The sequence below is a fragment of the Schistocerca serialis genome, chromosome 8 (assembly GCF_023864345.2).
Source record: "Schistocerca serialis cubense isolate TAMUIC-IGC-003099 chromosome 8, iqSchSeri2.2, whole genome shotgun sequence".
In the NCBI taxonomy this organism is placed as follows: Eukaryota; Metazoa; Arthropoda; class Insecta; order Orthoptera; family Acrididae; genus Schistocerca; species Schistocerca serialis.
In genome coordinates this window covers 108,378,134-108,450,222 of record NC_064645.1, presented here as the reverse complement: position 1 = coordinate 108,450,222, position 72,089 = coordinate 108,378,134, and the positions used below count along the sequence as shown (strand labels likewise).

The 72,089-nt window shown below is 40.9% G+C and overlaps 1 long non-coding RNA gene across 2 annotated transcripts; it reads right to left on the bottom strand.

Annotated features, from left to right (window-relative positions):
- Positions 1-27,752: 27,752 nt before the first annotated feature.
- Positions 27,753-71,767, bottom strand: LOC126416473 (uncharacterized). 2 transcript variants are annotated; one of them, XR_007575465.1, is made up of 3 exons: positions 71,579-71,767; positions 30,955-31,208; positions 27,753-27,911 (listed from the first exon to the last, which is right to left on the bottom strand). It is a non-coding gene; the product is annotated as an uncharacterized LOC126416473 (long non-coding RNA). The 2 variants fall into 2 exon arrangements; XR_007575464.1 differs by lacking the exon at positions 71,579-71,767 and adding an exon at positions 53,773-53,970.
- Positions 71,768-72,089: the final 322 nt, after the last annotated feature.

Below are 72,089 nucleotides of genomic sequence, written 5' to 3'. Positions count from 1 at the left end.
ATTCTTCTTAATCACGTCGGTTTCTGCTTGGGTCACGTCGGGGTCACCACTTGTCGGGTTCATCTAAACTGGTGGCTGTCCGACCTTTGCTTAACGTGATTCAGAGAAATAAAGACCTTCAGTTCAGCAACAATAACTTTATTGCGAGCGCGTATCTAACGACGACAGGCATGCATGGACCGATCGGAGTTACAAAATTTGCTTCCGGACTCTACAGAAGGATCCATAATCCTGGGAAAACTTCCATAGTTATTAGAGAGAAAACAGTACTTGTCCACACAAGCCAGGAGGCACGGAACTACCAATTAACTCAAAAAACAAGGAATAATAATAATAAACAGAACGTATATTCAAGCTAGAAAACACAGCGCCTCTAGAGGCTGGGCGCGGAACTACACAAACGTCGTGTACAGTAATTACGAGCGCACAGCACTGCACTGACACACGCGCACACCACACACACACACACACACACACACACACACACACCGGCGAGCTTGAATTAGCGCGCGGCAGCGTCGCTACAGTGTCATAAGCCTTTTGCAGGTAGAAGAAAACTATAAGGTGCTGACATTGGGCAATACCTGTTTGAAAGGCAGCCTCCAGGTAAACCATATTATCAGTAGTGGAACAGCTTGGCAGAAACCACCCTGGGACAGAGCCAGAAGACCTCGAGACTGAAGGAGCCAACACAGCCACCAGCACACCATGCATTCAAGTAACATACAGAGAACGTTGGTGGGAGTAATTGGGCGATAACTATCTATCTCTAGAGGGTGCTTACCTGGTTTTAGGACTGGGACAATGATGCTTTCTCGCCATTGCTATGGGAACCCACCCTCTCTCCTGATGCTTTTAAAAATGAAAAGATATGATGCTGACAATTTGCCTGTAGGTATTTGATCATTTGGTTGCGGATATGGTCTGGCCCTGGGGCTGTGTAAGGGCAGTGGGCTAGGACACTGACAAATTCACACTTGCTGAATGGAGTATTATTTGTCTCCAGGTGGCGTTTAGTAAAAGATAATTGCTTTCACTCCAGACCCTGTGGCTTGCTCACAATGCAGAGCACCATGTTCGCCGATGGTGTCTGGCCATCTAGACAGTGCCATTCAATGTAATGCTAGGTACAGTTGCTGGTGTCTTGTATTTGTAGAGATGTCTGATCCCAACCCACACTTGTGAAGGAGAAGAACATGGTCTGAAGGTTCAAATGTACCATTCCCAGCAATCTCGTTTTTGTCATTTTATTACATGGGGACCTGGGCACAGAGTCCCTTAAAGGCAATGAGGTGCTTCATCTGTTGGTGTCATTTATGGCACTGGAGAGCCTGCCTATGATTTCTAATGGCCTATGCAATTTCCGATGACCACCAGTGTACTGTCTTCCACTGGGCACTGCCAAATCTGCTACCAAAAGAACGGCTGTAGTTGTATTCTGGACTGCCTCATCATTATCTCCATGCAGCAGGGAGCCAAGGGTGATAGCAGAGGTGAAAGAACCCCAGTCAGCACTGTTGAAAAGCCATCGGGGCAGGCATCCAGGGGAGTGAAGCTCAGGAGGGACTGGAAAATCAGGAAGTGGCACTACTACACCGATAATCATGGACATTCCAGTGGATGGATGGGATATGACAAGGGCTGCAAATGCAAAGGTCGATGGACAAGAAATTTTCATGCGCTACACTGAAGTGTATGGGGGTACCAGTGTTCAGGAGGCAAAGGACAAGTTGTGCCAGTAAGTTTTCAAGGTCTTTACCACAGGCAGTGGTCAGTGTTCCACCTCACAAAGGGTTATGGGCATTGAAATAGCTAAAGCTTAGGAAAGGTGTAAAGAGCTGACAAACCAAGGCAAACAAATTTTTCTGAGTCACTTCACCATCAAGATGGAGGTAAACACTGCAGGTAGTAATATCCTGAAATGCCTTACCTGAACAGCAACAGCCTCCAGAGGTGTATTAAAAGGCATACATCCACTAAATGGAATGTCCAGAACACATGTGCAAACTCTACCCAACATCTGGTCACAGGCAGCACCAATCTTATACTATCTCCAATATCCATGAAGGGCTGTGGTCTACGTAGCTAGAAACCATTTCACCTGAAAGGCAGTGCAAAAGGCAGGGGAAGTGTTTGAAAGATATAATAGCTCTGCTAGGGGATGGAAAAACCACTACTATTCCACTGGAGAATAATGTTCTTGTACAGTGAGGCCATGAAAGGATGAAGGAGGCTGGTTGGTTGGATGGTTTGTAGTACAAAAGAGACTAAACTGCAGGATCATCAATCCCTTCATCCATCATGTGGCAACCAGGAGTAGTAGTCAAAGGAAGTAGGTGAAAGACAAACTTTGGAATGCGTAAGTGTAACTAATACAATAAAAGATAGATATGAATAGAAACCACCTTCACAGGCAAAATGTAACACCAGGTCAACTGAGTTGGCATCATCTGCTAGCACCAGAGGGGCGTGTCAGGAATATTAAGATGCCACCTCAAAACTCCCAAATCAGGGCAATCTATGAGTAAGTGGGCCACTGCCAGGCGGGCTCCACATCAGCAGTGAGGGGGCCCTCACATCTGAGAGTGTGGCCATGGGTCAGCTGAGTGTGGCCAATCTGATGTTTACAGAGGACACTGGATTTCCTGCAAGAAACATGCAGGGAATACTGAAACATTGTTGTGGTTTCCTTAATTGTCCTCACTTTGTTTGGGTAAATCAGGGCAGACCATTCTGAATTGCAGCAATCAATAATGTATAAATGACCAAAGGTCCGATTCTGGGACCCCCATTTCCTGAACTGGCACCCTGGTGGCCATCTTGGCCAACCAGTCAGCTCGTTCATTTCCCAAAATCTCAACATGTCTGGGTTTCCAATCGAAAATTACTGGCTGTCCAGCTTGATCACCATCAGAGATAAGATCCTGGAAAGCCATAACAAGTAGGTGTGAGGAGTAGCACTGGTTTACTGCCTGAAGGCTGCCAAGGCATCACTACTTATTAGGATAGTCTTGCGAGTGAAAGAACGAATATGGCTTAGGGCTAATTTAATGGCCGTAAGTTCAGCAGTGAACACACTGAAGCCATTTGGCAGACAGTGGAATTAATTAAACTGTACAAATGTGTATGCAAAGCATGTTTGTCTGCCAACTGTTGTGTCATTGGTAAGTACTGCTTCCAAACATAGATACTTCTCAAGGACATCCAAGAATAAGTAGTGAAAAACTTTGGGGTCCATGGAATCTTTTGGATCAAAGGGGACTTTGACATAAATTTGAGGTTGGGACAGAAGCCATGGGGACATATACAATGTCTCTCTGACCAGAGGTGACAGTGGAGGAAGTTGAAGTTCCAAACAGAAACTAGAGGAGTTCAACAATTGTAAACTCAGTTCTGAGTCGCCATTGTGGGAGGTGAAGCTCCCCTCCATGGAAAACGACATGGTAGTTGGGATGCTCAGGGAAGCTACGAAGCATCTATAGTGTAAATCAGCTGTTGTTGGAGGGACTCCAGTCTCGACTATGAAGCTGTTCACATGACTGGATTGGAAGGCTACTGTCGCAAGTCAGACGCCACAATGATGAATGAGTTCCAGTATCCCCAATGCTGAGGGTGATGTTGAACCATTTGCAGGACTCCCATAACAAAGAAGGGACAGAATCAAGGCTTTGTAGAGCCCCACAGGGGTAGAGCAATCTGCACGTTACTGTAGCAGCGAAGTGTATTGAGGTGCCCCAGCACTTTCACTTGAGTTGGCAAAGGTGGGGAAGCTATGCCAGCTGGGAATTGAAGACTAGTCCCAGAAAGCGGTATGTTCCAACTAAAAGATGTAAATGATCATCGAGGTAAAGCTCTGGGTCTGGGTGGGCAATGCACAGTCACATAAGTGCTTGACATTAATCTTGGTGGCTGAAAATTGAAAGTCATGGGTGAGAGTGCCTATGGCTGCACTTTTTGTATGTTGCCGCTCAGCAACAGCCATACTAGAAGAGCAATCATAAAAGCAAAAATCATCAGCATGTAAGGAGGGCGACACTGAAAATCCCACAGTTGCTGCTACACCATTGATGGTCACCAGAAAGAGGTGACTCTCAGTACAAAGCCGTGTGGGATCTAGTCCTCTTGAATATGGGGGTACTGAATGAAGCACCCACTTGAACCTGGAACATATGGTGCAACAGGAAGTTCTTGACAAAAATCAGTAATGGACCCCAGAGACCTCACTCATGTAATGCAGCAAGGATGAGGTGATTCCTAGTCATGTCATAAGCCTGCTGTAGGTCGAACAAGACAGCAATGAGATGCTGACAACATACAAAGACCTTCTGGATGGTGGATTCTGGGTGAACCAGATTATTGGTAGTGAAGCGGCCTTTGCAAAAACACTCCAGAAATAAAGCCAAAAGTTCCTGAGAGTCAAGGAGCCTACACAGCCGCTTGCTCATCATGCATTCAAGCAACTTACAGAAAGAGTCAATAAGAATGATTGGGGGATAACAGTCACATCAAAGGGGGTTCTTTCCTGGTTTCAGTACCAGAAATAACGTGCTTACTTGACACTGAGATGGGAACTCACCCTCTTCCAGATCCGATTAAAGAGGACAAGATGCGACGCTGAAAATCCAGTCAGAGATGTTTCAGCATTCAGTTGTGGATGCAGTCTGTTCCTAGGGCCATATCAGTGCAATGGACTAGGGCACTGGGGAATTCCCATTCATTGAATAGAGAATTACATGGCTCCAGGTGGAGGGCAGTAAAAGACAATCCCATCCTCACCTCCCGCTGTTTTATGAGCCGAAATGTGGGGTTGTAGTTCTCATGCACAGATCCATGAGCATATTCCTAAGAAAAATGCTCAGTGACAGTGTCTGGATCACTACAAATGGCACCATCTATGAAAACACTTGGTACACCAGCAGGGGAATGGAAGCCAGAGAGTAGTCTGATCTTAGCCCATACTTGTGATGGAGAGGTGCATGATCCAATGGTGGAAACATACTGTTCCCAGGATTCTTGCTTTCATCATTTTATGAGGTAGTGAACACCAGTGCAGAGCCATTTAGAGGCAAAAAGGTGCTCCAGAGAATAGTACCGCTTTTTTATTTTTTTTTTATTTTTTTTATTTACATGTCAAGTTCCCTAGGACCAAATTGAGGAGCAAGGTCATGGAACGTGTCAGTACATGAACTTACAACATGAAAGTAATAACAGATAAAAATAAATGGTCATGAACCTGAAAGAAAATCAGTCCAAAAGTTTAAGCAAACGCTATCAGCAATACAATGAGAATCAGCTTAATTTTTCAGGGAACTCCTCGACAGAATAGAAGGAGTGACCCATGAGGAAACTCTTCAGTTTCGATTTGAAAGTGCGTGAATTACTGCTAAAATTTTTGAATTCGAGTGGCAGCTTATTGAAAATGGACGCAGCAGTATACTGCACACCTTTTTGCACAAGAGTTAAGGAAGTCCGATCCAAATGGAGGTTTGATTTCTGCCGAGTATTAACCGAGTGAAAGCTGCTTATTGTTGGAAATAAACTAATATTGGTAACAAGAAACGACAATAAGGAATATACATATTGAGAGGCCAATGTCAAAACACCCAGACTCGTGAACAGAGATTGACAAGAGGTTCGTGAACTCACACCACTTATTGCCTGAACAGCCCGTTTCTGAGCCAAAAATATCCTTCTAGAATGGGAAGAGCTACCCCAAAACATAGTACCATACGACGTAAGTGAATGAAAATAAGCAAAGTAGACTAATTTACGTGTCTATGTATCACTCGCTTTCGATACCGTCCGAATAGTGAAAATGGCAGTATTAAGTCTTTGAACAAGATCCTGAACGTGGGCTTTCCACGACAGCTTACTATCTATCTGAACACCTAGGAATTTGAACTGTTCAGTTTCAGTGAGATTAAAATGTTGAATTGTTGTTAGAAACTGTAAAAACCGAGTCTTACTGTGATTTAACGTTAGTTTATTTTCTACAAGCCATGAACTGAGGTAATGTACTGCACTACTTGAATGTCAATGTTGCACACAACATCCTTTACTACCAAGCTAGTGTCATCAGCAAACAGAAATATTTTAGAGTTACCCATAATACTAGAGGGCATATCATTTATATAAATAAGGAACAGGAGTGGCCCCAACACTGATCCCTGGGGCACCCCCCACTTGACAGTACCCCACTCAGATCCCACATCACAGCCGTTATCAACATTGTGAATAATGACCTTTTGCTGCCTGTTGCTAAAGTAAGAAGTGAACCAATTGTGAGCTACCCTCAGTAACATACAGATTGCTCTACCCCTGTGAGGCTCTACAAGGCCTTGATTCTGTCCCTTCTTGACTATGGGAGTCCTGCAAATGGTTCAGCATCATCCACAGCATTGGGGAAACTGGAACTCCTTCATCACTGTGGCGTCTGACTTCCGACAGTAGCCTTCCAAACTAGTCATGTGAACAGCTTAATAGTCGAGACTGGAGTCCCTCCAACAACAGTTGATTTACACTATAGATGCTTCGTAGCTTCCCTGAGCATCACAACTACCATGTCGTTTTCCATGGAGGGGAGCTTCACCTCCCACAATGGCGACTCAGAACTGAGTTTACAATTGTTGAACTCCTCTAGTTTCTGTTTAGAACTGCAACTTCCTCCACTGTTACCTCTGGTCAGAGAGACATTGCATATGTCCCCATGGCTTGTGTCCCAACCTCAGATTTGGGTCAAAGTCCCCTCTGATCCAAAAGATTCCATGGACTCCAAAGTTTTTCACTACTTATTCTTGGATGTTCTTGAGAAGTATCTATGTTCGGAAGCAGTATTTACCAATGACGCAACAGTCGGCAGACAAACATGCTTTGCATACACATTTACACAGTGTAGTGAATTCCACGGTCTGCCAAATGCCTTCAGTGTGTTCACTGCTGAACTTATGGCCATTAAATTAGCACTAAGCCATATTCGCTCTTTCACTCACAACAGTATCCCAATAAGTAGTGATGCCATGGTAGCCTTCAGGCAGTAAACCAGTGCTACTTCTCTCACCTACTTGTTACGGCTTTCCAGGATCTTATCTCTGATGGTGATCAAGCTGGACAGCCAGTAATTTTCGTTTGGAAACCCAGTCATGTTGAAATTTTGGGAAATGAACAAGCTGGCTGGTTGGCCAAGATGGCCACCAGGGTGCTAATTCTGGAAATTGGGGTCCCAGAATCAGATCTTTTGTCGTTTATACATCATTGATTGGTGGAATTCAGAATGGTCTGCTCGAATTTCCCGAACAAAGTGAGTCAATTAAGGAGACCATGACCACGTTTCAGCATTCCCTGCATGCATCTCGCAGGAAATCCAGTGTCCTCTGTAGACATCACATTGGCCACACTCAACTGACCCATGGCCACACTCTCAGATGTGGAGCCCGCCTGGTAGTGGCCCACTTACTCATAGATTGCCCTGATTTGGCTGCTTTGAGGTGGCATCTAAATATTCCTGACACACCCCTCTGGTGCTAGCAGATGTTGCCAACTCAGTTGACCTGGTGTTACATTTTGCCTGTGAAGGTGGTTTCTATTCATCCCTGTAAGGTAGCTCTCTTTGGCATCATTGACTGTCTATGGGTTTGGTGGGGCACCTCCCACCAGGTGCAGCTTTTTCTGGGCGGCTCAGCCTGGTGCCTATTTCCTACCTTTTTATTCACTTTATCCTTTTTCATTTCTTGTTTTTAATGGCTTCTCTTTACTGATCCTTTAACGACTTCTCTGTGCTGTTCTTTCACGGCTTTTATAACTACCTTTTATTGCGTTAGTTACACTTACCCTTTCCAAGGTTTGTCTTTCACCTCCTTCCTTTAACTACTACTCCTGGTTGCCACTTGATGGATGAAGGGATTGATGATCCTGCAGTTTAGTCTCTTTTGTACTACAAACCATCCAACCAACCAGCCTCCTTCATCCTTTCATGGCCTCAAAGTACAACAACATTATTCTACAGTGGAGTAGTAGTGGTTTTCTCCACCCCCTGCCTTTTGCACTGCCTTTCAGGTGAAATGATTTCCAGCTGTGTACACCACAGCCCTTCCTGGATATTGGAGATAAAATAAGAATAGTGCTACCTGTGACGAGATGTTGGTCAGAGTTTGCTCATGTGTTCTAGACATTCCATATAGTGAATGCGTGCCTTTTAATACACCTCTGGAGGCTGTTGCTGTTCAGGTTAGGCATTTCAAGATATTACTACCTGCAGTGTTTACCTCCATCCCGATGGTGAAGTGACTCAGGAAAATTTGTTTGCCTTGGTTTGTCAGCTCTCCACACGTTTCCTAATCATCAGTTATTTCAATGCCCATAACCCTTTGTGAGGTGGAACAGTGATCACTGTCTATGGTAAAGACCTTGAAAACTTACTGGCACAACTTGTCCTTTGCCTCCTGAACACTGGTACCCCCATACACTTCAGTGTAGTGCATGAAAATTTCTTTTCCATTGACCTTTCCATTTGCAGCCCTCGTCATATCCCATCCATCCCCTGGAACGTCCACGATTACCTGTGTAGTAGTGCCACGTCACGATTTTCCTGTCCCTCCTCAGATTCATCCCCTGGATGCCTGCCCTGATGGATTTTCAACAATACTGACTGGGGTTCTTTCACCTCTGCTGTCTTCCTTGACTCCCTGCTGCATGGAATAATAATGAGGCAGTCCAGAATACAACTACAGCCGTTCTTTAGGCAGCAGATTTGGCAGTCCCCAGTGGAAGACAGTACATTGGTGGTCATAAGAAATTGCAGATGCCATTAGAAATCATAGGCAGGCTCTCCAATGCCATAAATGACACCAACAGATGGAGCACCCCATTGCCTTTAAGGGACTCTGTGCCCAGGTCCACTATGTAATAAAATGACATAAGTGAGATTGCTGGGAATGGTACAATTCAACCATCAGACCATGTTCCTCTCCTTCACAAGTGTGGGTTGAGATCAGACATCTCTACATATACAAGATACCAGCAGCTGTACCTGGCATTATATTGAATGGCACTGTCTAGCTGGCCAGACACCATCAGTGAACATGATGCTCTCCATTGTGAGCGAGCCTCAGGGTCTGAGAATTATCGATCTGCCTTTAATGTTCCAAAACAGCGAATGGAGTGAAAGCAATTATCTTTTACTAAACGCCACCTGGAGCCATGTAATACTCCATTCAGCAAGTGGGTATTTGTATGTGTCCTAACCCACTGCCCTTACACTGCCCTAGGGCCAGACCATACCCACAACCAAATGGTCAAATACCCACAGGTTAATTTTCAGCAACATATCTTTTCCATCTTTAAGTGCATCAGGAGAAAGGGTGGGTTCCCATAGCAATGGCGAGAAAGCATCATTGTTCCAGTGCTAAAACTAGGTAAGCACCCTCTAGAGATAGATAGTTATCGCCCAATAAGTCCCACCAATGTTCTTTGTATGTTACTAGATTGTATGGTGTGCTGGCGGCCGTGTTGGGTCCTTGAGTGTCGAGATCTTCTGGTTCAGTCCCAGGGTGGTTTTTGCCAAGGCTGTTCCACTACTGATAATCTGTTTTACCTGGAGGCTGCCTTTCAAACAGGTATTGCCCAATGTCAGCACCTTATAGTTGTCTTCTTCTATCTGCAGAAGGCCTATGACACCACACAGCGACACCACAACCTTGCTACCTTACAAGAGTGATGTCTCTGGTGTTCGTTCTCGGTTTTTTATTCAGAACTGAGAGTTGCACAATATGTTTGGGGTTTGACTTTGTGCTTCCCACAATATCTCCCACATCCGAGAGAATGAGGTCCCACATGGCTCTGTACTGAGTGACTGTCTCCTAGTAGCCATCAATTATCTAGCGTCAGCTGTGGGATCCTTAGTATCACCCTCCTTGTATTAGTGTGGGTGTCACTGAACATTGACTGCAAGGCACCATATGAAAGATGCAGACATGGGCCCTCAAATATGGCTATTGGTTTTAAGCCTCCAAGACTCATTTCACGACTTCTGTTGATATCTTACCATTCACCCACAACCACAACTTTACCTTGATGACCATCACTTTTAGGTTTGGTTGACATGGATTCCCCATTTTTGCCATCTTAAGCAAAAGTGCTGGCTGCCTCAGTAACACCAGCTGGGCTGAGATCACACAATCCTTCTGCAGTTTCACAAAGCCCTGATACAATCTGACCTTGATTATAGGAGTCTGGTGTATGGTTCAGCATTGCCCTCAACATTGGGGCTACTGGATCCAATACACTACTGTGGTGTTCAGGTTGCTACAGGAGCCTTTTTAACTAGCCCTGTGGACAGCTTACTCACAGAGGATGGGGTCCCTCCATTGTGAATCATGTGCCAACAACAGCTTGTCACTTATGCTACCCATGTTTGTAGGTCCCCTAAACTTCTGAAATATCACCTTCTCTTTCCACACATGGAAATCTATCTTGCACAACAATGCCCCAGTTCAGGGATTATGATTGCAATGTACATCTGGTCCATCCTCTTTGACCTTCAGTTGTTTCCTCCTTGACCTCTCCTCTGCATCACATCTCCTTGTTGCATCCCTTGGCCACAGCTTTTTCTTGATCCCTCACAAGGTCTGAAAGAGTCATTCCCTCCCAAAGTCCTCCATCCCCAATTTTTCTCCATCCTCGGCGTATCTTGAAGTTCAGAAGTAGTTTACACTGATGGCTTGATGGTTGCTGGTCACAAGGGCTTTGCATGTAGTCACACAGGACGTACTGAATTGCATTCCCTGCTGGATGCTGTAATGTTTTCACTGCTGAGTTGATAGGTATCTCTCATGCTCTTGAACATATCCATTCCTACACTGGGGGGATTGTTTCTCATCTGTAGTGACTTCGTGAGAAGTTTGCAAGCTTACAATCATTGTTAACCTCACCATCCATTGATCATTGCTATCCAGGATACCTGTATGCCCTTGAGCAATGTGAATGATCAGTGACCTTCATCTGGAACCCTGGGTGATATCAGGACCCCAGGGCATGAATTCGCTGATAACCTGGCCAAACTGGCTACCAGTGAAACTGACTCTTCAGATCAGTATTCCAGAAGCAGACCTTCGATTGATATTACACCATCACTTATGAGCAACGGCTGATCGGCGAGCTGCAGCTCACCTATCAACTTCCGGTCATGCAATTTTAGCCCACACAATGCTAAGTAATACTAGTAGCGACACACAGCCCAGGCCGTGCCTGAGATGAAGTCTTCTCTCTTAAGGTAGCCAAGTGCCTTGTCACCAGACAAAACTCATCAACTGTCTCATGGTCACACTACACCTAGCGCGTAAACATATGCTAAATGTGTAGGTAAGTGAATGAATATTTTTTTGGATAGATAAGGATTAGGAAAGGAGATAAGGAATTTTTATTGTCTATAATACAACATACAAACAGCAGTAATCTTTATTTTACAATTGTTGTTGCCTACTTTGGCCCAAATAAACAGGTACTCGTCTGCATTCAGCTTCATCTTTCTTCATTTAGACAAATTAAACGGCTTGCCTGGAACCAAGGTACCATAGGGAACCTTAGCTAGTACTCCTGCAATCTCTGCTATACTCCACATTTTCCAAGCCAAGATATTTGCATCAGGGAAAGCTTGAACACCACCATAATCTGCATGGTTCCCCCACACAACAGCCAAGGTCAACCAGGTACTGCCTCCAAAGACAGCAAAAACATCACATGTGAACTACATTCTCAGTCCACAAAACACATTTGGTCCACCAATAAGCTGCTGCTTATTGAATTGCCCAGCAAGGTCAATGTCTATTGCTTTCAAAGACATATAACACTCTGAGTTCACCAAACTAACTACTGGTAACAAAGGAGACTACAAATCTGTGCAGGTCCTCCACGCAGATCTCTCACAAGAACTACCATCCTTTGCTGCCTCCACTTGGGCCATACCTCACTATCTCACAGTCATCTCCTCCATCTCAAGGACCCACCCCACTGTTGTTCTGGCTCCCATTTGATGGTGGTCCATATTTTATTGGACTGTCCCAACCTAGCCACCCTGCAGAAAAAAGTTCCTGACTCACTACCCCTGGTGTTAGGGGACAATGCCTCAACAGTTGACTTACTTTTCATTTTATTCATGAAAGGGACTTTTACCACTCTCCTTAAGGGAGGGCCGCTTAACCATTGAAGGGTTAAAGAACACTCTTTTGTCTCCTCTGCCCAGACACAGTTGCAGCTGTCTGGATGTGGTGGTTCATTCCTGTCATGACCCAACCTGCTCTTCAACTCTTCTTCCCATCTTGCACGGTCTGTTACACATGTTCACCTTTTGTCTGTGTGCTTCTCTTGTCCTGTCCACATAGCCAGTCTTTCCTAGACAATTTCTGAATGGAGTACCTCTGGTAACTGGTACGGGCTGTGAATGTATGTCTCCTCATTGCAGTCTGCTCTTGGGGACTTCCGGCTGATACCTATGTGGGGTACCTTGTCTCCCTTTCATTCTCTGTCTCCATATCTTCTTTTTGCCTCTTATCTCAGCTTTGTTGACCTTTGGTAGACCTTGAGGTCATCAGCCCCTGGGTTTTGTGTGGTAGGCTCTCTCTGATCTACTGCCATTTAGACCTGTCTGTTTGAGGAAAAGGGACTGGTGACCTAGTAGTTTGGTCCTTTTAATCACCCACCCAACCAATAAATCCTGTGATCTTTCTTTTCAGAACAATCAATATATGTGAAGGAGAGGTGGGGCCTCGATTTACCATAATATTGAAAGAAACATCATTTGTGACTCATCATTTGTTGTGAACTCATTTCATTGTTGGTGAACAACTAACTTGAGCCTTGTAGTAAAATCCTTTTGGAACTTTGGTGCATCCCTAAGTTATCATTTCACACAGCAAACATATCCAGACAAAAGCAGTAAGTTGATTCTGCAAATGTACTTTGATGGCACTGAAGAACAGCTCGTAGTTTATAAGAATGCCTCAATCATCTGTGAGTGTTTAGTTTTTTATGTAAATCAGTAATTACATCTTGAGTAGTTACATCTTGCCATTAATATTCTGGTATATGCAAACATTTTATTGTAGCCAAACCTGTTGCGGTTTCATGACAATAGCTGTTTCCCAAAATAGACCTGTTGTGCATTTTGAAAGCTGATGGCCACTTTTTTCCTGTCAGCCACCTACTTTGACTCCTTTTGTGCTGTCACTGTTACATCACCATGGTACTTAATTATGTGTGGCATGTAATTAAAATGTCTGCAAAATGGACTGTAGATTCATTAGAAATGTCTTGTGCTAAGCTATTTACACGGAGGAAGAGGAGAAGTAGGGTAACATGTAGAGTTGTCCCTTGAGGACTCCATGTTTTATATATAATTTTTAATTACTGTCAATGCTAAACATAACCACTGTTGTGCCTTTATATTTTATTTCTGTGATTTGTAGACAGCCATAAAAGTGTGAGTGTATCCACTTGTTGGTAAGGACCTAATCCCATAGTTATTTAGAGTATGAAATAGGTAAACACCAGATGCCCTAGCCATGTTCAATATGTATCAGCAATATAACTTTTTTCCTGCAGCTGTTATATATTCAATTTCTAAATGCAAATATTACTCCCAAGCTCTGAATCCATTCTTCAAATAATTTAGCATTTTTTTATGTAAGAGAAATTCTTGAATTTGGTTGATGCCTGAGCAACTGATTAAATGTTATTGATAGAAATTTCATGTTTTATCACTCCCCCTTTGCATTGTTTTTCCCTCTACAGTTTTTTTAGCTTTAGATAATGTCACTCTTGAATGATTACTTGCAAATTTCTGTGGTTCTAAAGAGGAAGGTATGGTTTCAACTAGTCTATTTGCTTAAAATAAATACTTTAGCACTACCAGCCAGTTTTGAAGTTTAACCCATTTCTAGGTGCATCCAAACCACGAAGTTAAGTAAAAAATATCAGCTCCTATGTGACTAAACTAAATGTAGCATTTTAACAAAAACAAAATGAGATTATGTACAAATGGTTGTGGAAGCTTCTCTTCTTAGGTATTCTCTATTGATAATCTCAGCAATTTCTTTAGCTTTGATTTTTTGTCTGCCCATACTTTGTGATCATTTGCTTGTATGTCATGATATGTCTTAACCAACTGCAATGCTATCTTTACAAAATTTGTGACAGGTACTGGTAATTTGCATGGTCAGTAAGTTTATTACTTTATTATTAGATCTGCATCACTTACCAGTCAGGCTGCACTACATCAAGACTACATAATAAGTTATTTACAATTTTTTAAATTTTTTAACAATTCTGCAATGATGGAGTGTAAGATGGAGTATAATTGATACTCTTATAGGTCCTGTGCAGTTTTCCTTTTGAACATTGCTGGTGGCAGGGATTGTACTTCTCAGGACAAAGATCTGAACATTTTTAAAGTAACCATTGTAAAATGATCTCATAGTCCAGACAACATCATATACCAATGATCCTGTTGGTGTGGGTGTCATGATTATGTATCTTTTGCCTTATTCAGAGAGTTCCTTGGTTTTCTTTCATATTGACAAGGCATAATAACACATACTGGCTGAAGACTGTTGTTTTTTCTAACCAGGTGAATATTAGCTTGCAATGATCCATTCTTCTGCTTGATACAATGATTCTGATTGCTTTCACTTGTAGCAACCTGCAGCATCCCCATAACAGTGGGCCATAATTTATGCGGCTCTGAAATAGTGTATAATGCACTGTTACAATGTATGCGTCAGTTAATAAGCCTTCTAGTCTCCTCAGAAGGTATATTACAGGTGAGCGCTTGGAGTCCACATATGTGTGCTCATTCATTGCTACTTTGCTGTCAATCATGAATCCCAGCAGTTTGACAACCTCCATATTATTGTGGTATCCAGCACTAATAAGGTTGCATATCAGATGTGTTTGTCCTTCATTTATTGTAACGTTATTGTTGATGAACAATTAATTGATGATTTCAAAGAGTACATTTGTTGTTTGCACACCTTGTGCAGCACCTTTTCCTTCCACAAAATTTGATATAATTAGCAAATTGTGACATGTCAAGATTGTTGACATAAATAAGGAATAGAAAAATTCCTGTGATGGACTCTTCAGGTACACCATGCTGCAGCTTCTGTTCTTTATAGACTGTACCACAAACGGATACTACCAGCTTTTGGTTTTCAAGACAGGATCGAAGAGTAGCCAGCACAACTCTTCCAATGCTATAACGCTTTAATTTAGTAAGCAATATTTTATGCATTATGCAGTCAAATGCCTTGCTGAGGTCATAGCGTCAGCACCATATTTCCCATGTCTTCAAACCCTTGCTTTACCTGTCTAATCAACTTCATTAATGCTGTAACCATCAACTTTCCCTTGTGAAAACCAAGTTACAAGTCCTGAAAGAGTTGGTCTTAAAAGTAAATTTTTAGCTTGCGTTTCATCACAGATTCCATAACTTTAGCTGGGATGGGGATTATGGAAACTGGTCTGAAACTGGACACCTTATATGGGTCACATTTTCTGTAAACTGGTACTGTCTATGCCATTTTCAAGAATTCTGGGAAGACACCAATGGATAAACATTCTTTGTTTACTGTGGTTAGTGGTTGAGTAAACTCTGGAATAATCTTCTTGAGGCCTGTGCAGGACATACCAGAGAGATCTGCACTCTGAATGGTTGTATGCATTCACTATTTTCTCAATGTCCTTAGGGTGCACTTCCTTCCAGTTCCAGTGCAATAACTTGAGTTTTGTATGTGAGTGTGGGATCTAAGCCTGAGTCTGGAATTTCATATTCAGTATTTTTTACTGTATATAAGTTGGGAATGTGCATCTCACAGGAGGCATGCCAGAGATAAGTCCTTGCAGTTGCACTACCCTATGTGTCCTTGGTGACTCAGATGTCTAGAGCATCTGCTATGTAAGCAGGAGATCCCAGGTTCGAGTCCCAGCCGGGGCACACATTTTCAACTGTCCCCATTGACTTATATCAATGCCTGTATGCAGATAGGGGTATTCATTTCATTGTAATTTTTTACTGTTCTTACAAAGAACTGATTGATGGCATCAGGAGTACATGAATTTAAGGCAGCAGTTGGCTTTGCTTGGATTGCATGGGTTATGAACCTCTTTAATGAATTTTTCATTGAATTTCTTCTTTTCATCCTTCACTCCCTTTCTGTAAATCCTCTTGGTTCACAAGTAGTTTTAATGAATAAACAGCTATGGGCTGTTTGTAGCAAAATAACTCCCAATAAGGTGTGATGTCTGCCTAGGCACAGTTATCAATGATCTCAATATATGCGATTACAGTATCAGTGTAGTTTATCCAATGATTGCAGACCACAGTGCTTTAGTAATGGAAGACAACATGAAGCAAACCAGTAAATTACAACCAAGTATATGGTATTCAAGCTATGCATTCAGGACAAGACTTATTAAAGAAGAGAATTTAAGTGTTGTTAAAGCAGCATCATATTGTGTGAATCAACAGCGGAAAACTGGAGAGATGGGGCCAGTGCCTCTTTTGATTGTCTGTTCCAAATTCTGAAAACATAATTTGATGGCTTGTTCCCAACAATCCACAAGAAGTATCCTGCTGGCAGATCACAAGGAACGGAGAAACCTATTAAAGGGAAGATGTGGTATATAGATTCAGATTCAGATTCAGATTCTTTATTAGTCATTCAGCATTGTTACATGCAATAGACTTCGTCAGTTCACTTAACCTATTAATTTTACAAAAAAAAAATTTTACACATTTAAGTTGAAATTAGGCGTTTCTAAAAATTCTTCTAATGAATAGAATGGATTGGTTAACAAGAAGTTATGAACATTGTCTTTAAATAATTTGTCAGGCTTGATTGACCCATTTTTAGACAATTTGTTATATATTTTAATTGCCATATACTTATGACTATTGTTAGTTTTAGCTAATCTATTTTGTGGCAACAGCAGAGAAGTACACGTTCTTGTATAGTAGCCATGTCTTTCATTTGTTACACTTAAATTAGGTAGTTCAGCAAGTATGTAGTTAACACTGTCAAGAATATATAAATTAATTACTGTTAAAATTCTATATTTAGTGAACAATGGTTTACAATGTGTTCTATTATCTACCTTAGCCATTACTCTGATTGCTTTCTTCTGGATCACCATAATTTCATTTATTTTTCTGCTGTTTCCCCAGAGTATTAACCCATACCTTAAAACAGATTGAAAAAAGGCAAAGTACTCTGTCCTTACATGCTCAAATGTCACACAACACATCAGTCTCTTCAACAAATATATAACTCTTAACAACCTAACCACTATGTGATCAACATGAGAGTTCCATGTTAGACTGTTGTCAAGTACAATACCTAAAAACTTTGCCTTTTGTTTTTCTATTTTTGTAGTCTTTGATAGACTGAACCACATATTCTGGGTCTTTTCCTCATTTAATAGCAGACCATTGGCATTAAACCATGATGTTGCATTTTCTTTTGCCAATTTCATATCACTTACAAGGTTATCAAGTACATGGTTTACAGATAGAAAAGTTGTGTCATCTGCATACATATATGTCTTTACATCTATATTTCCTGGTAAGTCATTTATGTGCACAAGGAAAAGAAGTGGTCCCAATTTAGATCCCTGTGGCACTCCATGTTGAACCTCGAGTATGTTTGACAGATGACTTCCTGAACTCACCACCTGGTTCCTTTTATTGAGGTATGATTTGATGAGTTTTAAACTTTTATCACATATTCCATAGTACTCAAGTTTAGAGAGCAGAAGTGAGTGGTCAACACAGTCAAAAGCTTTGCTCAGATCACATAAGGTTACCTGTGCGTGCGCATGGTCCTCAAATGCTGCTAGGATGTCTCTGACTAAGAGCTCTATGGCATGTATAGCTGACCTTCCTTTTCTGTAACCAAACTGTGATGCACTTAACATACCATTTAGTTCTAGGTACTCATACATCTGCTTATATATTATGCCTTCAAAGACTTTTCCTAGTACTGGAATTAGTGAAATTGGTCTGTAGTTTGCAGGATCTGATTTGACACCCTTCTTAAAGACTGGAGTTATCTTGGATAGTTTGAGAGGATTATCCTAAGGACACACACACACACACCCATGCCCGAGGGAGGACTCGAACCTCCGACGGGACCAGCCGCACAGTCCACGACTGTAGCGCCCCAGATGGTGGAATTGCTTCACGGCCGCCACCATCACACACTGCTCCACCTGCTCCACCTACCACAACATCAGGCGTCAAAGGAAGGTTGCAAGTATTGTGAGACAAGATCTTCGTTGACTTGGCGCATGCATGTATCTCATTTCAGGCCCAAACAGATTCCAGTACCAATATCACAATAAAATTCAACACTGTCATGTTCACGGTGATCCTTCCGTATCTCTTCCCCCAGATTCATGGATCCCGAGGACGGCACTGCCACAACATTCTCCAGGGGGGGTCATCACGACACCTTGGGACGACTGCATGGAGATGGAGTCTTCGCCTCCTCTGTCACCTCTCATCTGCCCAATGGAGGTGGATCTGCCCATGCCGCAGCAGCTGATGCCTTCTACACTTTGGTAACGGCCTCAGGAGGTGAACGCTCATCCTTCTAGGTCTTTTCTGGAGGAAGTTTTCACCAGAGCAAAGGCCGGATAGCAGGGTACCAGAAGTCTGATGTTTTTTGCAGCCACAGCTTCCAGTCCATCCGAACATCCACGCTCCTGCCTCTCCCGCTGTTGTCTTGCTTCCTATATGATGACGTGCCAATGCTTTAGGGGGGAGGAATGTTACGGCGTAAAGTCAAGTGCCAGCATATCAGTCGAGAATGATAGAGAAGAGATGATTGTGAGAAGATATCAGCTACTTGCACTATGACCAATGCCTCTTCAGGATGACAATGCAGCAGCAGCGGCCCCCATTTGAAGAGGACATAAGCACCATGACCAACTGGTGTGCCCCAGTTCAATTGTAGCTTCAAGCGATTTGGATAGAAGTGTCAATGATAAATACTTCACTTGTACTGTCTATGTAGGACAGACTTGGGATTTTTTATACTGAAGATGATTGCTTATTTTGTACGTCACACTTTGCTGCGATGCTTCTGTGCAGTTGTCGAAGTTATGTATTGTCATTTACTTTTATGTAATAAACTCATTAATACAGTTTGTTTGAATGTTTCTCTAGCAAACCTAGTAAGCAGGCTTCCTACACCCCACATATTTGTTGAGGCTGGACATCATATTTGATGACGATATTGAAGACATAATAAACTGAGCAACATAATACCACAAAAATCATAGCTGCTGTGGACTATTAGAACAGGAGATATCAGTTATCATAGTTATGATGAGAACACATAATGAATGATTTATTACACAAACATATTATTTGAGACAAATAGTCAACAATATGGCATGAAAAACACTATAACAGAGTTTACTTACTTGACAACACAATCATAAGCAATACGTATGCAAGTCAGTAATAAGAGCATGGTCAATTCATAGACAGTTCTTGCAGTACGCATATTTGATAAAAGCAGATTGCTCACAGTTCTTATGGAAAAACACTTTTGTTAATCATTCTTCAAAGCAGTACTCCAAGGGTGTTTGAAATACACCAGGAAAGTCTTTGGTGTAGCCATATCAAAAAAATGTGAATTTAATTATGTTGGAGAATGATGGCAACAAGAACTGAAAACATAGAAATGACGGAAGGCACAAGATGTGATACCTTTGCCATATGTTAATGTCACTGTCTGAAGATACCATAATTGTATCAGTAATGAATTTCACAATATTTGATATGGGTAGCAGAAGAAAACATCAAGGGATTGCACAATGTCTACACTCTTTACTGGAATCAGCTTCTTGTTGAATGCATTCAGAAACTTTAGTGGTGTATAGTTTATCAACGCTATTGGCTACTCAGGAATCAAAAGAAGAAGAGCTTTAGTTTCCAGTATATCTGGCCACATTACTTGTTCCAGAAAGACTTAAATCCCTCTTCATCATATTAGCAGACATTCTAGCAAACACAATGATGTTCAGTGAATTTATATTCATACTTGCATGGAAATGGTCTGTGGGCTCTGATGCAAGGACATACAAATGGGGTTGCATCTTGCCATCCATCAAAATCCCAGTCATTATAATACAAGGGTGTTTCGTTGCCACTATGGATCTGACAACATCAAAGACATGCCTTCACCCCTGCATTGCAGGAGGCTGTCCAGATCATTGCTCTCTATCAAATTTTGTTTGGTCAGCATTAATTACTTGATCTGGTGGCAGACATTTTCCCCAATGACATACCTGATTTCTCTCATGAATTGATAAGGTTTAGGTTGAATATCAGCATTCCCTTGAACCAACCACTTGCTAACTTTGTGGGTCATTTTGCGACAGAATATTTTATTCTTACACTTAAATTTCTTTACCCACATGTTGGAATCTTACAACTACAATGAACTGTGAGAATAAATTCTCTTCTCTATTTTTAATGCCAACAGTCTGAATGTGCCATCATCTATTATTGCATTTTCCTGTCTCTATGCTACAAAATGATCATGTAATTAACAATTTATCATATCCTGCAGAATTAGTGTGTTCAATGAATGCCATTGTTTTAGCCTGTTTCTTGTTATTTATCTTCATTTATTGTGCCAACATTCAGTTGTAGTATCAAATCAATTGCTAATCTATGATGACACAGTTGGAGAGGATCAACGTTTCCATCCTTCTTCCTTGGTTGTTTTGTCCATATTTGCATGCATCAGCCAGATATCCTTTTGGTAACTTTGTTCATTTTCTTGGAGGCAATGGCTGACAAGCTGGATCTCTGCTTCGTTGGCAATTTTCTTCATTCCTCACTATCAAGGTACTACCATTTTCTTCATCTGATGCCCCTTCATCTATTGAAAGTGTAATGACCTCTGCTATTACAGCATCCTCTGAAGTCAGCTAATGCTTTATTTGTTCATAAATAACATGCTCATTTCCTGTAGGTACATCTTATGCAGTACCAAGACACTCCAACAGTTTCACAATAAGTACTGCCTGTCTCATTGCTCATTGATAAACTCTAACTCTGTAAACACACTTCCACACTACAAACATAATCTGATGTACTCCAACAGTAAACAGAAACTAATCTGAAGTATTCTGACAGGGAACACAAACCAATCTCATGTATTGTGACCACTGCTATCCTTGCAGAGTGATACATAAATTGAGGGCTTTAGTAGAGAGGAGGCAATCTATTACTGCCCTGCCTATTTCTTCCTTTCATGTCAATACCAGTTCAGCATAGCAGCTAAATCTTTACAAAGAGTTTTCCTTTCTAGTCAGTAACAAGACAAAAATGATTTTATTCCAGTCTCTGTGACAACTACTGTGATCTTCCCTTGTAAGGTCTGTAATAGATACCCAACTTTAATTAAGTCACTTTGGATTACAGTAATTTCCAGCTTTATTTGGAAACTGTAAAGCTGTCCTATTACAGTCCCTGCACATTAACACAGTGCCTCCTAATTTATCTAGCTCAGTACCGTAATGGTGGTACTGTTATCTATGTTTCAAATGAAATAGTGTGTAGAGAACTAGATCTTAGTTGGGCATGTGTAGAGAAACACTTTGAAATTACCGGGATCATATGTGATATAATGAAACTTATCATAGTATGTATCTACCATTCCCCTGACTCAGATGATAAAACTGTTTTAGATAATTTAGACAGTGTACTCCGCTACATAACAAAATGGAAACAGTATGTAACTGTAATTGGGGGAGACTTTAATTCAAGCTTTGATGTAACATGTAACAAACCCAGTGTAAATAAGTTACTGAATATGCTGAGGCAGCACAACTTCCATCATGTAAATTCAGAACCAACAAGACTACAAGCATGCTTGGATAATGCTTTTGTCAACTGTGCTCGTGATATGTACTCCACCAAGGCAAAGGAGTTTGTTTTCTCAGACCACTCCATGTTAACAGTAAAGTTAAGTCATTTTATAAAAGGAGTGATATGCGCAAAAAAATGGTTAGCCTTCACAAAAGAGTCCATGGAATTCTTCTAGCAAGCTAGCTACACTTTCTTCGGCATTGAATGCAGACACTGACAATGTATTGTCCTGAATTTGAAAGCCAAACAAATCAAGGAAATATGCTCTCACAATCATGTGATTGTTGCACAGTGGAAGTCATAGTTCATGTATGCGAGTGCTAATTTCAAATCTAAATAACTCTGAAATGGGGCAATGTAGCTCTTTTTTTCTTAACTATTATTTCACAGCAAAAAAACTCCCCTGAAACACCCTTACAAGCTTTCCAGACTGTTCCAGACCACCAAGTATATTGTATTAATCAATGAAGTTATGTATAACATTAAAAAGTTTTTCCAGTTGGTGTGCTACAAAAATTACAGTTATTGAATAACAATGCTGTTACTACATCAATGATAACTTCATTTCCTTACTCTGCATTTCTTTATGCCGTCACATGTTACTAATATGCACAGGCTCCTTTCAGGGACTACATTATGTAAATTTTGGTTTTGATATGTAATTATGTAGCCATTGTTGAATTACAAGAAATAAAGTATTTGCACTATAAGACAAATTAATAATGTGTGAATGTGTCAGTGTGGCATACACATGTTAATTAGAAAGCATGGCTACAATATGAGCTTATAAACGTAAATCAGCCCATGACTGTACTACACCGACTGTAAAATTTAATATGTGATAATTACATAATAACCCTTAATACAGCAGCATTCATTTTTTTTTCAAATAGTCTTGGATAATCTTGAAAAACTTCTCATGTCTCATTACTAAATATCTCTCATCATTGTAGGAATGTGATTCCTTAATGTTCAAGCCATTTTCAGTATAATAAACTCATCAGTGTCTTTGATGGGATTATAGCATAAATTTGCATGTGTTTCAAATTCTGTTTATTTTTGAAACTGATATCATTTTATACATCTATAAGGATACAAATCTTAAGAAAATTGTGAAAAGGACATATTGCTACTCACCACTCAGAGGCGTTGAGTTCCTGAACGATTCCGGAAGATCTTTTGGCAAAAAGCTAAGATGTATAGTCTTTACATTGCAACTGTCTGCAACTCAACATCTGTATGGCAATGTATCTTTTTTATAATATTATTGTTATCCGATCTGGATTTTAAATTGTTTCTGAATGTGAAGAAAACATGTTTTTTTTATTGGCTATATATGATCAAGATAATTCTAAGACAGACAAATTATCAAGTGCTTTTGCTGATGTGAAAATTGTCTCCTACACATATGGTTTAAGGAGCCAATGGCAAATTATCAGAATATTGTAAGAGTTGTTTGATTATAAACACAACTGAGCTTAATTTACGTTAAACATTTTTAATGTTTCCACATAAGATTATTATCCACAGTATGTGAAGCTGTTATTTTCTCTAGTCCTTTTCATCTAAGATTGTGTGTGTGTTTTTTTATTCTCTTCACTGCTGAACACCATGTAATAGACTTTATCAGAGTTATCATTTTCTCATATTAAAAATGACATGTTTTTCGAAAGAGATTGAATTTGTTTAACACTGTAATTAACCATCACCATTATAATAATTATTATTATTAACCATTATTTATAGTAATATTTTGTAATTCTTCAATATATCTGAAGACATTTTGTGCATGCCAGTATGTTTATAGAGTGAAAGTTGAATGGTGGAGGAGGCCACAGAACACCTGGAGTCTACAAGATACATTGTAACTGTGGTGAGTCTTACATTGGACACAATGTACAAGGACGAGCATGAGAGGTTTTATGACCTTCACTTCCCCAAGAAATCTGCTTTAGTTGAATACGGTCTGCAAAATGATCACCAGATCAAATTTTATGAAACCTCTGCCAAGGCTCACGCTAACAGCTTCTGAGAGAGTTTAATTAAAGAAGCCATCAAAATCAAAATCACTGATAACACCCTTAATAGAGACAGTGGCCTGCAGCTCAACTCAGTGTGGGATCCAGCGATTGCAAGGTTGAAGTAGGCACAATGAATGTAATCTAAGTATACTCAAATATGGCAATACCATTAGCATCAGTGAAGCAATAGCTGGCAGCTGGTGTGTATAAGGACTTACCAGCAGCCTGCTGGCAGCCCTACCATTTGACAATGGCCAAGAAGTGTTTTGTTGAAGAAGTGTTTTGTTGAAAGATCATGGTATTTTAACCACTTCATATGGCTGGAAGCCTAAGAATATTTTATTCATTAAAGAAGTAAATTTGGCAATATTAAATTTGTATCAATCACCATCATCTGGTAGACAAAACAATTGCAAGTGATGTTTACAATGTTGAATATTTCATCCCAGCTAACTGTGTTGCAGAAGCAGTGAACAGTTTGTGTGTAGAGACAGCAGTGCCCTTACCCTGCATTCATTCAGAACTACTGTGGTCCCAAAGTAAACCACATTGTACACACCAGAAATCTAAGAAGTCTCCAGTCCATCAAGATACAAACCATATCTATCAGGAGCTGAAGATGCCCCTGGAGGTTTTGTCACCAGATGATATAGAGACATTGGAAAATAACTCCGTGCTACTTCTATTACTTCAGAAAGAAACCTGCAGAAGAGCCAATGGCTGAAACAGCCATAAAGGTTAGTAAGCAACTGGTCACAAGTGATAAACTGAAACTGAGACAAAACAGGCATATAAGGGAGCTAATAGCTTCTGTTTCACAACTTCCAGCACATTAAACACCCAGCTGGAGATTGCTGCTGAACAGCAGCAGTATCATGTTGTATTGCTGTGTGTAACTGGGAGGCTGAAGTGAAGAGGAGGACAGACTGTTGCAGTGGAGCATTGTGCAAGAAACCATGTGCTTCTTCTCAAAAGTGTAGCAGTTCAGGACAGAGCCTTCAGGATGGCACTATGTTCAAAGTTGTGAGTGTCATCCCAGATCTCATGAAAATCTGTGCTAATCTTCACTATCTGTGACAACTAATGGGAGACTGATGATTGCCACTGAAGAAGGTGGTTCTGCTACCCTCCTAACAGGAAATTGATACATGGACCAGCCAACTTGGCCACATCAGTGAAGTACCTTCACCAGAAGCTGGGAAGGAACATCGTTTACCAGAGCCCAAACAGCATGCATTAGCCATGTGTTAAAACTGTAGCACATCAGAGGGCACAATAGAAGCTCTATGCGGTAAGCAGCATACTGCTTCCAAGCATGTACCTGCCTCACCTTCCTAAGATGTTCATTAGCAATTTAAGGACAAGGATGCCAAACTATGAATAGAAGTTCATGATTATCGCCAACTACACATGACAGACTCTCCAGCAAAATTTCACACTGAAGCTGCTGACAGCATTGTGGCACCACAATGAATTTTTGCTGAATCCAGTGTCTGTACCAATGGGGTGCACTTTTGTTCTGGAAGCAATCAGCTTACAGTGCAAGGTGGTAGTCTCAGATCAGCACATGGCAAGTGGAAGTCCCTTTGTGATATTTGCCAAGACAGAGTAGGAGATGTGTATCAAGTTTGCTCTTGCATGTTCTATAAACAGCTTCACCAACACCAACAGTTTAGTGGCATCAGCTATTCATCAGTTGATGTGTCTCTGGATCTGTACAAGAATTTCTCTAATTGGAAAATCGATCAATAGAACACTGTGAAATTAATGTGATGGAAGATTGTCACTCTGCTTACACACTGCTACCAGTTCTATGTGTCACAGGCTGTGTTTTGTGTGTGCTGGAAATTTGTTAGGCCATCCAGAATATGAGAGTGGACACAAAGGCACCTGTTGTCATCTGTTATGAGGAAGATCTGTATCCCTTTATTAACAAATTTGTTTCTTCAGTTATCACTGATGTGTCATGTATTTTGACATCAGAGGGTGATGTGAAGAAAAGACATTTCATGAATAGACTGTTTCACTGAGGGAAGAAATTACAATTTCAAATACACTAGGATGTCTACGCGTATGACTGAACGTAGTCTCACTTTAGGCATGCTTTGCATATTATTTTGTTACCTGTGTACCTCTCCTGTAATGCAGATTTTTGTGTTTGTGCATGTATGACAATGCTTTAACCAAAGTTAGTTGTACATTGTAAAGTCTTGTCACCCAATTGTTTTTTAAACTGCAGACATTATCTATTGGCATCTGAATCATACTCATTATTGAATTACTGCATGTACTATTGCAGTTAAAATATTTACTTTATGATTGGTGACATAAAATGATTATATTAAGTTGAAACTGAAATTGTTGTCAAAGTACATAAGCATTTTAAATATCATAGTTGAAACTCAAAGCTCAATGATATACACACAAAGATGTAAAAACTGCTAACTCATGTGAATATTATGATAGTGATATGAAGACAGTTGTAATTATCTATAATGATATGCATAAGGCAGATTTATTCATATGTAATTACAGAATTACATCAAAGTTGTTTGAGAACATGTTAAAATTTTTCAAGAAAACCCATTTGCCACTTAAATCTGATCACTAATGATGTCTCAGTGTTCCTTACTGTTGTGAACAGAATTCATAGAGTATTAAGTTTTTTTTTTGTTGCATTTGTCATCATAATGTATAGTATACAAGTTTTTTTAGTGTCATACCAAGTACATTCTTGACCAGATGGAGGAAAATGTTGTTTTGCTCAAATTTTTAAGCCAGAGTCCTTCAGTGTGCCCTTTGCATCTAATTTGAAAACTTTAGTTTGTCCCAAATATTATCATGTACAATTATTGAACTCCTGTGTTTTGTGTGCATATATCTGTCCTGTTATTTTATTAACTGGATTCTTTTAAGGCTTGTTATTTTTCAAGTACTTTATTTCAATTTTCTAAAAGATAATTCATGGCAAATACTTCTCGTTGGGTGAAATGTCAATATTTCTGACAGGCACACCTGAAAATACACACACTATCCTAACTTTTAGAACTAATAGAATAGGAGGGGTTGAGAAAAATTTAAAAGGGCAGCTCACTCAGCCTTAGGAAAAGCAGTCTGTACGCTTACCTTGTGTGCTACTTTTTGCAGTCTCCCTTTGTCTTTGCTACAGGTAGGTCCCTGTCATTCACTGGTCCAAGATATCTGGCATTCCTTTACTTTCATTACTCAAAACGTTGACCATCATGTTTCACTTATGAATTTAAGCACTGAATTCTTTGAAAAAGAAAGTGAACTAAGCAGTGTCTTCCTTTGTTAAATCAGATGCAGATTACAGTTTATGTTCAGAAAAACTACTGGTAAAGATTGTTTATATATCAGCAGTGTCCTTCTGTTCTCCTCCCTCTGTGATATCTTATACTATTACAGGACAACACAGAATTATGCATTTCATTATGTACAGTATAATGAATAGATGCAAATTGACAAGGAGTTTGTCATTAAATGTGCATAAAAACATTAATACAACATTTTAAGGTAGTTTACATTATTTTGAATTACAAAAACCTTAATTTTTTTCTTTTTTTCTTAATAGGCTTCATTTCTTTACCTACTTTCTATAGTCCAGAAGGTGGTTGTACAGTTCTGTGCCTGATTCATTTCGAAAGACACTTTTCTTACAGGTGGAAGTTGTTGACTGATACAGGTTGTTTTTGTTAGAAATTGTGGTTCTATGCTATGCACAGAGCTCTTTTGCTGATATGGACAGGATGTTGCTAAATATTCTATAAGAAAGACTATAGCTTTATTTATTTATTTTCATCCAACATCAACTAATTACAGAAAAAAGTTTTCTTTTGTTCCAGTCTTCTGGATAAGTCAGAGCCTTCATGTAACATTCAGCATTTTTAGTGTAGGGGAAAAAGAAGATGAGATGAATCTCCTATTTTCCCAGTTATCTGCAAAGCAGAAGAGTATGTGCATTAATTAATGTTATTAATATGCATACAAAGTTGATGTGATGGTATTTACCATATAAGCTTGTTATTCGAGCTTCCATTATATGTTGAACTGACAGTCATGAGTTAATTGATTGTGTAAGAAGTCATATACTGATCCATACTGTAATGAAACATTGTCGAACAGTCACATTTATTTTTAATATGTGACACAACAAATTCCACAATGGCATTCTAATAGCATGAACCAGAATTTTTTATTGACCTAAGGCATACATGTATGTGTCGCAATGGTATGTACCAGTTCTACACAAATAAGTGTGGAATATATTTGCAAAAAAAACATATGTTCTAAATTCTTTTCCTTTATTCCATCACTGATGAGAAAAATAATATGGGCTGACAAGTTTCAGGTGTCTGAAGTACAGGACTGTAGTCACTGTTGTCCCGGTACAAAGTACCGTGCAGTGTTGATCTCATTATCACACACAGTTCAGATATACGCAGGCTCACACCTGGATTGCAATAACAAGTGACTGACAGTTGATTGTTCACAAAAGAGCTACCATGGCAACAAGCAACCAGAGAAAGAGTTTGGCCATGCCTTCTGTTTTGTTCATCATTGTCACATTGCACTGTGTGACACTTATGTTGTTAACATAAGCTTTCATAACACGTTTTGTGCTAGCTATTTTACTACAAGCAAACTAATGACTGTGACTAAGTGATAACATTATATGCACCCTGACTACTCAATGGCATACCAAAAGAATTACCACATATCAGGACTGATACAATCTTTAATAACAATTTTACGCATCAACTCTCAGCATAAATGCCAAATACAACAACCAAAGAACAACAACAAAATCCAAGGAATAAACTATCTGTCAACTTCTCTTTTCCAGAGAAAGGAAACCAACTTGCACTGCATGTATCTCACTTTGGCAGTGACAGCACCCACTACGTAAATTCACTACTGCAGTTTAAAAGAAAACTTTCAGAGGAATTGAGTACTGCATTGTACAGCTATTGCTGTTACTTGCATACTGGCCTGCAGATAATTACAAAAGACTGTCACCCCTTCTAGTGTCTATCACTTTCTCATGCTCATCCAGTGTGGCTCAGATATATTTAGTTCATATATACTCAGTAAGATTATCTGTGATTATCACTGAATGTCTGATTTATTATTTTAGGTGTGTGTCATGTGAGTATGTGGTCATTGAGATATACATTTTAATATAGGACATAAACAAGTAGCTTGGTTACAAGGACACCTTTTGGTAGACTGTTCGTATTTGTATGAGGGGTCCTTTTTTCCTGACAACTTAGTATCACCAATGCTATATCTCATGTAAACATTATCTTCCGAATCTTTCTTTTATACTTCATTGTTCATGGAATTTGGTGTGCTAAGATATTTTCATTAAGTGTTTGCAAGGTTAGAATGATAGGAGCATTTTAAAATAATATTAGCAATGTGTGTTGAGTTCATACTACAAATAGTTCATTCTATACACTGTGTCACTCCACTTACTTCAACTTGGCTAAGTGATGAGCTGCCAGGAGAAATAATGCTGTATGACATTATAAAATGAAAATGAGTGTGTTAGCTTTTTATTTGTATACTGTACATGTCTGACAAGACTGATGTTGCACATGAAGATTTGTTTAGGTTACCCAAATGTGGAACCTTTCCTTAAACAATTAACACTGTTACAGAGAAAGCTCCATGGCACCACTTATATTTCAAAACAGTGCATATTTCAGTACAGATTGAATTATTGATTGTAACTAAGCTGTCTCATTGGTCTGTCTTGGATCTAGGAAGTGCTAGTATGTCAATGTATACAGAACAACTTCTGTGTAGCTTGGAAAACGGCCATGAGATCATGCTTGCATAGCTCAAACAGTAAGATTGCAGCCCACAAATGGCTGTATTTAGCGTTAGACCCCAATCTGATGCAGTTTTAATCCAACAAATATAATGCACACTGTAACAGAATAAAGGGGAACATGGGAATAAATGTTTATTTGCACTTCTGCAGACAATTAGTTTTCATGAAGTATAAATGGTTTGTAGCTCCTTTGTATGCCCCAAACATGAAACCATCACTTGACACCTCAGTTCACATGCAAATCTTTCCTATATGATTATGTACCATTTGTTTCCATTAAAGTGAAATGCATATTCGCCACTGACACTACAGTATCATGATATTCTTTCCTCAGTAAGCTCTGCCCTTTCATTTCATTACACCTTCTCCCACATAGATTTTCAGTGGTAAATGATTGCTACTGTAATCCAGTGTCTTCTTATTTCACACTGGTGTCCACAAGACTTATTTACTTCAGCATGAATGTATGAGTGTACCACCTACAGATATCATTATCACTGGGGCAACCACATATACATCATGGCTAATGGCTTCACTGAATTACAATAAGAAAATTGCCTTTAGAAAGTCCATGACTTGCTCTTTTATAGCCAACTAACTTTTCATCCCTACAAGTGCTAACACTGTTCAGCAGAGATGCAAATCAAACCTGTGTATGTACAACATACACATTCATCTATTTTATCTCTCTGTAGATTATATTAGAGAGTAGATGCACTTCCAATTGGTCAACATTGAGGAGATTCTCTGCAATGCGGAACACGTGATAAAACAAGAACACACAGTAAATATTAACAAAATAATAATAGATATGCTAATTTACCTTCCACAGATCTAAAATAAATTGCCCTTGTGGATATGGAGTTGGTAAAAGAAAAGAAAAATTGATGTATATTTACATTTAAAAGTGTATAAAGCTTGTTACCAAAAATAAATGTTCAATATACTTAGGTGCATATGATAATTCTTAGGCTATTGTAGCCACACATCATCAAATAAAAGGAATAAAAAAAATAAACATTTTATAGCACACATTTATAATGGTTGCATTACTGTACAAAATTTGTGCAGAAGTAAGATTGTATGCAATATTCACACCACATGACATTATTAACCAGAGCCATGCATCATACCGCATTTACCTGCCTGAGACAGGCTGCAGCCAACTGCTCCATCCTGTTCCCCACACCGTGGGTAGTTGAGCTCAACTGCGCTGGGAATGGAGTGTGCGAGCTATGGTCAAGCCTGTGTGTCAACAAGACTTGGTGCAGCAGAGAAACAGGCAGTGCTGGGTGGAAATGACAGGCCACACACATGTGGAATTTCTTTCTAAATCCTCTGCACTCCTCTGAGAATCATGAACGTTTAACATGCTAGGAACAGGGCATTCTTGATCCTTTACAAAGAAAAATTACATGTAATGTATAATAACAGACATAACACAAAAACAGTTCTTACTGTAACATGCAAGTGACTAAATTCAGAGCAAATGATTTAATAGCCTTAATGATTTTATAATGCTTCACATTTCACTTATATCACATCAAAAGGGCTGATGAAGCTTTTGCACAATGGGCAGGTCTAGTGTGCAATTTACACTATTGTGATAATCAAAACGTTTTCGTTATGAAATTAATGGGCTCAATACTTCCTTGGAATTCATTGAGGAGGATCCACCTGCTTTGCATATTACATAACTGTGAAATCAGGAACCACAGAAGGTGAAGACAGTCTTAGTACTTTTGCTTTGAGGTTTGTTTCTGGATTTATTTTTTATATACTTGTAAGAAGGAAAACCTCCCCATGAACCATGGACCTTGCCATTGGTGGGGAGGCTTGCGTGCCTCAATGATACAGATAGCCGTACCGTAGGTGCAACCACAACGGAGGGATATCTGTTGAGAGGCCAGACAAACATGTGGTTCCTGAAGAGGGGCAGCAGCCTTTTCAGTAGTTGCAGGGGCAACAGTCTGGATGATTGTCTGATCTGGCCTAGAAACACTAACCAAAATGGCCTTGCTGTTCTGGTACTGCGAACGGCTGAAAGCAAGGGGAAACTACAGCTGTAATTTTTACCAAGGGCATGGAGCTTTACTGTATGATTAAATGATGATGGCATCCTCTTGGGTAAAATATTCCGGAGGTAAAATAGTCCCCCATTTGGATCTCCGGGCAGGAACTACTCAAGAGGACATCATTATCAGGAGAAAGAAAACTGGCATTCTACAGATCGGAGCCTGGAATGTCAGATCCCTTAATCGGGCAGGTAGGTTAGAAAATTTAAAAAGTGAAATGTATAGGTTAAAGTTAGATATAGTGGGAATTAGTGAAGTTCGGTGGCAGAAGGAACAAGACTTTTGGTCAGGTGAATACAGGGTTATAAATATGAAATCAAATAGGGGTAATGCAGGTGTAGGTTTAATAATGAACAAAAAATAGGAGTATGGGTAAGCTACTACAAACAGCATAGTGAATGCATTATTATGGCCAAGATAGACATGAAGCCCATGCCTACTGCAGTAGTACAAGTTTATATGCCAACTAGCTCTGCAGATGATGAAGAAATTGATGAAATTTATGATGAGATGAAAGAAATTATTCAGGTAGTGAAGGGAGACGAAAATTTAATAGTCATGGGTGACTGGAATTCATCAGTAGGAAAAAGGGAGAGAAGGAAACTTTGGTGTCACCGCCAGACACCACACTTGCTAGGTGGTAGCCTTTAAATCGGTCGCAGTCCATTAGTACATGTCGGACCCGCGTGTCGCCACTGTCAGTGATAGCAGACCAAGCGCCACCACACGGCAGGTCTCGAGAGACTTACTAGCACTCGCCCCAGTTGTATGGACGACTTTGCTAGCGATGCTACACTGACGAAGACTCCCTCATTTGCTGAGAAGATAGTTAGAATAGCCTTCAGCTAAGTCATTTGCTACGACCTAGCAAGGCGCCATAGCAATTGACAGTTATCTTATGAAGCATGTATCATCAAGAGCGATGTACACCAATTATGGATTAAAGTTAAGTATTCCAGCAGCTACGTACTTTTCTTTATAGCATTCATTACGTATCCTGTTGCAGACCCCACACCAGCCTGCGTGAGTTTAAATGTGTGCATTTCGGCCTTCTCTAGCAACACATCAAAAACATTGTAGGTGAATATGGATTGGGGCTAAGAAATGAAAGAGGAAGCCACCTGGTAGAATTTTGCGCAGAGCATAACTTAATCATAGCCAACACTTGGTTCAAGAAACATGAAAGAAGGTTGTATACATGGAAGAACCCTGGAGATACTAAAAGGTATCAGATAGATTATATAATGGTAAGACAGAGATTTAGGAACCAGGTTTTAAATTGTAAGACATTTCCTGGGGCAGATGTGGACTCTGACCACAATCTATTGGCTATGAACTGTAGATTAAAACTGAAGAAACTGCAAAAAGTGGGAATTTAAGGAGATGGGACCTGGATAAACTGAAAGAACCAGAGGTTGTACAGAGTTTCAGGGAGAGCATAGGGGAACAATTGACAGGACTGGGGGAAAGAAATACAGTAGAAGAAGAATGGGTAGCTTTGAGGGATGAAATAGTGAAGGCAGCAGAGGATCAAATAGGTATAGAGACAAGGGCTAGTAGAAACCCTTGGGTAACAGAAGAAATATTGAATTTAATTGATGAAAGGAGAAAATATAAAAATGCAGTAAGTGAAGCAGGCAAAAAGGAATACAAACATCTCAAAAATGAGATCGTCAGGAAGTGCAAAATGGCTAAGCAGGGATGGCTAGAGGACAAAAGTAAGGACGTAGAGGCTTATCTCACCAGGAATAAGATAGATACTGCTTACAGGAAAAATAAAGAGACCTTTGGAGAAAGGAGAACCACTTGCATGAATATCAAGAGCTTTGATGGAAACCCAGTTCTAAGCAAAGATGGGAAAGCAGAAAGGTGGAAGGAGTATATAGAGGGTCTATATAAGGGCGACGTACTTGAGGACAATATTATGGAAATGGAAGAGGAGGTAGATGAAGATGAAATGGGAGATATGATACTGCGTAAAGAGTTTGACAGAGCACTGAAAGACCTGAGTGGAAACAAGCCCCCGGAATAGACAACATTCCATTAGAACTACTGACAGCCTTGGGAGAGCCAGTCCTGACAAAACTCTACCATCTGGCAAGCAAGATGCATGAGACAGGTGAAGTGCCCTCAGACTTCAAGAAGAAAATAATAATTCCAATCCCAAAGAAAGCAGGTGTTGACAGAAGTGAAAATTACCGCACTATCATTTTAATAAGTTACAGCTGCAAAATACTAACGCGAATTCTTTACAGACGAAATGAAAAACTGATAGATGCTGACCTTGGGGAAGATCAGTTTGGATGCCGTAGAAATGTTGGAACACGTGAGGCAATACTGACGCTATGACTTATCTTAGAAGGAAGATTAAGGAAAGGCAAACCTAAATTTCTAGCATTTGTAGACTTGGAGAAAGCTTTTGACAATGTTGATTGGAATACTCTCTTTCAAATTCTGAAGGTGGCAGGGGTAAAATACATGGAGCGAAAGGCTATTTACAACTTGTACAGAAACCAGATGGCAGTTATAAGAGTCGAGGGGTATGAAAGGGAAGCAGTGGTTGGGAAGGGAGTGAGACAGGGTTGTAGCCTATCCCCGATGTTATTCAATCTGTATATTGAGCAAGCAATAAAGGAAACAAAAGAAGAGTTCGGAGTAGGTATTAAAATCCATGGAGAAGAAATAAAAACTTTGAGGTTCGCCGATGACATTGTAATTCTGTCAGAGACAGCAAAGGACTTGCAAGAGCAGTTGAACGAAATGGACAGTGTCTTGATAGGAGGGTATAAGATGAACATCAACAAAAGCAAAACGAGGATAATGGAATGTAGTCAAATTAAGTCAGGTGATGCTGAGGGAATTAGATTAGGAAATGAGACACTTAAAGTAGTAAAGGAGTTTTACTATTTGGGGAACTAAATAACTGATGATGGTCGAAGTAGAGAGGATATAAAATGTAGACTAGCAATGGAAAGGAAAGCGTTTCTGAAGAAGAAAGATTTGTTAACATCGAGTATAGATTTAAATCTCAGGAAGTCATTTCTGAAAGTATTTGTATGGAGTGTAGCCATGTATGGAAGTGAAACGTGGACAATAAATAGTTTAGACAAGAAGAGAATAGAAGCTTTCGAAATGTGGTGCTACAGAAGAATGCTGAAGATTAGATGGGTAGATCACATAACTAATGAGGAGGTATTGCATAGAATTGGGGAGAAGAGGAGCTTGTGGCACAACTTGACTAGAAGAAGGGATTGGTTGGTAGGATATGTTCTGAGACATCGAGGAATCACCAATTTAGTATTGGAGGGCAGCATGGAGGGTAAAAATTGTAGAGGGAGACAAAGAGATGAATACACTAAGCAGATTCAGAAGGATGTAGGCTGCAGTAGATACTGGGAGATGAATAAGCTTGCACAGGATAGAATAGCATGGAGAGCTGCATCAAACCAGTCTCATGACTGAAGACCACAACAACAACAACAACAACAAGGAAAAGTCATTTTGCACAGATATGTGGATGAAACGGATAAAAAACTTGTTACTGCTTTATTTGACAGCATTGAAAACTCCATCTTTAACCAGAAACTTATTGGTGACAAAGATTTATTTTCTGTAACTTAGTCTCTGGAAGTTTTGAGTAGCTGCTCGTTTAGATTTATGGTTCATGTGGATTCCTAAATTATCATCTTTTCCATGTGATTGCGAATCCTGTTGTTATTATTGGATACAGCAGGGAAACAATCTTTGAAAGTTTCCCAAATCACTTCAAATATTAGCTAATTTTGTTTTTGACATTTTCATCCAAAGTAAGATGATTTTCTACAAGGAAATTGTGGAGGATATTGAAGAAGTCATTTTGATTGGAACTTCAATAGCTTTCCTAAACAGCAATGTGTTTACTGTATGATTTGTTACAGTCTTCCACATTACACAGTCTTGTGTTTGGTCCATGAAATAATAAGTTTAAAGTGTTTATTTTTAACATAATGTCTGTCAAATAAGCCACAGTTGGAAGCCAGACTTTGACTAGGGAATGGTGTACCTGGTGAAAAAAAGGTAAACATTATACAATATGAGAACAGTCCTGCCATGATATAACAATCTTAAAATTCACTAATTACTAGGAGCACCAGTAATAAAATTAACTATTTTCATTGCAGCATAGGATTCAGAGGTTTTTCACATCCATGTAACAATAAAGTTGCTTTAACTATTACAAGCAAGGGTATATATTTAAGTAACCATCTTGTTGCTGGTGTTACAGCCATTTTAATTATTCTAATATAAGACCAAAGGTGAAGTACTGTATCAGTAAATAGTGTGCGAAGTACAAAACTGCTTGCACACAGGCCACAGAGATTTCGTTTTATACCTGCAACTGGGTAGCACCTGTCAAATGTGACTTGAGCAGCAAAGCTGCACAGGAACTCAGGCAGACTTGGGATCTGGCAGGGAACTGTTCAGCTTGGTGGGCCTCTGTACAGCTCGACTGGCTGACTGGACAGTGAAAGTCAAGACAAGCCTGGCAGTTGCGGCCATGGTCCCAGCAGCCCACGCAGCATTAGTGCAGCTTCTATTATTAACTTTTACACATCAGTTAGTTCTGCTAAGAAATTCGTAAGTGGAGTAGCAGTTCACCGCTAATGAATCCTTTACTCTTCTCAAACTGAACTTTTAATGGCCACTGGCATGTTATTGAAAATGTGTAATGTTGAATGGTAGACACCTTTTGGAACTGAAGTAAATGATTTGAAAGCTTTGTGAAAGTTATTCTTATTTCTAGTGTTGATTCCAAGAACTGAGCTGTTTGTTTGAAAGAATATATGTTTTAATGACAAATTTTCAAAATTTAATTAAGGGATAAATACATTGGGAAGCAGTAGTTAGTATCCTCAGTTCCTTAAATAGCCTTCTGCAAGATGTTCTTGAGTTTACACCACAAATAACTTCTATGGCACATTTCTGCACTCAGAAACTTCTGCTTGGCTTGATGAGTTACCCCAGAAAATAATCCTGCATGAAATTATGGAATGAAAGTAAGCACAGTATACTATGTGTGACATTTGCATAGGAAATAGAGATTTGATTAGGTGCTTCAGCAGTTCTGTGGCATACTCCTCCCACTTAAATTTATTATCAGTCTCTAATTCCAAGAATTTAACACTGTTGACTTCTCCCATCTGCTTGCGTCATATTTCAGACACATACAAGTAGAAAATCTATTACAAGTTCTGAACTTCAGATATTACATTTTTTCAGGGTTTAGTGACAGAGAACTGGCCAAGAACCATTTATTAATGTCCACGAAAATTTCATTATCCAGCCTAAAGCTATATCCGATTTACCATTTGTTGCAATGTTTGCATCATCTGCAGACAAAGCAAACTTGCCATGTGGTAAGATTACTGATGAAAGTTCATTAATATACACAGGAAAAAGTAAGGGCACTAAGATGGAACCTTGGAGGGACACCTAATGTTATTGGTCCCACATGAATGATGCCTGATAGCTTAATACACATCTCTCTCCTACTCAAACACTTTTCCAATCAGTTATATAGGGTCTGAACCATTTTTCAGCATTTACTGTTACGCTGATTTTGATGACAATGAACCTCCTGTTCCCCTCTGTGTAGGGTGTAGACAGTGCCACCATTATGGTGCACAATGACTGCCAGTATCCAGCAGGGCACCGACAAAAGCTGTGCACCCAGACTGCTATCCCCAGTGTGAAACCAGAATGCAGTGGTGGGCAAGATCAAAGATGGAGGAGATGGAGCAGCATCCTTGGCTGACACCCATGTAGAAGCCCTGCTGGGCTATGGGAACCAATAGAAGTCATCTGGCAAGCCGTAGTTTTTCACCTTGGTGTTAAAGCTTTGAAACATCCACTCATTCTCTTTGTTAGATTGTGTGTGGAAAGGAGGCAAGTGAATGTGGTGAACACTGCATGGCACACAGCAATTGTGAAACACCTGAGATGGAAACTGGGGTCCATTGTCAGGAAAGAGGGTAACTGGAAGACCTTCAGCAGAAAAACAATTGGAGGAAGTTTGAATAGTGACCTTGGTAGTAGCTGAGGGGCACCAGACCATGAATAGCAAACAGGAAAAATCATCAATGACAGTCAGCCAGAATACATTCAGGAACAGCCCTACAAAATCAAAATGGCTGAGTTTCCAGGGCTGGGTGGCTGAAGGCCACGGAGAGAAAGATAACCTGGGAGCCACCTATTGATTAGCACACTGGGGACACACAGCAACCAAGTGTTCCTGCTCTGTCAATGCCGTGCCAGTAAAGACGTATGTGAATGAAGGCATTGGTACAGCAAGCACTCCAGTGCCCCTCATGTAACAGCTGCTAAACCTCCTGCTACAAACTCCCAGGAATGACCACCTGCAGAGCTGTGATACAGGGAAGTGAAGAGGACCCCATCTAGGACTGAGAGACAATCATGCAACACAAAGTAGTCATCAAACAGTTAAGATGAGTGGCCCAGAAGATGAGAAGATGCATCCTGTTGGACAAGGCAGACTACCTGCTTGAGAATAGAGTTGGCTGCTATTGCCTTTACAACTCAGGCACTAGTGATCAGAAAACCATCTGCCACTTGGCAGGAGATGACATTCAAATGAAAACACATGAGCTTCTCCCGATCAAACTCAGAATCTGGGCCAACAGGCAGCCAGAATAAGGCATCTACAATGGTATACCACTCTGTGGCATGAAAATGAATGTCATGTTGTATTTGGAGAGGATCAAGACCCACTGCTGCAACCTGTGGGCGACCCTATTGGGATCTTTGTGGACAAACTAAATAATAAAAATTAAGGGCTTGTGGTTCATAATTAGTTGTAATTTGGTCTTATACAAGAAAATGTGAAATTTAGTGACTGCTTACATAATGGCCAGAGCTTTGCCCTCTACCTGAGAATACTGGACCTGTGTTGGACTTGCTGCGTAACAGTCTACAACAATATGGTATTATTTTCCAACACAGCAGATCGTCTAATGCTGGGGACACTATAATTTGTCATATCTGAAGTAACACAATGCATATGATGGCAAGAGGGAGTGGCAGCTGGGACAGTGTATAAACACACTGCAGGAACTGCAGGATTGACCAGGTTGCAATTCCATGAAATCGTCCTTCCCATAGGTGGTGCACACAGCCAGGCTATACCACCGTGACACCTCACCAGTTTCTAATTACTTTCCAGTGGCTTGTGGGATGACATACGACTGGGCAATTGACAAAACCTCTTTGAGGGATGGGAGTCTGACTGAAGGGCCCATTGTCAAACTTCCTTGTCTGGGGTGGAATCTGGTGAACCACAATGTCTGCATATGACATTTTTTTGACTTGTCTATGACAAAATGGTACTTGTGACTATGGCCATAGAGGGTCATGGCTCAGGTGCGTTAAAATGGATTTGGCTGCTTCTTGCATTGGTAAAATTCAGCAATAATAGGAAGACAACAGTGGCCATAAGACATCAAACAGCAGCAAGGAAGGTTCCTGCAATGGGGTCAATTGCCACAACACTTGATGAGAGGTGGGAGACATCCATGACAAAAACAGTGCACGACATACCTCTGCATCAGTAACATGGAAGACATGAAAATGCTGCCATAGGCAGTGTTTGTTCACCTCCCAGTCTTTCACCACCTCATCAAATGATGGGAACTGAGGAGAAAATGGAGATCAATTTTTGGAGACCAATACAAGCAAAGCCTGATGCATCATGGTGATGATGTTGTTTTGACTTAATGAAAGCACCAGAACAAAGATGAAGAATGCAAGAGCAGAGGAGGCTGTGAGATGATGTCAGCCAATAGTTTGCTGACTGGGACCACACCATGATAGGGGCAACCTCTAGCTGAAGAGAATGTAAGTTACATTCCTGCCAACTTCAGGGGCAGTAGAAGACTGACTCTAGTAGACTCAGACTAGAAGAGAGCACCAGAAGATCTGTTACTTGTGATCCATATCCATTACTTGCAGGGACATTCTATATAGCAAAAGACATTGATTATTTGCATGTTGCCAACAGCTTGCAACATGATATATTAAACCATAGTTAAGTATTGTCAGTCTACTTTATTGTAATAAAAACTATTAATGTGATTTGCTTGAATTGTTGTATAGCTGTCTAAGACAGCAGCATCCTTTAGGCACCCTATAAAAGATGAGTGGGCAGGACTCCACAGATGTCCTAAATGCAAACAGTAACTGCATAATAAAAAACACATGAAGGTATAACCCTACTCATTGCCAGTGTGTTTAGTCCCACAAGAAAATACCACATGATGACTGACACAATAAACTTTACTGAGCCACTCCACAGCTAGTGTAACCATTCTAACAACAGTCTAATAACTCATCTGCAGAGGCAAACATATCAGCAAGTTAGAGTTCTCTAAAAGCTGTTGGCTGGTCGTAGAGTGCATGGACAAGAGCCTGTGTATGTCTCTAAAAGTGATGACCTCTGACAGTTGTCAAACTTCTAGCTTTGTCTGTCAACTTTGGTGGTGTGCCTTATGGCTGCATGCCCAGAGCTCATGTGTGGATCTATGTGAGTCACTGCATGCATGCTTCTGCAGCCTCACATTTGTCCTCAGAAGATACCTGCTTAGCAATTTTGCACTGAGTTTCAATATCATTATTTAAAGCATGTATTCCTCTTTCCCTGCTTTGTTTCCTGCATGTTTATGTTCTCTCCTCTTTTTAAGCAAATTCATTATCTCATGTGATATCCAAGGATTTTTACTGGGTCTGGTAGTTTTACTGATTTGATTCTCTGCTGCCCTCACTATTTCATCTCTCATGGCTATCCATTCATCTTCCACTGTATTTCTTTGCCATGTTTCCATCAGACGTTGCTTAGTACATCCTTTAAAACTTTGAATGATGCCTGCTTCTTTAAAGTTATCCAGTTCTCATCTTCTTAATTTTCTACCCTCCTGCAATTTCTTCTGTTTTAATCTGCAGTTGGTAATAAATTATGGTTAAATTCCACATCTCCTGCTGGAAGTTGATGTTATATAATCAGTCTGAAAACTTTTGTGGTGTCCAGTTCTCCTCCATGAATAAAACCTGAGTTCATTGTTCTTAAATAAAGTGTTTGCAAAGATTAAATTATGCTCTGTGCAAAAGTCTACCAGGTGGCTTCTCCTTTTATTCCTTTCCTACAGTCTGTTTTACTACTGTCTTCCCTTTTCTTGCTGTTTGTAGTATCAGATTAATCTCCCATCAGTCACCCTGTTGCTTGCATGACTGTGTATTCATGTAAGGCCATAAACAAAATGCAAAAAGAAACACGATTCAACTGACAAGGGGACACATTTTCATTGATTGGGAGCCCAGTCTTGATTTCCGATGCCCACTGCAATTACAATTTCTTTCCTTTGGCTCAACATTCAGAGTCACGCAGTCGTCATCTACTATGGAATGCTGTATTATGTCACCAATTCTGCGACAGATCAAAGCCTATCCTGGTTTATGTAATGAGCAAGCCTTAGTCCTCAATATTACATAATGAAGCGTGGACACCCAACACCTTTTTGCATACTCATGGTTTCACAATCCTTCAACCATTTTCCTTGGTACTAACAAAAATGGCATGCAAACAGCTTACCAGCTTTCCTGTTAGGGGCACTCATTTCCAGGCATTGGATCACAACAATCTGCACTTCATCAAATAATTTAAGAGTGAAGACAACAATACACCATACAGTAGAGGTATTGAGTAGTTTACAGGAATATAAATTAGGTTTAAAAATTCGCTAATACTTGGATGAATTCTTTTTCTCTCTTGTCTATCTCAATGATTTCTTTTATCTCATCATACATTGTTTACCTCTTCATTTGTAGAGCTAGCTGAAAAGAGAAGACCAAAGTGGGTAATTTCAAGCCAGACAGACGAAACGTAGAAGATTGATTTTGCTATTAGGGCACCAAAGTATGTAATGAACATTGATGTAGGAGGAAAATAAATTAAGTCTTTTCTGAAGGTATTTATCTGGAGTATAGTCTTGTATGGAAATGAAATATGGACAATAAATGGTTGAGGTAAAGAGTTAGTAGAAGCTTTTGAAGTGTGGTGGTACAGGAGAATGCTGAAAATATTTTTAACCCACTCTGCTTGGGCCTCATAACTTACTTTTCTGTCCAAATAGCAAAACTCACCTCCTATTTTAGTGTGTCCATGTTTTTCATTGAGCACCACAGATGAAGAAATTGAAATTATATTTCATGAGAGAAGACGTTATTCATTGATGTGTGCTATTGGAGAGATACTGAGTCAAACTGAGAAGAAAAGAAATGTATGGAACAATTTGATTAAAAAAAATGGAATGATCAGATGGTGTTAGCCAGGAGTCCACACCAGGGAAGTTCAGCCACACAGTTGCAAGTCTCTTCAGTTGACATTACATTGGGTGACTTTTATGTTGATTACAATGTAATGATGTGGACAACACAACATCATGTGTCCAAGTGGAGAAAATCTGACCTGGCCAAAAACTGAACCCAGGCCTACTGCATGACAGTCAGATGCACTGACCACTCATCTAAGGGGCATACTGATTAAAAAAAAGAAATACCTGGTTGATAGGACACATTTTTAGGCATTTGGTCACATGTAAAGGCTGTTAGTGGCACCAAACTTGATGCCCAGACACTCACTGAAGAGACAGGAACTAAAATTGAGGGTGGCAAAGCAAAAGCAGGAATTTTTAACTTCATTTTTAAATTTTCCTCTACAAAGGAAAATCCAGGAGACCTGTCCCTATTTAATATCTGAACTTCTGAAAAGATGAGTGAAATAGATATTAGTGTTAGTGGCATTGACAAACAGCTGAAGTCATAAAAACTGAACAAAGCTCTAGGTCCTGATGGAATCCCTGTTAGTTTCTATACCAAATTTATGGCTGAGTTAGCCCAGTAGTGTGAAAAAAACACAAGTCAAACTTGTTTGCAAGAAGGGTAGTAGAAGTTATCCACAAAACTACCATCCAATACCCTTGACATAGATGTGATATAGAATGTTAGAACATATTCTGAGCTTAAATTTAGTGGGATATCTCGAACATAATGATTTCCAGCTAACTGGCATGGGTACCAGAAACATAGATCATGTGAAAGCCAACTCACACTTTTCTCACATGACTTGGTGAATGCTTTGGATCAAAGTAGTTGGGTAGCTTCAGTATTTCTTGATTTCTGAAAAGCATTTGACTAAGTACCACAACAATGCCCATTGTCAATTAAGTAAAATCACATGGGGCTTCAAGCAAAATTTGTTGCTGGATTGAGGTTTTCTTGCTGGGGCAGACGAAGCAAGTTACCTCGGATGGAGAGTCATTGACAGCTGTCGAAGTAACTTTGGGTGTGCACACGGAAGTGTGTTGGAACCCTCATTGTTCAAGTTGTATATTAATTATTTTGCAGACAATATTAACATCAGACTGCAGATGATGCAATTATCTACAGGGAAGTACTGCCTGAAAGAGGCTTGATAAGATTTCAAATTGGTGCAAATATTGGTAATATGCTTAAAAATGTTGAGAAATATAAAAGTGTGCACTTCCCAAAACAAAACCAAAAATGTATGATCCTACGACTATAGTCAGTGAGTCATGGCTGGAATCTACCAACTAATACAAATACCTGAGTGTACCACTTTGAGGGATACAAAATGTAATGATCACATAGGCCCAGTCACGGGTAAAGCAGGTGGTAGAGTTCAGTTTATTGGCGGAATACTGGGAAGTGCAAATCAGCCTACGAGGGAAATGCTTTCAAATAACTCATGCGACCCAGCCTAGAATATTACTCAGCTGTATAGGACCTGCACCAAATAGGACTAACAGAGGATATTCAATGCATGCAGACAAGGATGGCATGAATGGTCACAGGTTTGTTGGATCCATGAAAATGGAAATGAGCGTTTGGCGTCATTGGCTGGGAGGCCCCTTACGGGGCAGGTCTGGCCGCCTTGGTGCAGGTCTTATTATATTCAATGCCACATTGGGTGACCTGCACACCAGATGGTGATGAAATGATGATGAAGACAACTCAGCACCCAGCCCCTGAGTGGAGAAAATCCTTGACCCAGCCTGGAATCGAACCTGCCCCCCTTAGGATGGCAGTCCATCACCATGACCATTCAGCTATTGGGGCAGACTGTTGGATCCATGGAAGGATGTCTCAGAGAAGCTGAAGAAATTGAATTTGCAGACTCTTGAAGTTAGATGCAAACAATGCTTAGAAAGTCTATTAACATAGTTTCAAGAATGACTTTAAATGATGACTCTAAGAATATACAACAAGCCCCCAACATATCACTCCCATTGAAATTATGAGAGCAAGATTAGATTAATTACAGCATATGCGAAGATATTTATACAATCATTCTTCCCATGTTCCATACATGAAAGAAAAGGAAAAATCCTTAATAACTTTTAGAGTGGGATGTAGCCTCTGTCATGAACTTCACTGTGATCTGCGGAGTGTACATGTGTTGTCAGATGTACAGGTTGGTGCATAAGTTCAAAGTGATTTTGTTCAGCGTGTTGGTATCCTGGTTGCTATGGGTTTATTTATCACCTTAATACATATATATATATATATATATATATATATATATATATATATATATATATATATATATATATATATATATATATATATATATATATATATATATATATATATATATATATATATATATATAATGGAAGGAAACATTCCACGTGGGAAAAATTATATATAAAAACAAAGATGAGGTGACTTACCGAACAAAAGCGCTGGCAGGTCGATAGACACACAAACAAACACAAACACACACACAAAATTCAAGCTTTCGCAACAAACTGTTGCCTCATCAGGAAAGAGGGAAGGAGAGGGGAAGACGAAAGGAAGTGGGTTTTAAGGGAGAGGGTAAGGAGTTATTCCAATCCCGGGAGCGGAAAGACTTACCTTAGGGGGAAAAAAGGACAGGTATACACTCGCACACACGCACATATCCATCCACACATACAGACACAAGCAGACATATTTAAAGACCAATATGTCTGCTTGTGTCTGTATGTGTGGATGGATATGTGCGTGTGTGCGAGTGTATACCTGTCCTTTTTTCCCCCTAAGGTAAGTCTTTCCGCTCCCGGGATTGGAATGACTCCTTACCCTCTCCCTTAAAACCCACTTCCTTTCGTCTTCCCCTCTCCTTCCCTCTTTCCTGATGAGGCAACAGTTTGTTGTGAAAGCTTGAATTTTGTGTGTGTGTGTTTGTGTTTGTTTGTGTGTCTATCGACCTGCCAGCGCTTTTGTTCGGTAAGTCACCTCATCTTTGTTTATATATATATATATATATATATATATAATTTTTTTTTAGTTCACTGCTGCTATTTGAGATTACATATTGTCATTTTGCCATTTGGAGATAGTGGAGATGTGATCACTACAAAACGGAGTACCAAGTGGGGGTATCAGAACATATCCAACACATTCTTACATTTGAGTTTAGTGGTGGGGTGACAGCAGTGGATGCAGTTACAAACATGTGTGCCATGTATGAGGACAATTCCATTGGGTTGTTACTGCTGCAGAATAATAGCGTGACCCAGTTACTCCCACTGGTTACTCACAAGTCATAGTTACTCCTGCAGGTAATCAGAACTCATAGTTAGACCTGTAGGATACTTGCAAGTCATAGTTAGTCCTGCAGATTACTCACAGTTCATAGTTACTCTGGCTACTTACTTGCAAATCATAGTTACTCCTACAGGTTCCTCACATGTCTTAGGTACTCCTGTCGACCCCTCACATATAATGATTATTCCAACAGCATTCTTGCAAGTTATTGTTACTCCTAGAGGTTACTCACAAGTGATAGTTACTGCCACTGGTTACTTGTAAAGCATCGTTACTGCTGCAGGTAACACACAAGTCATATTTTCTGCTGGTGTGTACTTGCCAACTATAGTTTCACCTGCAGGTTCCTAAAAGTCATAATTAGCTTCACATTTCACTCACAATTCATAGTTACTCCCACAGGTTACTCATAAAATGTGGTTACACCTACAAGTGTCTCACTAGTCATAGTTGCACCTTCAGGTTTCTCGCAAGTCATACATTTTCCCAGATGTTATTTGTAAGTCATAGTTAGTCCAGTAGGTTACTTGTAAGTTGAGGTTACTTCTGCAGGTTACTTGTAACTCATAATTACTCTCAAATGTTTTTTCAAATCACAATTATCCCAGTAGGTTGCTCCCAAGTCATAGCTATCCCTGCAGGTTACTCACTAGTCATATTTAGTTACCACTGTAGGTTCCTTGTATTTCATAGTTATTCCCACATGTTACTCACAATTCATAGTTATTCCTGCAGGTTACACACAGGCCGTATTTGGTCTTTCAGGTTACTCACATCTCATAGTTATGTCTGCAAAATAATCACAATTCTTAGTCACTCCTGAAAGTTAGTTGCAAGTTATAATTGCCCCCACACATTACTTGCTAAACATAGTTACTTGTCTAAGTCAGTCACAAGTCACAGTTATGTGCAATAGGTACATGTAAGTCATATTTATACCCATTAGTTAGTCACATGCTGTATTTACATCTGCAAGTTCCTCACAAATAAAATTAATTTCGATATTTATTTGTAAGATGCAGTTACTTGAAAATATTACTTGCTGTTCATAGTTAATTGTGTGAGTTTGGAACAAGCCACAGCTAGGCTTACAAGTACCTGTGTGTCATAGTTAATACTGCAATTTACCCATGTAGTGTAGTTACCCCCACAAGCCCCATGAAAATAATAGTTGTATTGTGCATTCCATTGTTACTGAAGCACCTCATAAATCATAATTTCTAATTATAAGTCATAGCTCTTAACACAGGTTACATGCATATTAATGTGACTGCAAAAAGTTACCTGCACCTCATAGTTACTCCAGCAAGTTATGGGCATGACATGGTCATATCCAATTTTATCCAATATCACAATTACTGCAGCAAGATTCACAAAAGTCACCTGCAAGGCATAGGTCCTTCTGAAAGTTACTCACAAACCACTGTTACTACCATAAGTTACTCACAATGCATAGTTTCTCCCAGAAATCTCTCAAAATTCATAGTTTCCCTTACATGTTCTTCACAATTCATAGTTTTTGTACAAGTTGCTCACAATTCATACTTTCTCCTACAACCCATTCACAATTCATAGTTTATCCCACAAGTACCTCACAATTCATAGTTACTCCTGCATGATACATGCATGACATAGTCATTCATTCAAGTTATTCACAAATCATTGTTACTGCCACTATTTATTCACAAATCATAGTTACTCCCACAGGTTACCCACAAATCACTGTTACTCCTGCTGGTAACTTGCAACTAATAGTGACACATGTGGGTTACTCATAAATCACAGTTTCTCCTGCATGTTACTCGAAATTGTAGTTACTCCTACAGGTGTCTCCCAAGTGTCAGTTATTCCCACAGTCTGCTTGATGGAGATAGTTACTCCCACAGGTTACTCAAAGTTCATAGTTTCTCCCACCTGTTTCTCATAGGTCATAGTCACTTCTGCTGGTTACTTGTATGTCATAGTTATGTCTGCAGTGAATATGCAGGTCATAGTTTAACTTGCAGGTTACTCGTAAGTCATGGTTACTCCCAGATGTTTCTCACTAGTAATAGCTAAACCTGCAAGTTATTCAGAAGTTGTAGACATTCCCTCATGTTACTCGAAAGTTGTAGTTACCCCCACAGGTTCCGCGCAACACATAGTTACTCCTGCAAGGTTTCTTGCAAGTTGAGTTGTTCCTGCATGTCAATTGCAATTCATAGTTAGACGCACAGGCCGCTTGCAAGTCATAGCTTCTCCCACAGGTTCCTCCAGCAGGATACTCACAAGTCATGTTTACTCCTAAAGGTTAGTCACTTCTCACTATTACTCCCACAGGTTACTTGCAAGTCATAGTTAATTCCCAGGTTACTTTCAAGTCATAGTTATCTCTCAGGTTCCTTGCAAGTCATAGCTTCTCCCACAGGTTCCTTGCAAATCACAGTTACTCCCGCAGGTAACTCACAGATAGTAATTACTCCTGCAGGTTATTCACAAGTCATAACTACTGCAACAAGTTACTTCCAAATCATAGGTACTTCTGCAAAATAGTCACATATTTATTTATTTATTGTTCTGTGGGACCACATTTAGGAGAAGTCTCCATGGTCATGGAACGAGTCAATACATGAAATTATAACACGATTGTAGAAACAGATAAAATGAAATATAAGAAACATATTCAGGCGACAAGTCGTTAGTTTAAATAAAGAAAATCAACAATGTAACACTGGAATTTGCTTAATTTTTTAGCTCTTCCAGGAGCTCCTCGACAGAATAGAAGGAGTGAGCCATGAGGAAACTCTTCAGTTTAGACTTAAAAGTGTTTGGGGTACTGCTAAGATTTTTGAGTTCTTGTGGTAGCTTATTGAAAATGGATGCAGCAGAATACTGCACTCCTTTCTGCACAAGAGTCAAGGAAGTGCATTCCACATGCAGATTTGATTTCTGCCTAGTATTAACTGAGTGAAAGCTGCTAACTCTTGGGAATAAGCTAATATTGCTAACAACAAACGACATTAAAGAAAATACATACTGTGAGGGCAATGTCAAAATTCCCAGACTATTGAATAGGGGTCGACAAGAGGTTTTCGAACTTACACCATACATAGCTCGAACAGCCCGTTTTTGAGCCAAAAATACCCTTTTTGAATCAGAAGAATTACCCCAAAAAATAATATCATATGACATAAGCGTATGAAAATATGCGAAGTATACTACTTTTCGTGTTGAAATGTCACTTATTTCAGATACTGTTCTAATGGTAAATAAAGCGGCATTTAGTTTCTGAACAAGATCCTGAACATGGGCTTTCCACAACAGCTTACTACCTATCCGTATGCCTAGGAACTTGAACTGTTCTGTCTTGCTTATACCATGCCCATTCTGTCTGATTAAAATGTCAGTTCTTGTTGAATTGTGAGTTAGAAACTGTAAAAACTGAGTCTCAATGTGATTTAGCATCAAATTATTTTCCACAAGCCACGAACTTATATCCTGAACTACATTATTTGATAATGTTTCAATATTACACACAAGATCCTTCACTACCAAGGTGGTGTCATCAGCAAACAGAAATATTTTTGAATCACCTGTAATACTAGAAGGCATATCATTTATATAAATAAGAAACAGCAGTGGCCCCAGCACCAACCCTTGGGGAACGCCCCATTTAACAGTGCCCCATTGGGACTGAACATCATTACCACTCTCAATATTGCGGAGGATTACCTTCTGCTTTCTGTTCTTAAAGTAGGAGGCGAACCAATTGTAAGCTACTCACCTTACTCCATAATGTTCCAACTTCTGCAGTAATATTTTGTGGTCAACACAGTCAAAAGCCTTTGTTAAATCAAAGAAAACACCTAACGTTCGCAACCTTTTATTTAATCCGTCCAAAACCTCACAGAGAAAAGAGACTATTGCATTTTCAGTTGTTAAGCCATTTCTAAAGCCAAACTGTACATTTGACAGCAAATTATGTGAATTTAAATGCTACAGTAACCTTGTATATACAACCCTCTCGATAACTTTAGCAAACACCGATGGCATAGAAATAGGTCTATAATTGTCAACATTATTCCTGTCTCCCTTTTTATAAAGTGGCTTCACTACCGAGTACTTTAATCGGTCAGGAAACCGATCACTCCTAAAGGAAAAGTTACAGATATGGCTAAGTACTGAGCTAACATACGTGGAACAATACTTCAGTATTCTGCTAGATACCCCGTCATATCCATGAGAGTTCTTGGTCTTTAGTGATTTAATTATTAACTCAATCTCCCTCTTGTCAGTATCATGGAGGAGCATTTCAGGTAACAGTCTCGGAACACTTTTTTCTAAGAGCGCTATATGATTCCCTGTTGGGACTATGTTTCTATTTAGTTCACCTGCTATATTCAGAAAGTGATTATTAAGTACTGTACATATATGCGACTTATCAGTAACACGGACATCCCCACTACACACTGATTCTATATTCTCGACCCGTCTCAGCAGACCAGCCACTTCCTTTACGACTGACCATATGGTTTTAATTTTATCCTGAGACTTAGCTATTCTATCTGCATACCACATACTTTTTGCCTTCCTAATGACTTTTTTAAGCACCTTACAATACTGTTTGTAATGGGCTGCTGCATTTAGATTTTGCTGTTACTAACATTTTGATATAATTGCCACTTTGTTCTACAAGATATTCATATCCCTTTAGTCAGCCACCCAGGCTGCCTGTTTGTGCTAGTACCCTGTTTTGAACGTTCTAACGGAAAGCAACTTTCAAAGAGCACGAGAAAAGTCTTGAGGAAAGCATTATATTTATTTTCTACTGTATCAGCACTATAAACATCTTGCCACTCTTGTTCCTTGATAAGGTTTACAAAAGTCTGTACAGCAACTGGATCAGCTTTCCTAAAAAGTTGGTAACTATATTTAACATGTGTTGCAGCACAAAAATCTTTTAGACTTAAAATTTGTGCATCATGATCTGAAAGGCCATTCACCTTTTTGCTAACAGAATGCCCTTCCAATAATGACGAATGAACAAAAATATTGTCTATGGTTGTTCTACTGTTCCCTTGCACTCTCGTTGGAAAGAATACGGTTTGCATAAGATTATATGAATTAAGGAGGTCTACCAGCATCCTTTTCCTTGCACAATCACTTATACAATTAATATTGAAGTCACCACATATAACTAACTTCTTGTATTTCCTATAAAGTGAACCAAGAACCTCCTCTAGCTTTAGCAAAAATGTTGTGAAATCGGAGTCTGGGGATCTATAAATAACAACAGTAAGAAGTTTAGCTCCACTAAATTTAACCACACCTGCACAACATTCAAACACCTTTTCAGTGCAGTACTTTGAAACATCAATTGACTCAAAAGGGATACCGTTTTTCACATACATGGCTACTCCCCCACACCGCAAAGAGCTCCTAGAAAAGCTGCCAGCCAACCTGTATCCTGGTAAAGGAAGCCTCTGAATTATCTCCTTATTTAAGAAGTGTTCAGATATACCAGTAATTTCAGAGTCAACATCTATAAGCAGTTCACTAACTTTATCTCTAATACCTTGTATATTTTGATGAAATATACTAATTCCCTCATTAATCGCATACCCAAGCTTTGTAGAAAGTGGTTTCTTTGTTAGAGAGACTTCCCTTAAGCAGGAATACCTATCAGCTGACTTCAATCTAAAAAAGGTACAGCTCCAACACCCACAACTACCGGAATTTTCCCATGAGTGATCCCACCACCCCCACCTATGCTGTCACCTATAAGTTTTGCCAACCTCCCCTTCCCATACCTGTTGAGGTGCCGGCCATGTCTAGTGAAACCCGTCCTGCTGATAGACTCCACCGACACCACTGAAATGTGACTCATGCCTTCTGTCATCAGCGCATCCCCAAGTCTCATGTTATTACGCCTGACGGCTGTATTAAGATGGGGCCGATCGTGACGCTGAAACGGTTCCACGAAATGCACATTCGTGTTGCCAGTCTGAGTGGCTATCTTTTCCAGGTCACCATCTATGTCATACTCCCCATCCCTATCAATACTATTACCAGCCCCACCCACAATCACTACCTGATCCTCTTTAGTAAAATCCCTACATAACCCCTCTATGTTAAAAGTCACCTGAGCCAATCCTGCATTAGGCTTCACAATGCTGGTGACCTGGTACTCACTCCCCAAAACTTCCTGCAACTGCTGGCCTACACCTCTACCATGAGAACTACCTAACAGCAGAACCTTCTTCTTTCTCTTAGACTTTGCAACTGTCCTAGCCACCGTAACTGCTGAGGTCTGCTGCATACTTCCTACATCTACAGCTACTAGAGATTCCTCTCCACTAGACTCTGACAGTTGGTCATATCTATTACAAACACCAATAGTAAAACTATCTGAAAATCTCCTTCTCCTAGCAGATCTCTTGCCAACAGCCAGATCCCATTCCCCAACCCCCTTCTCCCTCCTCACCCTATCTAGCTCCTCCTGTGCGTTTTTCAGCTGCACCTGAAGGGCACAGATCTTACGCTCCTGCTCCTCTATCAACTTACTCTTGCTACATAACCTGCAGTTCCAGGAGAGGATCTCACCAGAATGCCCACTGGCTTCCCCACTGCATTCCCCCCAGTGAAAATACTTCGAACAAGTCTCACACCGCAATCCACTACTCACGAACCTACGGCAAAGCCCACACTTCTCACTCATGGTAAAATTTTACAATTATTGAAACAAGAAAACAACTTTATCTAAGTTCCGCTACTACAATAAGAAGATGTTAAAAACTGACTACAATAATCACAAACTTGCTCTACAAGGGAAGTAACTATTATTATTGACAGTATTAATCAACAACAAATGAGAATATAACAAAATACTAACACAGACAGAAAATCAAACGTCTAATGACAGTAACGAAACTGAAAGCAGTTCGCAAAAATTTCTTCTGAAGTTATTTCACCGGAAAACACCAAGAACACCGGTTGAAGACTACTTAAGTTCCTAAATAAACTACTATACACAAACAATTAATTAGTACTTAGCTGTCGATGCGCCGCTACAGCTGCATAGTTACCCTTGCAATATATTTGCTAGTCATAGTTACTCAAGCACATTACTTGCAACAAATAGTTTCATACGTCCCACCATATTTATTTCTACAAGCACCACAAAATTCATAATTAGACCCCCTTGTTAGTTGCATCCAGTATTTACACCTGCAATTTGCTTGCAAATCAAAGTTACTAGCAATAGTTATTTGTAAGTCGCAGTTACTCACAAAAAAGCTTTGCAACTGATAGTGAATTTTGCAAGTCTGTTGCAAGTCATAGTTGGTCCTTCAAGTTACCTGTAGTTCATATTTACCCCTACAAAGTACTCATAAAAGCATAGTTAACCTCAAAAACCACCTGTAAATACTAGGACTAACATTTAATCCATAGTTATTCACATAATTGCTATGTGTAAGTAATAGCTCCTACCAGAAATTAACTGCACGTGAGAACTACATCCAAAACTTACTTTCAAGTCACAGTTACTCCAGCAAGTTATTAACAAGGAATAGTTGCCACTGGAATTTACATCACATCGTAATCACTGCTGCGAGATTCATACAAGTCATACATACTCCACAAGATTCTCACAAGCTTTAGCTACTCCCATGAGTTACTCGCAAGCCGCAGTTATTTCTGCAAGTTACTCGCAATTCACAATATCTCTCAGAGATACAGTGCAATTTGTAGCGTTGCTCTTGGGGGACGAAAATAAAAAGAACTGTTACTTTTTTTTAATGTCGAAAAAGTGAATATTTTGGTGGGCCACTTGGCAACAGAATCAGGGATTTATTACGCTATTATAACAACATACGTTGACCATTAAATACCTGAATAAGAGCAGCATATTGATATATATATTTGAGATCGTTCGGAAGAAACGTCATTTCTGTGCATTTTTATACTCGCGTAGTCATACCCGGATCAACACTAAGGGACCAGAAGATTTATAGACTTTAAAAGAAATGCAACACTACACAAAAAAGTTGGTTCAGAAATAATAGGAAAACGATAATGTTCCTTCTGCCTCATGCTGCGTTCGGCCCATCAGCGTGATCGTAATTTCTGATGATGAAGTAACACAAACAATAATTATCATTCAGTTAAATAAGGAGATGGAATCATCAAGGTTAATTTACGAAAATAAGCACACTTATCTTTAACACACTTTTTTTTAATGTTACGTACCTTTTCATATTAAATTACAATAGATGACCATTGTGGTTAAATACTTTATACATAACAGTCAAAATGTCCTCTTCACGCTGTCTGTTCGATATCAGTTACAAGAAACTACATGATCTCTGATTGGAAAAAATAACAATTAGCATATTCACTCAATATTTTCACATAAAATATAAAATACAGATGTGGAACGCAGCAAGTCCGAGTCCGCCTTTCATAGAAGACAAACAGTAAAAGGTGAGGCGCCAAAAGCCTCATTTTTTTTTTTTTTTTTTTTTTTTTTTGGTGGTGCTGAAGTCTGATCAACTTCGTTGATTTTTACTTCTGTAGGGAATGATGGAAGGGGTAAAAATTTTCTCTTTATTTATTTATTCTTCTTTCAGCTTTAGTTTGGGCACACAGAAGGGTCCTTTAACTCGCTGCTTTTGGTGTGTGTTTGAAAACATATGTGTAGAAGTGCTAAAGGACGATATGTCCTTAAATTATGGAGAATTACGTAGGGATATCATTTACGGAGGCTCAAATACTATCGCCTTCGGTACTTTATATTTGTGGTTGCGTGAGGGTTCTACCGCCCCTACTGTGGTGAGTTGTGGTGTACTGTCACATATCATGTCCAACTTCCGAAATAAGGTTCGTGCCTTCTCCTTGACCTTGTCTGAGAGGTAAGATTCGCTTAAGGCTCGATGAATGTCTTGATTTCGGATCCACCATTGGGCTCCTGTGATCCATCGTAGGCATCTGCTTTGTACAACCTGTAACTGCTTGTAGTTCGTGGCACACGTAGTACCCCAAGAGGTCGATCCATACAAAATGGATGGTTTGACTGTGGCATGGTACAACTGGAGTTTCGTGCGTTGGCTGAGGTATGAGCTCTTCAGAAAGGGGAGGAGAGCTCCCAGCATTTTGAGGCCAGACGTCTTCTTCTCCATAATGTGATGACTATACAACAGTTTGGCGTCTAGATGCACTCCCAGGTATTTAACAGTTGTTGCCCAGGGGAGTGGCTGGTCTGATATCCGCAGGCGGTCATTGACGATGGGTCTCCGATGTGTGAAGACAGTAACTTTGGTTTTTTCCGCATTGACCGTTATTTTGTTCATGTGGGTCCAGTGGTCCACTAAATCTAGTTGGCGCTGCATCCGTGTGACGAGGTGGTCCATTCTGGTGCCTGCAGTCAGGAGCGCTGTGTCGTCGGCATAGAAACTGGCAGTAACATGTGGCACTGTCGGGAGGTCGTTAGTATATAAATTAAACAGCAGTGGAGAGATGACCGATCCTTGTGGAAGTCCTTCAAGGACAGGCCATGTTGTTGAATTCTTGTCATCAATGCGAACATATAATCTGCGATCCTGAAGAAAATTGTCGAGAAGTTTTAAATAGCCGTCTGGTAAGGGAGTGGTACGTCGGAGCTTGACGATCAAGTTGCGTCGCCATACTTTATCGTAAGCCTTCTCTATATCGAGAAAGACTCCAGTAGTATGTCGTTTCTTGTTGAAATTGTCCTGGATAGATTTCGTGATGCGCAGTAGTTGTAACTCAGCCGATAGCTTCGCCTGGAAGCCAAACTGCTCCGGTCGGATGATGTTGTGTGCCACAAGGATGTCCAGCAGGCGTTTCAGTAGGACACGTTCCAGTACCTTTCCCAGCGTCGGCAGTAAACTTATGGGTCTGTAGCTGTCAGGGTGTGAGAGATCCTTGCCCGGTTTTGGTATTGGCACTATTCTGGCAATCTTCCATGCCTCTGGGAAGTATCCAGTCCTGAGGCAGCTGTTCACTATCCGGGTGAGAAGCACAACAGGCTTTCTCGGGAGGTGTTTCAATTCCGTATTGCTGATTCTATCTGCCCCAGGTGAGGTGTGTTTGCTACACTTGATAATCCTCCGAATTTCCTCCGGCGTTGTCAGCCGGGGCATAGTGTTAGTCGGGGCGTCCCGAATAGCTTCCCATTCCGCCGCTGTGGCCTCCTCTGCAAGGTGGAGTGCATCATCTCCATCCTCCGTGGGGGGCGTAGTCATCTGTTGTTGGTATGTATCCGCATACAGCTCCGCCTGCGCCAGTGAGTCGTACAAGAGGCCATGGGGTCCTCGAATTGCCCTTTTGAGGGGCTGTTGCTGTCTGAGACTTTTAACTATTCGCCATTCATCTTTGGTGCGTAATAGAAAGTTGTCCATTTTGAGTTCCCATGTGTGTTGCTTCCAGTCCTGAACCTTCCGCCGGAGTTCTCGGGTTAGTCTGAGTTTCCCGTCGATCGTCCGGATGACGGTAACGGACCCATCGTTTCCGACAGCAATTGCGCCTTGTCTTAAGCTCCTGCAGTGGTGGTGGAAACTCGTCATAATTGACTTCCGGTTGCAGGTGCTCCGTGAGTGCTCGTTGTTTCGCACTGGTAATCTTCTTCGTGAGTACTGCGACTGCCACATCAATCGCTTCTCTGATAGTAACAGCCTGGGTTGGTCGCACGTTGTTGTTGAGGTACGCTTGGAACTGCTGCCAGTCGTAAGTTCTTGTCGTCGGCAGTGGGAGTTGCAAAGTAGCCCTCTCTATGAGTCCTAACACCGGTCTGTGGTCCGACGAAAGATCATCCAGCGTCCGCAGATGGAGATTCGGGTTGATGTTCTTGATTATGGCGATGTCTAGAACATTAGCGTCTTGTGTCTGGACGTAAGGTATCCTCGTCGGTTCCCGTGGTCCATGGACGGAAACATGTAAATTCTCAGCCAGTGCAAACAACATATGTCCTTTTGGGTTAGTCTTACGGGAATTCCAGGCAACATGTTTACTATTAAGATCCCCTCCAAGGAGGATCTTGTCGTAAGCCTCTGTAACGGAGTAAAGATCTTCTGGGTGGAGAGGCTTCTTTGGGCTAAGGTAAGCCGCAATACAGGTAATGTTTCCGAGCGTCGTGTGGATTGTTACTCCCGTGGCCTCTAAAGTCTGGAGTTGAGGTAAACGTTCTTGGTGGTGACGAATACATTTTTTGATCAGAACTGCGGTCCCTCCACCCCGTTGGTCCCGTCTGTCCGTCCGGTAGATGTGCATGTTCCTCAAGCGCAGGTCGGTTGACTCGCGGAGATGTGTTTCGGAGACAAATGCTACGTCTATCTTGTGGCGATGTAAGAAGTCCGTGAATTCTATTTTCTTCGGTTTCAGGCCGTTGGCATTCCAAATGCAGAAGTTAAGATTCCTCGCGTGATGCCGTCTATCCATTTAGGGTGTTTGAAAAGCTGTCAGTACGCTTTCTACAAGCGAGAGGATAGACGTCAGCTTCTGCTGGAGGGCGGTGAGTAGTTGAAGAATATCTGTTAACGCTGGTGTTAAGGTGATCGACCAGGCAGATGACGTCTCCGCTGGTGTCGGAGTCGGCGGATGGGCATGTAGTGCTTCGGAGTACGTGCGCTGTTGTCTTGTCTGCCGTAGAGTCACTCTGGGTGCCGGTTGTGGTTGAGAGGCGATTGTTTCCACAGGGAGAGGTGCCGCTTGTTGTTGGGTGGCCGGAATCGCTGCCATGGCCGAGTTCTTAAAAATTATAGGCCGTTGTGGGGTCGACTTCTTTGGTGTCCTTCTAGTATATTTCCGTAGGAGTTCTTGAAATTTGGGGCAGCCACGGAAGGTCGCTGGATGTTCTTGTTCACAATTGGCGCACTTTGGGGGCGCCGTCCTAGGATGGGTACAATTCGATGATTTATGGGATCCACCGCAGCGGACGCAGCGTGCTGGCATGCTGCAGTAGTTCGCTGTATGCTCGAAACGTTGGCAATGTCGGCACTGGACTGGACCTTCTTTACTGTTATAGGTTTCGATTATCACTCGTGTGTAGAGCAGGTATTGGACATCATATATCTTGTCACTGTCTTTTCCGGATGGGAGGGTGACTCGGTACACAGGTTGCGGTATCAATTGTTTCGTCTTCTCGTCGCGTTCCTTAAATTGGTAGACTTGTAGCACTTTGAAGCCTTTTTCCTTGAGGGCATAGTAAAGTTGTTCTTCGGTAACTTCCGCCGGAAGGCGTTTGACAACTACTTTCAGTTCCCTGTCGTCTGGTGCTTGATGTGTAAAATAGGAGAAGTTGTGGTTCGTGAAGAATTTTATTGCACGCCTTTGGTCTTCGAAGGACTCAAAGTGGTATTTGATGCGGTCCTTTTGGTATATAGCTTTAAGGTTTCCCTCTAGAAGTCCGTTGAGCGTTTCATTGAGGTAAACGTAATCCTTTGTGTAATAAATTGTGACTGGGGGCACTTTGCGAAGCACATTCTTGTCTCTGTCCACGGCTTCTGCGGCATTAGAAGTTTGTCCCTGCGGCTTGTTGGTGGTTGATGGAGGCGCAGCTCGAGGTGTCAGTGGGGCGAATCGGTTCGTTGTGGGGATGGTCTCCGTTCGTCTCTTAGCCGGGTTGGGTAAGTCCTTGGCTAATGCGTTGCTTCTGCGCCGTTTGTTGTGTACGAGCGTAAAGTCCCCCTCTGCGTGTAGGGAGTCGTTGTCGTTGTCTGCTGGAAAGGCCGCTGCCATCTCCGCGTCGTCGACCGTTTGGTGGGAGTGCTGTGATTCGACATCTGAGTCCACAGATGGAGATGCCAGACAGGTGTCGTTATCCTGCTCTTGCGTTTCCCGTGAATAGCGGATAAGGCGTTGTATGTCCTTCAGCGTTTCTTTGTCCTCCTCCCGACATACACTCCTGGAAATGGAAAAAAGAACACATTGACACCGGTGTGTTAGACCCACCATACTTGCTCCGGACACTGCGAGAGGGCTGTACAAGCAATGATCACACGCACGGCACAGCGGACACACCAGGAACCGCGGTGTTGGCCGTCGAATGGCGCTAGCTGCGCAGCTTTTGTGCACCGCCGCCGTCAGTGTCAGCCAGTTTGCCGTGGCATACGGAGCTCCATCGCAGTCTTTAACACTGGTAGCATGCCGCGACAGCGTGGACGTGAACCGTATGTGCAGTTGACGGACTTTGAGCGAGGGCGTATAGTGGGCATGCGGGAGGCCAGGTGGACGTACCGCCGAATTGCTCAACACGTGGGGCGTGAGGTCTCCACAGTACATCGATGTTGTCGCCAGTGGTCGGCGGAAGGTGCACGTGCCCGTCGACCTGGGACCGGACCGCAGCGACGCACGGATGCACGCCCAGACCGTAGGATCCTACGCAGTGCCGTAGGGGACCGCACCGCCACTTCCCAGCAAATTAGGGACACTGTTGCTCCTGGGGTATCGGCGAGGACCATTCGCAACCGTCTCCATGAAGCTGGGCTATGGTCCCGCACACCGTTAGGCCGTCTTCCGCTCACGCCCAACATCGTGCAGCCCGCCTCCAGTGGTGTCGCGACAGGCGTGAATGGAGGGACGAATGGAGACGTGTCGTCTTCAGCGATGAGAGTCGCTTCTGCCTTGGTGCCAATGATGGTCGTATGCGTGTTTGGCGTCGTGCAGGTGAGCGCCACAATCAGGACTGCATACGACCGAGGCACACAGGGCCAACACCCGGCATCATGGTGTGGGGAGCGATCTCCTACACTGGCCGTACACCACTGGTGATCGTCGAGGCGACACTGAATAGTGCACGGTACATCCAAACCGTCATCGAACCCATCGTTCTACCATTCCTAGACCGGCAAGGGAACTTGCTGTTCCAACAGGACAATGCACGTCCGCATGTATCCCGTGCCACCCAACGTGCTCTAGAAGGTGTAAGTCAACTACCCTGGCCAGCAAGATCTCCGGATCTGTCCCCCATTGAGCATGTTTGGGACTGGATGAAGCGTCGTCTCACGCGGTCTGCACGTCCAGCACGAACGCTAGTCCAACTGAGGCACCAGGTGGAAATGGCATGGCAAGCCGTTCCACAGGACTACATCCAGCATCTCTACGATCGTCTCCATGGGAGAATAGTAGCCTGCATTGCTGCGAAAGGTGGATATACACTGTATTAGTGCCGACATTGTGCATGCTCTGTTGCCTGTGTCTATGTGCCTGTGGTTCTGTCGGTGTGATCATGTGATGTATCTGACCCCAGGAATGTGTCAATAAAGTTTCCCCTTCCTGGGACAATGAATTCACGGTGTTCTTATTTCAATTTCCAGGAGTGTATATCGAGCCTTCTGGCGTAGTCCTGGCGGTCGTCTTCATTGCTGCGTCCGTCGTGATGTGATGTTTGGCCGACGTCCGAATATGGTTTCGTCGTGTGGTGTGTAGTTTTCTGCGGTCGAATAGCGCCTGTCGATCGTCGTTCTATCCTGTCATGAACCGGTGCCGTAGCCTGGGTCGTCAACCTGGGATCCGTCCTGTGTGTTGCGGCCGCTGGAGCGTCCGACGGTCCAGGCCCAACCGACCGACCAGCGGCCGACTCCAGCGCGTCCTAGGCGGCTGCCCCGGCCGCGCGCGCATCGTCCTCGCTCGTCGGCATCGCGAACTCGACTCGTCGACCCATTTGTCTCGAAACAACAGAATTCTTTTTTATACCATTAATCGATACATATACATAGAGATTTACAGGCACCGCGCAAGAACGGCAAAGATAAAGAATAATAGATTCTGTCGCTGCTATGCGATGGTTCATCTCTTTTACTTTACAATTGTTCGATAACTTTAGGCCATCAGGCGTTTACTATTGTGCGTATATTAATGTTTGTGAGGCGAAAATTACTAATATTACACTGCCTCCCATGAGGAGGGAAGGAATACCGAAGGTATTACTTTCATCCTCATGCCCATTGGAATACTTGTAATTTTCGGGTGTAACATACAGGTTATTAAAAGTTTCATTTCATATTCATTCTATAATAAAAGAATTAACGTTTCAATTTGTAATTAATGACGGTGGATCATTGCGAATTTGTTCTGTTTTTCTGTCAGTGTTTGCATGGATTCAGTCTTTTTTGATGATTCTTAAAATTAAGGCTATAAGTACACATATTTACAAAATTTATAAGGAAATAGAGTCACACTTCATTTTTCATCGTTGCAAAAGTAATTTGACTATCACAACTGGTACACAACTTTCTGTTTTGACTGTATTCATTATATTGTCATCGTCTTGTCGATTGATTGCCTTGTCCGTTGTCGCACTTAATTATACATTTATTTTCGTCGCACATACACTATTTATGATAGACTTGGATTGTAGAGCGGCCACTGGTGATGGCTTCGACAAGGAAGTCCATATCTTTCACTTTCAGGGCTCGAGTGTGGCTCTCCAAATTATTTCACATATGAAACAGATAAAATATCATATATTAGAATAGCTTACAAAACTAATTTTATATACATATGGGATGGGATATAGGAGGATGGGATCCTTTGACGTATTTTCGCGTGCTTATTTTCATTCGTATCGTGACCTCTCATTAAAGTTTACATTTCAACAGTGCTCAGAGGTGACCTTGTGACTTGCCTCTGTGTACAATCAGTCATTATAATAATTACGTTAACTTCTCTATCTTTCAGTCTCTCGGAAGGTTTATGATACATACAAAATGTTTTCAGTACAGGATGTCAATGTTTTTGCTACAGAATGTAGCGCACAGCAACTGTGTTGGCGGTTGAACGTTTACATTATTTCGTCACGTGGTGGCTGTCCGCCTCCACTGTTGCGAGCAATCTTGAAATTCAGTCTGTGCGCGCGCACGTGACCGGAGCTTTCTTGCAGAGCGTTGATTTCGCGCTTGAGTGCCGTGCATCGCTTTTGTTCGGCGGATCGTGGCTTTGTGCTTTTTAGATTGCTGGAGGGAGCTTCTGCCACCGAAACTGCCTCACATCACTTCCTGTCCACTATCCAGTTAAGGATTTACAGGTATATGGTAGCTACCACTGCAACTGCATGTGTGGAATGACACTGATTATTACATACTGCACACATCAACGAATTTTTCACACATATGGTACAGTAGAATACTGCCACTGAAAATCGTCGAACTTTAAAACTTCACTTGCACTGTGGTGAGCGTCTGCGTGAACGGTGTATTAAAAGAAATTCTCGCTTCATAACATCACACGGTGTTTACAAGTTGATTTACATACTAATATTTACAAGAGTTCATTTAAATCGAGAAATAATCTAATTGACCACTTTGAATCAAAACAATTGTTTCTTAATTAGTCTTTTTTTAATTTATGCCTACGGTCTATTATAAGTCCTTTTTCTTTGACCAAATCCATTTCAATCTCCTTTACAAATTAATTTCATTCATAGTAATCTTTATCACGCTTGCTTATTCATTTTGTAGGCCCAATACATTTTTTTTTTTTTAGTGCTCGTCTTATTTAGTGACTTGTGAGGGGAGCTTCATTTATGTCAAAAGTTTTTCTCGTATGTGCTTGTCTTTAAAGAAAGTTCGAGGACAGATTTGAAAATAGCAATTCCGCCTCTGAATTTCGTGTAGAAATACAAACAGTCGAAAAAGAAAAGTGGGAAAAGCGGGCCTACTCGCGGATCGTCGACAGAATTTAAATTACTCTTCAACCAGGTCGAAAATTTAATTTACATTGCGCATTACAAAAGCAATATGCGCGTCGCGAACCTACTCATTTTTATATGTAGTGCCTCACTTCCTAAGCACACTTGCATCTTTACAAGTTGATCCTGAGGAGTGGATAGGATCAAGGATCTTAAAGGATTTGCACTTAGGAAAGGGATTCAATAATCACAGAGAAAACAATAAATATTGCAGTGCGCACTTAAAGTAAAATCTATCACTTCAAGCATGTATATCTAATATGTATCTTGCTGCAGCTTGCTTACTACTCTTTGCTCATTTCTTAGACTAAGTCAAGTTTATGCATTACACATTTGGGTATTAATTATCATTTGTATATATAAGCCTCTCACTAGAGTGTTGTTGTTTGCTGCTGTCGCGACCTGTGAAGCTTGGGCGAGATCCTTATTCTATTTGCTGCTAGCTTGTGAATTTGCAGTATCGCTAATGCTCAATAGTACCGTGAAGTTGCCATAATAAACCATGTTACTCATATGTTCTTTTACTCAGCTTGTTTATAGTCTGGACTCATCTTACTTTGCGTTATATAATAAACTTCCTTTTTATTCCATCACGCTTTTGCTTAAGGTTAACGTCAGGCCTTTTTTAGAACAATTGCACTGCGTTATCAATCTGTTCATGCTTAATCCTAGATATCTGTTTACTTCAAAGAGATGTTATTTCATCGCTGACACATCACTGTGCTGGAACTTACAAGTTAAATCTACCGACTGTTTTGCGCTAACGGGTGGTGCCTTATTTACGTCACATTTGAAAATAGGGAATAACCTCATGGAATCGAATCTTTTCACACAACTTTCCTCTTTTGTCTGGACGTTTAAGTATTTTCTTTTAAAACAGATCATTAATTTGTCCTCGATTAAATTTCACTTACTAATACTAAGCACATGTAATCATCATTTTCATATTACTATTTAGTAAGAGAAGTGCATTATTCGCTCCTTCCTGCTCATTCTCAAATTACTATTTAGCGAGAGAAGTGCATTATTCGCTCCTTCCTCTTTCCTCATTTTAGTACCTCGGGGCTAATTAATACCTCTCGAGTACATCATTTTTCTTACATACTAACTTATAATTAAAATTGAAAATCGCCTCTAGGACATGTCCTCCTGTTTACATAAAGATTATTCATGTAAATACTTGTCTACAACTTATTCTGTATTTTATTTTCCAGACACGTTGTTTTGATACATAAGGTTTCCTTTTAGCACCGGTTAACGTCAGTAGTCAGTTCAGTTCAGTTCAGTTCTTGTTACTCATTGGTTAATCCTGATCTCCAATACCTTAGAATTTTCTTACAGCTTAAATTAACTTAATTCCTGGCGTTATAAAATTTTCTTAAACCATGATGGTGGAACAATCCTTTGATTTTATTCATGGCAGTGTCAGATAACAAATAGCAACCAATGTGTGGTTTCCTCATTATCACAAAGGGACTTTCATAAATGTGTTGCCACTTACGATTCTTCTTTAACAACAGGGATGGTTTAAAGTGAGTCCTGGCTAATACCTTTTCTCCTTCTTTGAAATCTATGACTCTGTTTACCTTCTTATCAAATGCCTTTTTTCGGAGGTTAGCATACGTTGTCAATGATATGAGAGCTTGCCTGATCTCTGCGTCTAGGTCCAATTCGTTGTCTTGTAACTTTGGAAGGGGGTCTATCCATTCATTCCTTTCTTTTGATCTTGACATTAACTCATGTGGCGTGAATCCGGTCGACAGATGAGGAAGGTGGTTTACAATCTGTTCGAAAGGTGTTACGAAGTCTACCCACTTAGATTGCTTATTCGAAATGTACGTCCTTATAAATCTGCTAAATTCTTTGAAGATTCTTTCTGTCGGATTCGATTGCAGTCGAAACAGGGATATCAAAATTTGTTTGATTCCATGGCGAGCAAGAAATGCACGCCACGGGCGAGATGTGAAATTTGAAGCATTATCAGACAAGATTGATTCTGGAACCCCGAATCGTAGGAAATAATCATTTTCAATGCGACGAGTTATTGGATTAGCACAAGAAGATTTTACTGCGTACAGTCTTATGTGCTTAGAAAAATTGTCCAGGATTGCTACTAAGTATTTAGCGCCTCCCCTACCGGTGGGTAGTGGACCTGCCAAATCAATACTAAGAAGCTGGTTTGGCCTTTCAGCAATTATTGGATTTAGTGGGATTGAAGTGGAAATGTTTAATGATTTTGCCTTTGAACAGATAACACAGTTTCTCAATAATTTATGGATTCTCTGGTGTAGATTCGGAACATAACAGTAAGTCGAGATTTTCCTTTTACATTTTTCTGGTCCGTAGTGACCCCATGAAATGTGAGTACCACAGAAGATGTTCAATGAAATTTCGAGGGATGCAAACACACCACCTCTCAGATGACTCAGACGTCTTATGAAATAGCACTTGGTTATGAACTTTATAAAACTTGGACAACTTGTGGGCTGGATTTTCGTGAAGAATTTGTCTAACCTTTTTCCATTTTGGATCTGTATTTTGAAGAATCTGAATCTGCCTACATAACTGAAGAAAATACTTTCTGTGAATTGGATCTTTCATTAACAAAACTTTATAATTAGACATTTGTTCCACCAGTTCGCTGGTTTCTGGTAAGCCCTCAGATGAGCGAGAAAGTGCGTCTGCTATGACATTATCTTTACCTTTTATATATACAATGTCAAAGTCATATTCCTGCAGGAATAAGCACCATCGAGTAAGACAACTTGCATGTAAGGAGGAATGATAAGGCTTGATGGTCTGAATAGACTTTAATTTTTCTTCCATAGATATAATACACTCCTGGAAATTGAAAGAAGAACACCGTGAATTCATTGTCCCAGGAAGGGGAAACTTTATTGACACATTCCTGGGGTCAGATACATCACATGATCACACTGACAGAACCACAGGCACATAGACACAGGCAACAGAGCAAGCACAATGTCGGCACTAGTACAGTGTATATCCACCTTTCGCAGCAATGCAGGCTGCTATTCTCCCATGGAGACGATCGTAGAGATGCTGGATGTAGTCCTGTGGAACGGCTTGCCATGCCATTTCCACCTGGCGCCTCAGTTGGACCAGCGTTCGTGCTGGACGTGCAGACCGCGTGAGACGACGCTTCATCCAGTCCCAAACATGCTCAATGGGGGACAGATCCGGAGATCTTGCTGGCCAGGGTAGTTGACTTACAGCTTCTAGAGAACGTTGGGTGGCACGGGATACATGCGGACGTGCATTGTCCTGTTGGAACAGCAAGTTCCCTTGCCGGTCTAGGAATGGTAGAACGATGGGTTCGATGACGGTTTGGATGTACCGTGGACTATTCAGTGTCCCCTCGACGATCACCAGTGGTGTACGGCCAGTGGAGGAGATCGCTCCCCACACCATGATGCCGGGTGTTGGCCCTGTGTGCCTCGGTCGTATGCAGTCCTGATTGTGGCGCTCACCTGCACGGCGCCAAACACGCATACGACCATCATTGGCACCAAGGCAGAAGCGACTCTCATCGCTGAAGACGACACGTCTCCATTCGTCCCTCCATTCACGCCTGTCGCGACACCACTGGAGGCGGGCTGCACGATGTTGGGGCGTGAGCGGAAGACGGCCTAACGGTGTACGGGACCGTAGCCCAGCTTCATGGAGACGGTTGCGAATGGTCCTCGCCGATACCCCAGGAGCAACAGTGTCCCTAATTTGCTGGGAAGTGGCGGTGCGGTCCCCTACGGCACTGCGTAGGATCCTACGGTCTTGGCGTGCATCCGTGCGTCGCTGCGGTCCGGTCCCAGGTCGACGGGCACGTGCACCTTCCGCCGACCACTGGCGACAACATCGATGTACTGTGGAGACCTCACGCCCCACGTGATGAGCAATTCGGCGGTACGTCCACCCGGCCTCCCGCATGCCCACTATACGCCCTCGCTCAAAGTCCGTCAACTGTACATACGGTTCACGTCCACGCTGTCGCGGCATGCTACCAGTGTTAAAGACTGCGATGGAGCTCCGTATGCCACGGCAAACTGGCTGACACTGACAGCGGCGGTGCACAAATGCTGCGCAGCTAGCGCCATTCGACGGCCAACACCGCGGTTCCTGGTGTGTCCGCTGTGCCTTGCGTGTGATCATTGCTTGTACAGCCCTCTCGCAGTGTCCGGAGCAAGTATGGTGGGTCTGACACACCGGTGTCAATGCGTTCTTTTTTCCATTTCCAGGAGTGTAGTTAAATCGCCTAAAAGCCCATATTACGGCAAGTGCCTCCAACTCCGTAACCGAATAAGACTTCTCACACTCTGATAACACTCGACTCGCAAAGCTAATCACTTGGATTTGCTCGTGTCCATTTACTAATTGAATCTGAAAAAGACAAGCGCCGATACCCACAAAGGAAGCGTCTGCAGTAATACAAAATTCCTTATCCATCTGAGGATGATGGTGAATGTTACTGTTAACCAGACTTCTTTAATTTTCTTAAATCCGTCTTGGCATTCCGGCGTCCAATTCCAGTGTGAATTCTTTTTTAAAAGGTTGTGAAGAGCGGGATTGTTCAATACCTGATTGGGAACAAAACGTATGAAAAATGACGTAAGACCGATAAATCCTCTCAGTTGCCTTTTTGTAACAGGGGTTGGAAAGTTTTTTATAGCAGACAATTTTTTCGGGTCGGGTTTAATTCCTTCAGGGGTGATGATGTGTCCTAAAAATTTAATTTCACTTTTTACAAACTTGGATTTCTTAAGATTTGCTGTAACACCATACTCTCTGAATCGTTGAAATATCTTTTGCAGAAGGGCCACATGATCTTCCCAATTTTTCGATGCTACAAGAACGTCATCCACATAGACTGTTACCTCATCTAAAAGTTCAGGACCTAGTACATAGTCAAGGGCAGAAATAAAAATTCCGGAACTCACATTTACTTCAAACGGTACAACTTTGAAATGGTAAGATCTACCTGCAAATATAAACGCAGTGTACTTCCTAGACTCTTGCGCAAGTTTTACTTGCCAGTAACTGCTTTTCAAATCAAGGGTGCTCAAATACTTAACTCCATGAAACTTCTGCAGATGCTCTTCAAGAGCCTCTGGTCTCATTCTTATGGGTATTATAATTTTATTGATTAATCTTGCATCTAGAACTAGCCTTACGCTACCATCTGATTTTAGTACAGACAATAAAGGACTCGAATAAGGTGAATGAGATACTTCTATCACATTCCAGCGTAACATTTTCCTGATTCGCACTTGACAGCTTCGCGTCTCGCATATGGAATGGAATAGCTTGTTCTACAGTAGGTTGAATGGGGCAGGACATCCATTCGATATTCAAAGCCTTTTATTAGTCCAGGTTTCTTAGAAAATACTTGCGCGTAATCTGTTAACAAATTGTAAAGCTCATTCTTCTGTTGTTTGGATAATTCAGTGGGCTCACTAGCTTTACAGTATAATTCATTCTGACCGGGAATTAGGTCTTTATACTCATCGTCATTAACTTTTTCAGGATCTGTCATGTCTTCTGTCTGACTGTACTGTTGTCTTTTAGTCCATGGCCGTACTGCTATTTGAAGCACCCCAAAGTTTGTCTTCACCTTACTTCGTAACAAATTTACAGTTACTTGTTGATGGCTCGCTACTAGAGTACAGATTCCACACTCGATGTCAATTTTAGCTTTCGTCTGCCTCAAGAATTCCATACTCAGGATACATGGCACTGATAGGTTTTTAACAATAAGAAAAATGCACGTTACTGAAATAGACTCTATCTGGATTTGAAGCTGAGTCTGAAGATTTACACGTTGTGTTAGTGGACCAATTGCTCCCGATACGGTGCAACCTTGAATTGGAAGTGATAATACTTTGCATACAGAGGATATTTGCTTAAATAAACATAAAGATAAGACATATATATTATCTCCTGTATCTACAATAGCTGTTACTGGTATGTTGGCAATTGATACTCTTATGGAAGCTTGAACTTGTTCGTCCCATACGTCATCATTGTCTTTCGTCTCAGTGTCTGCTACTAGATCATCCCGTAAGTTTGTCTCTTTGTCGTACCTAATTGCTTTAATTTCGTGTGGACTAAGGGACAGGGTGCCCCCATTCAAACCTACAGCATCCTCTAGGAGGCTCAAAGGTGCTGCTTTTAATTTTCCGCTCGGCGCTTGCTTTCCTGCTGATTTATATTTCTTAAAGTTTCTTCCGTCTGGAACTGGTGTTGGTTTTGTGGTACGAACTCGGTTGGAAATGGATCTTGTTGTCCTGGCGTATTCGCTTGCGCATAATAAATTTGCGTATTATGCGGGCGTTTAGGCTTCAGACTTGCCAAAGGTCCGTTCGCTTGTTGCGTGAAGTGTATATTTTGTGGCTGAGAGGTATTTTGCTGTGGCTTGTGTTGATTGTAACCGTTACTGAAAGGTGTACATTGGTCTCCACCTTGATTGTGCCATTTATTTCCTTTCCACTGATGATTTGAATCGTAAGACTGATCGTTTTGATAATTACCGTCGATCGGTTGCGTGTTTCCATATTGCTGGGGCTGTGTGTTATAAAGTGCATTTTCGTACTGAGGTGGTGACGAATTATATATTGGATTGTATCTCTGCCCGTTATTGTACTTATTTTTGTATTTGCTGTTGGAGTACGTAGTGTGTTTATTTTTGAAACTGTTGTGGGGTTGGTACTGGCTGTCGCTGTGACGCGCTTTCGCTCCGCCACCATTGTTGCCTGCGTATTCTGTATTGTGCTGGCCGCCTGCACTGAAGTGAGCGTTGCCAACATCAACTCTAGCGTCCTCGTAAATCAGATCTAACGAGTCTAACACAGATAGGAAAGTGTCCGTATCGTCCTCAGACACGTTTACTAACTTTTCTCTGATCGCAATCGGTAGCTTAGTTTTTAGAATCATAATAACGTCTTTGGCGGTGATCGGCGAATCCCAGAACTTGATTTTCGCTAAATACTTTTCAAAATATCTTCTCAAACTACCGCGCTTAATGTTAAACACTTCGGCGTTGTAAACCTCTTTTCTCAGGCGCTGCTGCACACCAGAACTCCAGAATTTAGCTAAAAACATCTGTTCAAACTCTTTGTAACTTTTACAAGAGTCGACCATTTCGGTTCCCCATAAGGCAGCATCGCCTACGATAAATCCACTAACGAATTGAATTCGCTGGCGGTCACTCCAGCTATTCAGGAAAATTCCTGAAAAATTTCGGAGGAACACTATAGGATGAATTTCTCTTTTCTGTGGGTGAAAGGTCGGAAAAATACGATGTTTGATCACGCTTTCCTCCTGCATCAAACTGACAAAAGTGGGTGGGCTGGTGCTCTGCTTCTATAGAACTACGAGTTTGAGCGTTATCAAATGGTGAACGGTAATGTACCTGCTGTTGTTCATTACTTCGTGGTGAATTATTCCAGTCTCCTGACACGGGAGGTGGGGAATTTTCAACTTGACATTTTAGTGTACGAACTTCATAAACTATCTGTTGACGCCATTCAGGTAAATCTTGAGCTAACGTTCGTCTTATCTGGCCTAATTCTGACATCACCGTGTCTCCTGTTTTTCCAGGGGCTGCCAATATTTCAAAGGTCACGTTTTTGACCGTTTGCCTGAGTTCGTTCTTGACCTTGTTTTCTATGAATCAGTCTTTGTTTTTTATCCACTCTTGGTAGTGGTCGGACAATGCTTCAGCATGTGCCTTAACAGTATTCTTTATTTGATCCTCTACATTAAGAGTCTCAATCTGTTTGGGAAGATCATCAACAACATTCTCGATCGGTTCTACTGCGGTTTTAACTCCTTTGACCTCATCAGAGATTGCAGTATAATCTTCTTTTAAGGTCGCAGCTTGTTTTTGATATTCCATCACTTTTGAATTTATCTCTCACTTGGCTGCTTCGATTTTTTTATCTAACCGTTTTGAAATATCCTCTATTTTTGACTCTACTTGTGTGTCAATTTCTAGCCTCATGGTCGTGATCTGACTACTGATTTGTCTTTGGGCATTACCCAACAGGGTATTTAAATCAGCTGTTACGTCTGCCTTTAGTTCGGCCTTTACCGAATTTAACCGTGTATTTAGGTCATTTATCTCCGTTTGCAGATCTGTTTTTACTGAATTTATGTCTGTTCTTACTGAATTTATGTCTGTTTTTACCGAATTTATTTCTGTTTTTACTGAATTTATGTCTGCTTTTACTGAGTTGCACAGATTTGTAAGGACCTGATTTTTATTATGCCGTCTTTCGGCCTTCTCTTTTTCTTCGCGGGCCTTTTCATCTAATCTTTCCTGTTTTTGGCTTTCGAACTTGCGTTCCATTATTGCTTCGATCATTGCAGCCAAGTCATGTTTTTCAAAAACGGGAATAGTTTGCACACTAGGACCAGCTTCTAAAACTTCGGTCGAGGCTGCTTCTGCCTCCGCTCGTGTACCTATCGCGCGTGATCGTAGTGGATAGTGAGGTCCATTCGCATCACCGCTGTCGTCTGGTTTTGTTTGTGTCCGCTGTTTACCGTCAGCCATGTTCATGAATTATTTGTCAAACGTCAAAATGCTACAGATATTGTTTGTCGCTGCCGTCAGTCGTTTGTCTGTGACGTAGTGCTATGGCTTACTGGGACCTCGCGTTTTTTGGTAATTTCATCAATCGTTCTTCTGAATTAATTAAAAGGTTTTCCCACTTCTCTTTCTCGGTTGAATTGCATCCACATGAAAAAATGAAACAATTACTGGAACAAGCACTGAAAAATTTTTAAACACATACATGAAATGATTTTTGATCAAGTCACTGTTCGGGCTCCAAGTGTAGCGTTGCTCTTGGGGGACGAAAATAAAAAGAACTGTTACTTTTTTTTAATGTCGAAAAAGTGAATATTTTGGTGGGCCACTTGGCAACAGAATCAGGGATTTATTACGCTATTATAATAACATACGTTGACCATTAAATACCTGAATAAGAGCAGCATATTGATATATATATTTGAGATCGTTCGGAAGAAACGTCATTTCTGTGCATTTTTATAGTCGCGTAGTCATACCCGGATCAACACTAACGGACCAGAAGATTTATAGACTTTAAAAGAAATGCAACACTACACAAAAAAGTTGGTTCAGAAATAATAGGAAAACGATAATGTTCCTTCTGCCTCATGCTGCGTTCGGCCTATCAGCGTGATCGTAATTTCTGATGATGAAGTAACACAAACAATAATTACCATTCAGTTAAATAAGGAGATGGAATCATCAAGGTTAATTTACGAAAATAAGCACACTTATCTTTAACACACTTTTTTTTTAATGCTACGTACCTTTTCATATTAAATTACAATAGATGACCATTGTGGTTAAATACTTTATACATAACAGTCAAAATGTCCTCTTCATGTTGTCTGTTCGATATCAGTTACAAGAAACTACATGTTTTCTGGTTGGAAAAAATAACAATTAGCATATTCACTCAATATTTTCACATAAAATATAAAATACAGTTGTGGAACGCAGCAAGTCCGAGTCCGCCTTTCATAGAAAGGTGAGGCGCCAAAAGCCTCATTTGTCTTGAAACAACAGAATTCTTTTTTATACCATTAATCGATACATGTAAATAGAGATTTACAGGCACCGCGCAAGAACGGCAGAGATAAAGAATAATAGATTCTGTCGCTGCTATGCGATGGTTCATCTCTTTTACTTTACAATTGTTCGATAACTTTAGGCCATCGGGCGTTTACTATTGTGCGTATATTAATGTTTGTGAGGCGAAAATTACTAATATTACAAATTCACAGTTTCTCCTACAAGTTCCTTGTGAGACATAGTCAC